The 72,089-nt window shown below is 43.9% G+C and overlaps 2 protein-coding genes across 2 annotated transcripts; one reads left to right on the top strand and one right to left on the bottom strand.

The window, feature by feature from the left end:
• Positions 1-24,083: 24,083 nt before the first annotated feature.
• On the bottom strand, positions 24,084-46,563 carry st8sia1 (ST8 alpha-N-acetyl-neuraminide alpha-2,8-sialyltransferase 1). The gene is made up of 5 exons (XM_064939346.1): positions 45,749-46,563; positions 44,442-44,586; positions 28,037-28,146; positions 27,319-27,411; positions 24,084-25,076 (listed from the first exon to the last, which is right to left on the bottom strand). The coding sequence occupies exons 1-5, from the start codon at positions 45,925-45,927 to the stop codon at positions 24,596-24,598; spliced, it is 1,008 nt and encodes a 335-aa protein (XP_064795418.1). The 5' UTR covers positions 45,928-46,563; the 3' UTR covers positions 24,084-24,595.
• Positions 46,564-58,362: 11,799 nt separating this feature from the next.
• LOC135515675 (troponin I, slow skeletal muscle-like) lies at positions 58,363-63,748 on the top strand. Its single transcript, XM_064939345.1, has 7 exons — positions 58,363-58,411; positions 58,695-58,739; positions 59,213-59,254; positions 59,432-59,563; positions 61,519-61,608; positions 61,863-62,051; positions 62,472-63,748. The coding sequence occupies exons 2-7, from the start codon at positions 58,716-58,718 to the stop codon at positions 62,568-62,570; spliced, it is 576 nt and encodes a 191-aa protein (XP_064795417.1). The 5' UTR covers positions 58,363-58,411; positions 58,695-58,715; the 3' UTR covers positions 62,571-63,748.
• The last annotated feature ends 8,341 nt before the right edge of the window (positions 63,749-72,089 follow it).

Below are 72,089 nucleotides of genomic sequence, written 5' to 3'. Positions count from 1 at the left end.
TGGGGTTCGACCCACAGAGAGAGAAGTGCTCCTTAAAGTAACTGACTTTGGCCTTCCGGATTGCCTGAGTACACGTTTCTCATTTGCCTGAACGAGAGCCAGTCAGCCTGAGTGTGCGTGTGCCGAGCCTTTCGCCAAATGGAATTCTTGAGGTGGAGTAACTGCCAGATCACTGTCGAACCAGGGGCTGAACCTGTTTTTAATTCTCATTTTCTTTATGGGCGCGTATGTGTTAACAATACCACTGAAAATATTGAAAAAGGGGATTGTCAGAGAAATTCTGTAGATTCTTTCAAACAACTATTTTCATATAAGATTTGGAAAAATGAAGCAATCAGCCATCACTAACAATAGTCAGAGTTGAAAGCTTCACGAACAGAATTGGTTCTCACCTTTTATAGAAAAGTCCAACCTCTTTGTCTGTGGCAGTTAGCAGATGTGTGCAAACAGGGGTGGGGAACATAGTGTATGAAAGGTGTTTAGCTTGTTTGTGCAGATTAAGATCGCTGATGTCACCACCGTTGTCTATTCCTTCCTGCAAGTTTCCACACAGAGGAGTTCCTGCAGATAGTACGGGATGTCACATACTGAGGTCGTACATGGCTCTTATCTGTAGGCTCAGACTGATGACTAAGTCACACAAGACAAGCCTGCATCAGCAAAAAATACACTATCATATAACAATGGACAATTCTCTAAGTAAAAACAGCATAGTATGTCTAATTTTGTAATTTTCCACAACAGGATCAAGCTGATTCTATACCAATTTATAGAGGCCAGGTCATGAAGGAAGGCTTGCTCATTAAAGTTTTTTAGCAATTGTCTATGACAAATCAGGACAGGTCATTTAACTGAACACAGGCTGTAAAACAATGATCACTAAGGTCATTACAGAAAACACCAGACTGATACCTATCAGGATTATTTGTGAGGATAACATCAAGGAGAGTAGCCTTTTCTGCGTGTTTGGAGTCATACCTTGTGGGATTGGTAATAATCTGAGAAAGATTTAGGGAGTCTCATTGCTTTAGGACTAGGTCAGGTGGTTTAAGCATGTCCTGTTGGAGAATTTCCAGTACTATGGGGATATTCCACGACCTAGACTGTTCTCCCAGAAGACGTGAGCAGAATCAACATAGGAGACGTGTAAGCAGAATAAAGGCTGAGCCCAGGTGAATGTACAGAGCTGGATCAACATAGAGTTTAACCAATAGACATGTAAAAACAGAACGTTAACAGAATCTATGGGAGAGTACAAGGCTGGATCAACATGGAGTTCATCACTAGACATGTAAAAACAGAACGTAAGCAGAAATGTTTACCTTAGTTAATTAATATAGGCACCACAAGCCATGTATCTGTAATAAGAAGATATGTTTGTACTAATCAAATAATATTAGACATACACTTATGTTGGGAACATATATATGGTGACGCCACCAATATAATCTAAAACGAGCATAAATAAGTCAGAAGTAGGTGCGAACAAGCCAGAAGCGAGACAGGAAGATACTAAAATGCCAAGAGGTGTTCATCATTTACAAAGAGAGGAGTGACCATGTATGTTGTGTCAGGGCAAAACTTTATAAAAGCAGAGTGCTGAGACTGGAGAGGTCAGTTGTTCCATGGAAGTGCTCGGCTTCTGTTACTTTTGTAATAAAGTCTATTTGTATTCACGAGTTCTGGTGTCTGTGAAATATTTGGACCAATATTTCCACAACAGTCCCAGTTTAGGTCACCTAGCAGGACAAATTCAGACTTAGTGTAAGTGGCAAGGAGAGAGCTTAGGGCAGGTAGGGTACAGGCTGGTGCCAATGGTGGATGATAACACCCAGCAACAGTCAACAAAGAGCTATTTCAAAGCTTAATGCTTAAAACCAGGAAATCAATTTTTTTGGGGACAGACTTGGTAGAGACAACAGAGCACTGGAGGTGCTCCTTGGTAAAGATTGTCAATACATCAGCGTTGAAAGATCTGTCTTGCCAAAAAAGATTAGAACCAGAAAGGTTAGCATCAGTATTCAAAACACTCTTTTTTAACCACGTCTCACTAATGACCAACACATCGGGATTGGAGCTGTGAACCCACACAAAGCTTCTAGTGTTAACGTGCAGAAAATCCAGGCTTTAACAAGAGCAGAAATCAGAGAAGCAGAAAACAGGGCACAAGTCAGGATTGGGGCTAGCAACAGTAGACAGGCCAGGGTGCACATGCACCAGTCAGGATTGGGGCTAGCAACAGTAGACAGGCCAGGGTGCACATGCACCAGTCAGGATTGGGGCTAGCAACAGTAGACAGGCCAGGGTGCACATGCACCAGTCAGGATTGGGGCTAGCAACAGTAGACGGGCCAGGGTGCACATGCACCAGTCAGTGGGGCTAGCAACCAGGCCAGGGTGCACATGCACCAGTCAGGATTGGGGTAACCAATAGAGAGTCAGTTGTGTGTGTTGGAACAAACATTGTCCGTCCCACGGTCGGGGTCAACAAGTCAGTTCATAGTCAACAAAGCAAGCAGGAGTCATGGGGCAAATAACATAAAGCGCAAGAAACAAATATAATGATTTGGGGCCATTTTAAGTTCAAAGTGTAACAAGATAACTTCAGAGAGTAGCTCTCTATGAGTCCAGTAGGCTATAAAAGAGATTAAATAAATAAATAAATTGTAGGCCTATACTAGTTAATTAAAGCATTTCTGAGTAAGTTGACATAATAACCTTCACAAGTTCCTTAGCCTACATATAATTCAGATCAGTCTAAAGTCTACGGTGTGTGTGTATGCGGGACAGAGGAGTGTGGCAGCGGTACCTGTACCAGACATGGTGAGGCAGGCCAGGTGGCATCTCATGGTTTGCTTTTAGACCACCAACATCCTGTTATTCTGCGCTCTTGTTTCTATCAAAATCTATCTGCTGTGACTGATAATCATGTCAGGATACATTCTAGCTCCTCAGTTAGCTCCTCTTCCATGCTTTCTCAGATTTTTTTCTCAATTCCAGGTAAGCAATGGAGCATACATAGAAGCCTACCTGGGGAAAAAATGTTGTGAGTGAGTGAGGGAGTGAGACCAAGCTGGTAGCCAGGGAAACAGGCCTCTCACCGGAAGGGGAGACCGGCTCCATGATGATATTCCACTATTGATTGGTCTGCCTATAGCTTTTAATAAAAAGTCTGGCTCACACAGATAACACCTTCTATTCACAGGGCTACTACATCTTGTTTCTAAGACAGGGTGTTTTATGACCAAAATGTGGCAAGCACAGCTGCTTGAAATGCACACTGACTGAAAACAAAAGGGAAAGAAAGAGGCCTGCACATTGCAAATCCATTTCCTAACATTGAACTATTCTGTTACTGCCAGAAGGATGTGGTTAAAGTAACTGTCAAATTAAAATCTCATATTCTTTTAACTCATACCCAAGCAATGTTGTTGACTCCTATACTCATGTTTGATGCCAAAGCATACATTTGAGAAAAAAATAATTCTAAAACCCCACCTCAAATGTGTATCTTACATGTAATCATTACATGACCTGGTATGTTGGGGCATTGATCAGTTACACAGTTGAAATATGTTATTTAAAGTAACTGTCCAGTGTTTCCAGATTTCTATGAACTATGACCTATAATTCATTACACTATGAGTTAAATAGTTTTCCTTCCCCAAAATTGCAATGAAGTATGTTAAAAAGCAGATTTTCTGCTTTAAAATAGTGTGGGCATATCAAAATGGTCTGTTTGAGATACACATTTGAGAAAGGTTGTTTAAAGTACAATTTATGCTTTGGCCACACATACAATTATGGATGAGTTTACAACATTATTTGTGTACGAGTTAACAGAATAAGAACTTTGAAAAGTGAGATTTTCACCCTGGACAGTAACTTTCTCTCAACCTAATGGCAAAATGTGTAGAGTAGCAAAAATGTAGCTTTAAAAGTGCAAAATGTTCTCACATCTTCAAGGCAAAATGTGAAGGGCATGAGTTGAGCTATAAAGCGTCACATTTTTCTCTCTGCCCCATGGCATAATGTGTTGAAATGCAGGAAGTTAGCTGTTTTCATAAAAAAATCTGTTGTCCCTAAAGGACATCCACTCAAAATACCACACAAAACACCACTCATCCCTCAAAATACCTCTCCACCCATCAAAATACCCGTCAAAATACCCCTCCATCCCTCAAAACACCCCTCCATCCATCAAAATACTCCTCCATCCCTCAAAACACCCCTCCATCCCTCAAAATACTCCTCCATCCCTCAAAATACCCTCCACCCCTCAAATTGCCTCTCAAAATACCCCTCCATCCATCCAAATACCCCTCCAACCATCAAAATACCACTCCACCCCTCAAAATACCCCATCCATCCATCAAATACCCCTCCATCCCTCAAATACCCCTCTTTCCCTCAAAATAACCCTCCATCCCTCAAAATACCTCTCCATCCCTAAAGAGAGGCCTAATAACAGAATGAACGATATATACCCATTTATTATTAAAGAATATCACTTACAAATGCTTCGTGAGCTTAGTTCAATAGTCAGCCCACCAGAACTCAAATCAAATCAAAGTTTATTTGTCACGTGCGCCGAATACAACAGTACAGTGAAATGCTTACTTACAGGCTCTAACCAATGGTGCCAAAAAAAGGTATATGTGTGTGTGTAAGTAAAGAAATAGAACAACAGTGGAAAGACGTATGAAAAAAGACTAGCAAGGCTATATACAGACACTGTTTGTCAGACTTATTGAGGTAGTATGTACATGTCGGTATCGTTAAAGTGACTGCGCATATATGATGAACAGAGAGTAGCAGAAGCGTAAAAAGAGGGGTTGGCGGGTGGTGGGACACAATGCAGATAGCCCAGTTAGCCAATGTGCGGGAGCACTGGTTGGTCGGGCCAATTTAGGTAGTATGTACATGAATGTATAGTTAAAGTGACTATGCATATAAGGTAAACAGACAGTAGCAGCAGCGTAAAAGAGGGGTTGGGGTGGGGCACACAATGCAAATAGTCCGGGTAACCATTTGGTTACCTGTTCAGGAGTCTTATGGGTTGGGGGTAAAAACTGTTGAGAAGCCTTTTTGTCCTAGACTTGGCACTCCGGTACCGTTTGCCATGCAGTAGTAGAGAGAACAGTCTATGACTGGGGTGGCTGGGGTCTTTGACAATTTTTGGGCCTTGCTCTGACACCGCCTGGTGTAGAGGTCCTGGATGGCAGGCAGCTTAGACCCAGTGATGTACTGGGCCGTACGCATTATCCTCTGAAGTGCCTTGCGGTCGGAGACCGAGCAATTGCCGTACCAGGCAGTGATGCAAACAGCCATGCTCTCGGTGAGGCAGCTGTAGAACCTTTTGAGGATCTCAGGACCCATGCCAAATATTTTGAGTATCCTGAGGGGGAATAGGCTTTGTTGTGCCCTCTTCACGACTGTCTTGGTGTGTTTGGACCAATCTAGTTTGTTGTTGATGTGGACACCAAGGAATTTGAAGCTCTCAACCTGCTCCACTACAGCACCGTCGATGAGAATGGGGACGTGCTCTGTGCTCTTTTTCCTGTAGTCCACAATCATCTCCTTAGTCTTGGTTACATTGAGGGATAGGTTGTTATTCTGGCACCATCCGGCCAGGTCTCTGACCTCCTCCCTGTAGGCTGTCTCATCGTTGTCGGTGATCAGGCCTTCCACTGTTGTGTCGTCAGCTTAATGATGGTGTTGGAGTCGTGCCTGGCCATGCAGTCGTGGGTGAACAGGGAGTACAGGAGGGGACTAAGCACGCACCGCTGGGGAGCTCCAGTGTTGAGGATCAGCGTGGCAGATCTTTTGCTACCTACCTCACCACCTGGGGGTGGCCTGTCAGGAAGTCCAGGATCCAGTTGCAGAGGGAGGTGTTTAGTCTCAGGATCCTTAGCTTGGTGATGAGCTTTGAGGGTACTATGGTGTTGAACGCTGAGCTGTAGTCAATGAACAGCATTCTCACATAGGTGTTCATTTTGTCCAGGTGGGAAAGGGCAGTGTGGAGTGCAATAGAGATTGCATCATCTGTGGATCTGTTTGGGTGGTATGCAAATTGGAGTGGGTCTAGGGTTTCTGGGATAATGGTATTGATGTGAGCCATTACCAGCCTTTCAAAGCACTTCATGGCTACGGACGTGAGTGCTATGGGTCTGTAGTCATTTAGGCAGGTTGCCTTTGTGTTCTTGGGCAAAATGACTATGGTGGTCTGCTTGAAGCATGTTGGTATTACAGACTCAATCAGGGACATGTTGAAAATATCAGGAAAGACACGAGCATAGAAGTGATTTAGCTCGTCTAGTAGGCTTGTGTCACTGGGCAGCTCGCGGCTCTGATTCCCTTTGTAGTCTGTAATAGTTTGCAAGACCTGCCACATCCGACGACTGTCGGAGCCGGTGTAGTATGATTCAATCTTAGCCCTGTATTGACGCTTTGCCTGTTTGATGGTTTGTCGCAGGGCATAGCGGGATTTCTTGTAAGCTTCCGGGTTAGAGTCCCACACCTTGAAAGCGGCAGCTCTATCCTTTAGCTCAGTGCGAATGTTGCCTGTAATCCATGGCTTCTGGTTGGGGTATGTACGTACAGTCACTGTGGGGACGATGTCCTCAATGCACTTATTGATAAAGCCAGTGACTGATGTGGTGTACTCCTCAATGTCATCGGAAGAATCCCGGAATATGTTCCAGTCTGTGATAGCAAAGCAGTCCTGTAGTTTAGCATCTGCTTCATCTGACCATTTTTTTATAGACCGAGTCACTGGTGCTTCCTGCTTTAATTTTTGCTTGTAAGCAGGAATCAGGAGGATAGAGTTGTGGTCGGATTTACCAAATGGAGGGCGAGGGAGAGCTTTGTACGCGTCTCTGTGTGTGGAGTACAGGTGATATAGATTTTTTCCCCTCTGGTTGCACATTTAACATGTTGACTGAGATTTGGTAGAACTGATTTAAGTTTCCCTGCATTAAAGTCTCCGGCCACTAGGAGCGCCACCTCTGGGTGAGTGGTTTCCTGTTTTCTTATTTCCTTATACAGCTGACTGAGTGCGGTCTTAGTGTCAGCATCTGTCTGTGGTGGTAAATAAACAGCCACGAAAAGTATAGCTGAGAACTCTCGAGGCAAGTTGTGTGGCCTGCAGTTTATCACAATATACTCAACTTCAACTTTAAGCTTGTTTTATGTCGGATGTGGCAGACTACAAAGGGAAGCACAGCTGAGAGCTGCCCAGTGACACGAGCCTACCAGACAAGCTAAATAACTTCAATGCTCGCTTTGAGGCAAGTAACACTGAAACATGCATGAGAGCAGCAGCTTTTCCGGACGACTGTGTGATCACACTCTCCCCAGCTGAAGTGATTAAGACTTTTAAACAATGCCTCAAAATACCCCTCCAACCCCCAAAATACCCCTCAAAATACTACTCCATCCCTCTAAACACCCCTCCATCCATCAAAATACCCCTCCACCCCTCAGAATATACATCCAGCCATCAAAATACCAGTCCACCCCTCAAAATACCCCTCAAAATACCCCTCAAAATAACCCTCCATCCATCAAAATACCCCTCTATCCATCAAAATACCCCTCCATCTATCAAAATACCCTCTCCATTCATCAAAATACCCATCTATCCATCAAAATACCCATCTATCCATCAAAATACCCATCTATCCATCAAAATACCAGTCCATCCCTCAAAACTCCTCCATCCCTCAAGATACCCCTCCATCCATCAAAATACCCCTCAAAATACCCCTCAAAATACCCCTCCATCCATCAAAATACCCCTCCATCCATCAAAATACCCCTCCATCCATCAAAAACCCCTCCATCCCTCAGAATACCCATCTATCCATCAAAATACCCCTCCATCCATCAAAATACCCCTCCATCCATCAAAATACCCCTCCATCCCTCAGAATACCCATCTATCCATCAAAATACCCCTCCATCCATCAAAATACCCCTCCATCCATCAAAATACCCCTCCATCCCTCAGAATACCCATCTATCCATCCATCCATCAGAATACCCCTCTATCCATCAAAATACCCCTCCATCCCTCAGAATACCCATCTATCCATCAGAATACCCCTCCATCCATCAAAATACCCCTCCATCCATCAAAATACCCTCTCCATTCATCAAAATACCCCTCCATCCATCAAAATACCCCTCTATCCATCAAAATACCCCTCCATCCATCAAAATACCCATCTATCCATCAGAATACCCCTCCATCCATCAAAATACCCCTCCATCCATCAAAATACCCTCTCCATTCATCAAAATACCCCTCCATCCATCAAAATACCCCTCTATCCATCAAAATACCCTCCATCCATCAAAATACCCATCTATCCATCATAATACCCCTCCATCCATCAAAATACCCCTCCATCCATCAAAATACCCTCTCCATTCATCAAAATACCCCTCTATCCATCAAAATACCCCTCCATCCATCAAAATACCCTCTCCATTCATCAAAATACCCCTCTATCCATCAAAATACCCCTCCATCCATCAAAATACCCATCTATCCATCAAAATACCCCTCCATCCCTCAGAATACCCATCTATCCATCAGAATACCCCTCCATCCATCAAAATACCCCTCCATCCATCAAAATACCCTCTCCATTCATCAAAATACCCCTCCATCCATCAAAATACCCCTCTATCCATCAAAATACCCCTCCATCCATCAAAATACCCATCTATCCATCAGAATACCCCTCCATCCATCAAAATACCCCTCCATCCATCAAAATACCCTCTCCATTCATCAAAATACCCCTCTATCCATCAAAATACCCCTCCATCCATCAAAATACCCTCTCCATTCATCAAAATACCCCTCTATCCATCAAAATACCCCTCCATCCATCAAAATACCCATCTATCCATCAAAATACCCCTCCATCCCTCAGAATACCCATCTATCCATCAGAATACCCCTCCATCCATCAAAATACCCCTCCATCCATCAAAATACCCTCTCCATTCATCAAAATACCCCTCCATCCATCAAAATACCCCTCTATCCATCAAAATACCCCTCCATCCATCAAAATACCCATCTATCCATCAGAATACCCCTCCATCCATCAAAATACCCCTCCATCCATCAAAATACCCTCTCCATTCATCAAAATACCCCTCCATCCATCAAAATACCCCTCTATCCATCAAAATACCCCTCCATCCATCAAAATACCCATCTATCCATCAGAATACCCCTCCATCCATCAAAATACCCCTCCATCCATCAAAATACCCTCTCCATTCATCAAAATACCCCTCTATCCATCAAAATACCCCTCCATCCATCAAAATACCCTCTCCATTCATCAAAATACCCCTCTATCCATCAAAATACCCCTCCATCTATCAAAATACCCTCTCCATTCATCAAAATACCAGTCCATCCCTCACAAAACTCCTCCATCCCTCAAGATACCCCTCCATCCATGCAAATACCCCTCCATCCATCAAAATACCACTCCACCACTAAAAATACCCCTCCATCCTTAAAGAGAGGCATAATAACAGAATTAACGATATATACCCATTTGTTATTAAAGGATATCACTTATAAATTCTTCATGAGCTTAGTTCAACAGTCAGCCCACCAGAACTCCAAATATAAGCTTGTTTTATGTCGGATGTGGCAGGGCTTGCAAACTATAACAGACTACAAAGAAAAGCACAGCCGGGAGCTGCCCAGTGACACGAGCCTACCAGACAAGCTAAATAACTTCAATGCTCGCTTCGAGGCAAGTAAAACTGAAACATGCATGAGAGCAGCAGCTGTTCTGGACGACTGTGTGATCACGCTCTCCGCAGCCGATGTAAGACTTTTAAGCAATCCACCAAGATACCCTTCACAATACAACTCTATCCCTCAAAATATCCCACCACCCATCAAAATACTCCTCCACCCCTAAAAATACCCCTACACCCTCAAAATATCCATCCAGCTATCAGAATGCCACTCCACCCCTCAAAATACCCTTCAAAATACCCCTCCACCCCTCAAAATACCCCCATCCATCAAAATACCACTCCAACTCTCACAATAAATCTACATCCATCAAAATACCCCTCCATCCATCAAAATACCCCTCCACCCCTCAAAAAAACCTCCATCCATCAAAATACCCCTCTTTCCCTCAAAATACCCGTCCTTCCTTCAAGATACCCCTCCATCCCTCAACATACCCCTCCATCCCTAAAGAGAGGGATAATAACAGAATTAACGATATATATACATTTATTATTGAAGAATATCACTTATAAATGCTTCATAAGCATATTTCAACAGTCAGCCCACCAGAACTCCAAATATAAGCTTGTTTTATGTCGGATGTGGCAGGGCTTGCAAACTATTACAGACTACAATGGGAAGCACAGCCGAGAGCTGCTCAGCGACTCGAGCCTACCAGACAAGCTAAATAACTCCAATGCTCGCTTCGAGGCAAGTAACACTGAAACAAGCATGAGAGCAGCAGCTGTTCTGGACGACTGTGTGATCATGCTCTCCGCAGCCGATGTGAGTAAGACTTTTAAACAACCCCTCAAAATACCCCTCATAATACTACTCCATCCCTTTAAACACCCCACCATCCATCAAAATACCCCTCGACGCCTCAAAATATCCATCCAGCCATCAAAATATCGCTCCACCCCTCATAATACCCCTCCACCCCTCAAAATACCCCTTCATCTATCAAATGACCCCTCCATCCATCAAAATATCCATCCACCCCTCAAAATACCCCTCCATCCCTAAAGAGAGGCATAATAACAGAATTAACGATATATACCCATTTATTATTAAATAATTTTACTCATAGGTCAAGGCAGGTCAAGGCAGGCTAGTAAAACCAAATGCATGCTATTCAACCGTTCACTGCCTGCACCCGCACGCCTGACTAGTATCACCACCCTGGATGGTTCCGACCTTGAATATGTGGACACCTATAAGTACCTAGGTGTCTGGTTAGACTGTAAACTCTCCTTCCAGACTCATATCAAACATCTCCAATCGAAAATCAAATCTAGAGTTGCCTTTCTATTCCGCAACAAAGCCTCCTTCACTCACGCCGCCAAACTTACCCTAGTAAAACTGACTATCCTACCAATCCTCGACTTCGGCGACGTCATCTACAAAATAGCTTCCAACACTCTACTCTACCTGGTTAAATAAAGGTGAAAAACAAAGAAAAATAAGGGGTTGATAATCCAATGTATGGCGACAAAGGTACAGGACGGCAGGCAGGCTCACGGTCTGGTCAGGCAGAGGTTCAAAAGCAGGGGGGCGAGAAAAAGAGAGACTGGGAAAAAGCAGGAGCTGAGAAAAATGCTGGTTGACTTGACAAACAAGACAAACTGGCAACAGACTGTGGTGGAAATTCTACCTTTAACTAATAACGAGGAGAGGCAAAAGGAGAGATGGAGTGAGAGCCCACTGAGTGGAGTTAGCTTCTGGGTTATATACTATCTTATATATACTATCTCAGGATAGGTCAGTATAGGTGCAACCTCAGAGATGACGTACAATGGTTCCAAACACCAAGCCCACATATCCTGTGCCAGACCTTCGGCCCCAATTACAAAGAACTTGTTGCTTTGTTCAGTACTAAGAACTTAGGACATTTGTTGTTACTTAGTTTCCACCTTGAACTAGGGGAGAAAAAAATCTCCCCCTAGGAGGAGGTGACTGATGCACACTGTGGAGACAAATGAATGGTTCCCCACTTCCCCAGGAAGTGCAGTTGCCAACACCAGAGTACGAAAGGAGACATTCTAATGGCAAGAGTTCAAAAGTCCAATCATAAGCATATTCTGCAAATAAGACATCTTAATTATCTTTGTTACTTAGCTAATTCAGATTTCTCCACCACAATCTTTCCCCAGATACAGGATACAAAACAGAATAATGTCTCTGTTACTGGTGTTCAGGATATAACCTTTACTCTGTCTAGGATCAAGAGGAACCAGTCAGTTTCTGTCATATTCTTGGCTGAGTGCCCAGACATCATGGGTCCCTCTACACACACAGAACAGTAAGAACAGGCCTCTCTCAATGCGCACACACACTTTTCTTATCTTATATGAGTTGGTTAAAGAAACTATCTCAAGCCCAATGCCAGGCTTAAAGAAGGATTGCTTAGTACACAAGCATGAGTAGGGTTTAACAGAAATTTCCCTCACAAGACAAACAGAGAACACACTTATAAATACACAGGGGATAATGGGGAAAATGGGCGACACCTGGAGGAGGGTGGAGACAGCCACAAAGACAGGTGAAACAGATCAGGGTGTGACAGTACCACCCCCCCCCCAAGGGGCGCCACAAGGCGTCCTACCTGGGCGCATACCTGGTTGACCGGGGTGTCGGCGTTGTAAATCCGCAATGAGGCCTAGGTCCAGGATGTCCCTGGCGAGGACCCAGCACCTCTCCTCCAGGCCATAACCCTACCAGTCAACCATGTACTGGAACCCCCTGCCTGAGGTCGAACCAGATACTCGTAGTGACTGCTGGCCGTGTTGAAGGCGGTATTCCACTCGTCCGCCTTCCCGTATCTCCACCAGGTGATAGGCGTTCTGTAGATTCAGCTTGGACAACATGGTGGCCCCCTTGCGCGGCTCGAAGGCCAAGGAGATGAGTGGTAGCAGGTAGTGGTTCTTCACCATTATGTCGTTAAGACCCCGGTAGTCGATGCATGGATGCAGGGTCTTGCCCTTCTTCTCCACAAAGAAGAACCCTGCGCCGGCGAGAGAATAAGAAGGACGGGAGTCCCCAATGTAGGTCTCCATCGCCTTGGTCTCTGGTCCCGACAGAGAGTACAGTCGTCCCTGGGGCAGAGTCATGCTAGGGAGAAGGTCTATCCCGCAGTCATAACGTCGGTGCGGCAGAGCGAAGTGGGCCGGGCCTTGCTGAACACTTACCGGAGGTCCTGGTACTCCGTGGGAATGGCGGAGGGGTCCAGACCACCTTCCGAGCCCCCAGGAAGACATCCCGAGGCAGGTTGTGCTGAATTCAGGCAATGGGCGTGGCAGAACAGGCAAGGAGAATCCCAATACCACGGGAATCTGAGAGGACTTGATGAGCAGGAACTGGATAGCCTCACTGTGGTTTCCTGACACACGTAGGTTGATGGGAGCGGTGTTGTGGGTGACTCTGCCTATAGAGCGCCTAACATTTTTGGGAATGGAGAGAGGCTGAGTGGGGATGTTCAGCTCGGATGCCAGCGTAGCGTCCAAAAAGCTCTCATCAGTCCCAGATTCAATGAGACACGGAGAGATTTGGACTGGTCTCCCCACAGCAGAATGGCATGAAAAGGGGTGTGATTAAGGGAAGCAGGAACGTTCTCCATGTGGCCCACCAGGGTACTCGCTCCTACCGGTGAGCCTGGTTTTTTACCAGGACAAGAGGACACAAAATTACCAAGAGTCCCGCAATACAGACAACTCTTCGCGTCGATCCTGTATTGCCGTTCCACTGGCGACAGCCCAGCTCTGCCTAGTGGCATAGGCTCAGGAAGCGGTGACTTGGCCATCTTCGGCAGCCCTCGGGGCAGGTTGGGAAGCCTCGGGATCTCTCGGTAACAAGACCGTCGGGAATTTCCGGGATGACTCGGAGGCAAGGTGGGATCCCTGGGCGTGTGAGCGAAATCCAATTTCCTCTCCCTCCATTCTTCCCATAATTGGCCATCGATACGGATGGTCAAAGCGATGAGGGAATCGAGCTCTGTAGGTAACTCCCGGGCTGCAACCTCCGAGATGCCGTGCAGGAATATATCGAACAGTGCCTCTTGGTTCCAAGCACTCTCTGCTGCCAACATGTGGAAATCACTGCAGGAGTCCTGCCGAAGCTGGATTAGCTTCCAGGCGCCCTCTTTCCTGGAGAACGGGGCTTCAAAAACCTTCCTCACTTCTCCCACAAACCCCTCCAGACAAGCGCATATGGCCGGCTGTTGTTCTCACACAGCAGTAGCCCAGGTGAGAGCCCTCCCGGACAAAGCCTGCAGCTTTGATATGTGCCAGAGAAGGACAGTGTACCGTCTAGCCATACTCCCACATACTTGTATGAGGTGACTACCTCAAGTTCTAAACCATCAGAGGTAGTAAACACACCTGTGGGGAGAGGGGCATTCTTCTTACTTTACCACATGACCTTTGTTTTGGAGGTGTTCAGGGTTGAGAAAGCTTGTTGGACACTAAGAAAGCTTTGTTGTAGACCGTTTAACATAAAATCAGTGGAGGGGCCAGCTGAGTATAAGACTGTGTCATCTGCATATAAATGGATGAGAGAGCTTCGTACTACATGAGCTTTGTTGTTGATGTAAATTGAGAAGCCTTGTCGTACTCCCTTGGTGACAGGCAGTGGCTGAGACAGCAGATGTTCTGACTTTATACACTGTACTCTTTGAGAGAACAAACCATGCCAAAGACCCCTCAGAGACACCCACACTCCTTAGCCAGCCCACAAGAATGGAATGGTCTACCATATCAAAAGCTTTGGCCAAGTCAATAAAAATAGCAGCACAACATTGCTCAATCCCACACTCACTCACATCCCTGGCTGGAACGGTTGTCTACACCAGTGTTTTCCAACCCTGGTCCTCCTGTACCCCCAACAGCCCAACCCTGGTCCTCCATTACCACCAACAGCCCAAACCTGGTCCTCTATTACCACCAACAGGCCAACCCTGGTCCTCCAGTAGCCCCAACAGCCCAACCCTGGTCCTCCAGTACCCCCAACAGCCCAACCCTGGTCCTCCAGTACCCCCAACAGCCCAACCCTGGTCCTCCAGTACCCCCAACAGCCCAACCCTGGTCCTCCGGTACCCCTGACAGTACACAGTTTTGTTGTAGCCCTTGACCAACACACCTCATTTCAAATTATTGAGGGCTTGATGATTAGTTGATACGTTATATCAGGTGTGCTTGTCAAGGGTTCCAATAACAATGTGTACTGTTGGTGGTACTGGAGGACCAGGGTTGGGCTGTTAGGGGTAATGGAGGACCAGGGTTGGGCTGTTGGGGGTACTGGAGGACCAGGGTTGGGCTGTTGGGGGTACTGGAGGACCAGGGTTGGGCTGTTGGGGGTACTGGAGGGGGGTACTGGAGGACCAGGGTTGGGCTGTTGGGGGTACTGGAGGACCAGGGTTGGGCTGTGGAGGACCAGGGTTGGGCTGTTGGTGGTACTGGAGGACCAGGGTTGGGCTGTTTACTAGGGGTACTGGAGGACCAGGGTTGGGCTGTTGGAGGACCAGGGTTGGGCTGTTGGGGGTACTGGAGGACCAGGGTTGGGCTGTATGGAGGACCAGGGGTACTGGAGGACCAGGGTTGGGCTGTTGGGGGTACTGGAGGACCAGGGTTGGGCTGTTGGGGGTACTGGAGGACCAGGGTTGGGCTGTTATAGGGGTACTGGAGGACCAGGGTTGGGCTGTACTGGAGGACCAGGGTTGGGCTGTTATAGGGGTACTGGAGGACCCAGGGGTACTGGAGGACCAGGGTTGGGCTGTTATAGGGGTACTGGAGGACCAGGGTTGGGCTGTGGGGGTACTGGAGGACCAGGGTTGGGCTGGGGTACTGGAGGACCAGGGTTGGGCTGTTATAGGGTTGGGCTGTTGGGGGTACTGGAGGACCAGGGTTGGGGTTGGGCTGTTGGGCTGTTGGGGGTACTGGAGGACCAGGGTTGGGCTGTTGTAGGGGTACTGGAGGACCAGGGTTGGGCTGTTAGGGGTACTGGAGGACCAGGGTTGGGCTGTTATAGGGGTACTGGAGGACCAGGGTTGGGAAACACTGGTCTATACAGTGGATACTGCGTAAAACACCAGACAAAATAGATAGCTGTAGGACAGTCCCACGTCAGTACAGACATCAACAAACAACATCTGCAAACATTGACATGAGTATCTGTTCTGCTCAATACGTCTGTCTACTCCAGAGGTTTGGATACAGATCAAGGCAGCGGCTCTTCTTTCAACCTATTTCTATTAACATTCTGGAGCTGAATTTATTTACAGCTCATCCTCTGAGGCGAGCATCCCTCTAAAAAAGAAGAAAGGGGTTTACAGGAGAGCAGGAAAGATGAATAGAGGTCCACGACTAAGGAGTGAGTGGGAGACGAATGCAGCAGATGAGAGAGAGAATGAGAGGGAGAGAGAGTGGAGAATCATATGAAGAATTGTAGAATAAATCCCACCTCAGGGCAGATCAGTGTGCTGCAGAGAGTTTGGTTAACTAACACAAGAATAAACAGCAGTGTGAAAATTGCAATGATTTCACTCCTGCAAATGATATGCTCTCTCTGAAAGCAGTGTGGGTGGGTGTGCGTATGTGTTCGTGCATGTCTTCGTGCGTGTTAGTCAGTGTGTAGGCGCTGAAATCCATTTCCTGGTGGCTTTTAAAGCTTTCCTCTGGTGCCCATTATCTGGGATAATATCATGTTTCAGAAACGCTGGATCTCCATCAGATTACCATCCAGCAGTAAGGTCACGCTAAGAAATGACGGCAAACAGTAAAACACATTCAAGTTGCAGATGAAGTATGAAACGATAATGCTGTTCCAGTAACTGTAAATCCAAGACTTATCTGCAACCGTAAACCATAAGTGATAATGTCAGGTGGGTTACGGATCCTTGGTTTAGGAATCAGTGCATATAAAAGATAAACATTTCCTCATGCCCACTGGTACTATGCACACACACACACACACACACACACACACACACACACACACACACACACACACACACACACACACACACACACACACACACACACACACACACACACACACACACACACACACACACACACACACACACAAAATGACTGTTTGTGCACGGATAAACACCTGTCATCTAATAACACATACCTTTCTCCATATCCCCTATTCTCCACTCCTGTAAGACTGTCTCTCTCTCCTTCTCGCTCTTTCTCTCTCTCTCTTTCTCTCTCTCTCCTTCTCTCTCTTTCTCCAGACTTACAAATGACAGCCTTGATCATAAAAATAACCCTGTGATGCTGAAATGTCTGTGATGGAAGAGCAGCTGGGGAGTTTTTGCTGACACATGGTCCAAAATGCATGGGCCAAGGAACTAGGCCACTTTGACTGTGTTAATCGAAGTTTCAGAGGCTGAGCCACCACTCTACAGCACCTCCATTATTCATACTATAAAACACAATTACCCTGTTGTAACCCCTAACACACCTGGACAAATACACTACCGTTCAAAAGTTTGGGGTCACTTAGGAAGAAGTTCATTGTTTTTGAAAGAAAAGCATTTTTCCCCCTTTAAAAGAACATCAAATTGATCAGAAATAGAGTGTAGACATTGTTAATGTTGTAAATGACTATTGTAGCTGGAAACGTCTGATTTTTAATGGAATATCTACATAGGCGTACAGAGGCCCATTATCAGCAATCATCACTCCTGTGTTCCAATGGCACATTGTGTTAGCTAATGCAAGTTTATAATTTTAAAAGGCTAATTGATCATTAGAAAACCCTTTTGAAATTATGTTAGCACAGCTGAAAACTGTTGTTCTGATTAAAGAAGCAATAAAATGGGCCTTCTTTAGACTAGTTGAGTATCTGGAGCATCAGCATTTGTGGGTTCGATTACAGGCTCAAAATGGCTAGAAACAAAAACCTTTCTTCTGAAACTTGTCAGTCTATTCTTGTTCTGAGAAATGAAGGCTATTCCATGCGAGAAATTGCCAATAAACTGAAGATCTCTTAAAATGCTGTGTACTATTCCTTTCACAGAGCAGAGCAAACTGGCTGTCATTCTCATAGAAAGAAAGTCTAAGAAGGGGTAAAGCTGTCCTATGTGCTACATTTTTATGCTTCCTGTTCTTAGGTTTCTTTTTATGCTTCCTGTTCTTAAGTTTCCTTTTATGCTTCCTGTTCTTAAGTTTCCTTTTATGCTTCCTGTTCTTAAGTTTCATTTTTTAGCACCTTTTACTGTCGGTTTTGTACACCAGCTGAAAATACAATTTTTTTGATAATGTTAAATATATTTCACAGAGATTTAGATGATAAAATGATTCTCTACACTGAAACTGAAATGGGGCTAACTATTAGATTTTTAGCAACCAGGAAATGGAGGAGCGATTTCTGCATATTAAATACATTTTCTCAACTTGACCACCATCAGAGTTATCTCCTTATGCATTATAAACACACATGCAATCAGTACAACAGGAAGTTAATGTAATGTCAACAACACCTGCTTTCTGAGTTCACATAAGTTATTGTGCCTGACACCTCATGTCCACCAGATGCATCAAACTCTTTGCATTTCAGCAGAAGTTGTTCATTTTTAAAGGAGCAGTCCGGAACCCTACTTTGGTGGTTCCGCACTAAGCTGCGGTGCATTCTGTGTACTGCATGCCTTCAATATTTTCAACTTGTGCGTTGCTTTACCGTGAGGTGGTACAAACAGAAGTAAACACAGACTCCAACTAGCTAGCTTTTAGCGAGTTGAAAAGCAAAGCACAAGTGTTTCAAGTACAGAAAATCCGGGCTAGACATCCGGCAAAACAAAACGCAGAAGCACCTGAGGAACATCGATTTGTGGTTCAGCTCTGGCATATCACATAACTTCGTCCCCAGGCTCAATTGCTACTCCATAGGTTAAACAGAGAGAGAGCCAGCTGGTGGACAAGATTACATATGGGCAATAATTTCATGGTAACGGAATTACGCTGAGACTCAGATTTTTCACTTTAAAATGTATAACAAACAAAACATATTGTCACGTTCTGACCTTTATTTCCTTTGTTTTGTATTTATTTAGTATGGTCAGGGCGTGAGTTGGGTGGGCAGTCTATATTTGATTTTCTATGATATGGGATTTCTATGTTTCGGCCTAGTATGGTTCTCAATCAGAGGCAGGTGTCATTAGTTGTCTCTGATTGAGAATCATACTTAGGTAGCCTGGGTTGCACTGTTTGTTTGTGGGTGATTGTCTATGTTGATGGCTTGTTTCAGCGCAGCTCGCATTAGCTTCACGGTTGTTATTTTGTTTACTGTTTTTTTTGTATAGTGTTTCTGTGTTCAGTTCTTTCTTTAATTAAAACATTCAACATGAACACATATCACGCCGCATTTTGGTCCTCCGATCCTTCTCGCCTCTCCTCTTCAGATGAAGAGGAGGACGACCGTGACACATATTGATTTCAAAGTTTATCAAACCATACAATTATGTACAAGGACTAGTTTTTACAATTTCCACTGAGAATTTGACAAAACACATTTACTGGTAGAAATGTTTGGTAACAGAATAATATTTTTTTAATGTTCTGTGTGAATTGTTCAAAATCATTATTGTGCAGAGTTGGTTTGTTAAACTTTGAAATCCATGTTTTTTGTTTGGCATACTACATTCTAAAGTGAAACGTCAGAGTCTCAGGGTAATTCAGTTACATGGAATTACCCATATCCCACAATGACAAGGCAAATGAAAAGATCCTTCGCAAAATAGGTTAGTAGTTGTACACTCCCTTCTCCCATAGGCTTGCCTTGAGTTGAACAGCAGGCCCAATCACAATTATCCTCGTAGGAACCATCTTGATCTTGCGAGTTTCCATTCTGTTTTGCTATCCTTGTAGTAAGCTCACGAGATCAGGATGGTTTGTACAAGGCTATACTACAATAGGCTTTCTGAGGCACAATGGGTTAATGGGTCCCATCTGCATTTCATCAATCAATTAAATGTGCCGGTTAACTAATGACCATTAGCTACAATAACAGATGTTGCCCATCTGTAAGTGAAGGGGACCATAGCCCCATTGAATTAAAAGACAATGGAATCATTTGAGAACAAAGAAGATTGAAAACAAAACACAAGAGTGGTAGTGATTCAATATTATGACCTTCTTTATTGGATACCAGTGTTTACCTCTTATTTGGATGCAATGATTTTCTTGGCATAGACCAGGTGGCACATAAAACACATTTCAGTCCTTCATTTTGACTTCCTATATTCGAACATGCTCAGGCAGGGTCCTCTCGCCAAAAACAGCATTGAGCTGACGCAAGGTGACTGACACAAGGTTTGAATACACATTAACAGTTTAATAATGTCAAAACATCACTGCTTTTTTCCTTTCCAAAGTATTTTTCCAAAACAAATTCAAGGCAAAGCAAAGAAAACACATGTATATCTATTGTCCAAATGAACCTGGTAATGGCATATACTAAAAACACATCTACATATTTATACGTAGGAAAGATTCAAAATACCACTGTGCAGAAGTCCTCGTTAACTAGATGTCATCTTATTCATGACACATTAAGTAGGATTCGCTCACACGCACTCACACACTGTGTAGCTGAGAACGTCACATTGTGTTTGCATTACGTCACAATTCAACCCCAGAGTAGGCTAATATAGACTGAGTACCAGTATTTTTAGCTAACATTCCACTCCTTGCCACTTCTGTCCTTTGGCAAATGACTGGTACCCATACTAAGGCTAAAAGGGATTGCCAGAAAAACCGATATTGAGGTACAATTTGCGCTATTTATTTTTGGGCATAATCAACCCAATATGGCGCTTCACAAAATAATGGACAGAATGAGTTTGAAAGTCAGAACCCCAAAACACATACAGAGTCACAGTCATGCTTACTGCAAATGACACAGTAAAAGATTTCTCATTCACAATACTGGGCAGAGGAACCAGACGGTGAGAACACTTTATTTGGATAACATGTCAACTAACTATCTACTAAGCCTTACCCTAGCCCTAACCTTTACCCTAACCTTAGCAATCAGTTGCTTCTCCACAGATAGTGTGTTGATAGTAAGTAAGACCACCTACAGATGGACTATCCAGACTATCCGAATAAAGTGGTCCCGAAAGGTGCAAATACATGTCATCAATTTAATCACATTCGTTTTTTTAAATGATCAACAGTTCAATTCCTGGTTGGAAGATAGCACAAGTTTTCATCAAGACTGGCAATGAAGAGACTTTAAACAGGTTTGGTTTATCATTAACTGACTTGGTCCAACAACAACCAGCTCAATCTAAGACTGGACTTGTTTCCTTAGTCAAATGGTTTTCATATAGAGGGCAAGGGGGTCATTTTGACTTGGTACCGTCAGAAATGGTACCCTATTCCCGATGTAGTGCACCCTATGGGTTATGGTCACAAGTAATACACTACATAGGGATTAGGGTGCCATTTCAGATGCACACTTGAAATACTTCAAACATTCAAATGGCTCAAATAATTCATACTACTGTATTACCACCTCCCTACATGCTCCTCTCTACTGTAGTACTATATTATTCTATGATATCGCAGTGTCACATTGTGATTGTGGAAATCAGCTTCAAAAAGGGTTCAAGGGAAAATGTCATTCTAAAGATAGCATACAGTAATGTCTAGCATTTCCCTTTGCCTTGGTCAATTCTGAAGGCACAAAAACCTTTCATTATACAGTAGGTATGGGTTTGAAGAAACCTCATAATTCACATGATCTGTTCTGTACCTGTAGGTTAGTCCAAACGTTGTTTAAATGTTGTTTCAGTGTTGGTGCTAGACTCCGTGCATGACCCATGCGGACCTAGATTGGCCCATGACATGATATGGTACTGGTCACATTTGCACAACCAAAATGTTTAAACGTATCATACCAACATTCAAGACAGGAGTCCATGTAAAACCTAAAGGGCCAGCCCTCTTCCACTGTCTCAACTGTTTGGTGATGATGACAGAAGGACAGAAGAACTAGCACCTACTACACATCATATGTTCAATCCCATGTATGTGTATACGGATCAGGGTTGGAGTCAATTCCATTTCAATTGGAATATCAGTTTACTTCCTGAATTGACCGAGTTTAAATGGAATTGATCCCAACCCTGTTATGAATGACAGAAAAAAAACACCTAGAAATAAATGCAGGACAGCAAAGTTCAGGTCACTGACCTGACAGTCAGACGCACACTGATGATGGCGAGGACGATGGTGATGAAGAAGAGTATGAATGTTCAAGTTCAATGTGAGCAGGTGTCCGGCACCTGAACAGAAACATGCAGTGTTGTCATCACTCAGTCAAGAGTGAAAGATATGGTAGCTTGTCAATGGAGTGTGTTTGGAAGTGGACCATACCAATAAGCACTCGTAGCGTGAACGGGGGGTGAACCTTCAAGGCCACAACCTCTCGATGAACACACACAGATGAGGTCATGATTTGTAAAGCTCACATCTTTTTCTCTGCAGTGGATTTTTGTGAAAAGATTTAAATACATACTCAGCTCTCAATCGTAACATTACTAAATCAACATAGAACATCAACCTATATAAAATGAAAAACATGTATAATTAAAGTCATGATTAACAAATATAAATTAACATACGGATATATCAAACACTGCAATGTTCTTGGCTTCCCTTTTAGTGAACAGGGATCGGTTCAGCTTGGCTGTAAAATGGAACATTCTAGGAGCTCGATATCGTGCTTCACTCTCCTTTTCTATTGGATCCTACTTTGAACCTCAATGCTGATTGGTTGCTTAAGATGTCCATGAAGGGTTTTTGTTCAAGACAAAAAATAACAAACTTCAAGACAAGGTACCAAAAATAACAAACTCCTTACCAGGACACATAGCCTAGTACCAGGACACCTTGGTACCAGGACACTCATAGCCTAGTCACCTTTACCAGGACACTCATAGCCTAGTTTGGTCATAGCCTAGTACCAGGACACCTTGGTACCAGGACACTCATAGCCTAGTACCAGGACACCTTGGTACCAGGACACTCATAGCCTAGTACCAGGACACTCATAGCCTAGTACCAGGACACCTTGGTACCAGGACACTCATAGCCTAGTACCAGGACATCTAGGTACCAAGACACCTTGGTACCAGGACACTCATAGCCTAGTACCGGGACATCTAGGTACCAGGACACTCATAGCCTAGTACCAGGACATCTAGGTACCAGGACACTCATAGCCTAGTACCAGGACATCTAGGTACCAGGACACTCATAGCCTAGTACCATGACATCTAGGTACCAGGACACTCATAGCCTAGTACCAGGACATCTAGGTACCAGGACACTCATAGCCTAGTACCATGACATCTAGGTACCAGGACACTCATAGCCTAGTACCATGACATCTAGGTACCAGGACACTCATAGCCTAGTACCAGGACATCTAGGTACCAGGACACTCATAGCCTAGTACCAGGACATCTAGGTACCAGGACACTCATAGCCTAGTACCAGGACATCTAGGTACCAGGACACTCATAGCCTAGTACCAGGACATCTAGGTACCAGGACACTCATAGCCTAGTACCAGGACACCATGGTACCAGGACACTCATAGCCTAGTACCAGGACACCCATGGTACCAGGACACTCATAGCCTAGTACCAGGACACCCATGGTACCAGGACATCTAGGTACCAGGACACTCATAGCCTAGTACCAGGACACCTAGGTACCAGGACACTCATAGCCTAGTACCAGGAAACCCATGGTACCAGGACACTCATAGCCTAGTACCAGGACATCTAGGTACCAGGACACTCATAGCCTAGTACCAGGACATCTAGGTACCAGGACACTCATAGCCTAGTACCAGGACACCCATGGTACCAGGACACTCATAGCCTAGTACCAGGACATCTAGGTACCAGGACACTCATAGCCTAGTACCAGGACATCCATGGTACCAGGACACTCATAGCCTAGTACCAGGACACCCATGGTACCAGGACACTCATAGCCTAGTACCAGGACACCCATGGTACCAGGACACTCATAGCCTAGTACCAGGACACCCATGGTACCAGGACACTCATAGCCTAGTACCAGGACACCCATGGTACCAGGACACTCATAGCCTAGTACCAGGACACCCATGGTACCAGGACACTCATAGCCTAGTACCAGGACACCCATGGTACCAGGACACTAGGTACCAGGACACTCAGCCTAGTACCAGGACATCTGGTACCAGGACACTCATAGCCTAGTACCAGGACACCCATGGTACCAGGACACTAGCCTAGTACCAGGACACCCATGGTACCAGGACATCTTGGTTCCTCCTTTCCTTTTTCCTTCTGTGTTTCAAGTCTTTCAGTCTGTTCTCTTAAAACTTCTATGAAAACCTCTTGGTTAGGATTGTTCCTTCTGTCTCTGTTTAACAAAGACTCAGTGGGGGCATTGGGCCCAGCTGCTCCCTATGTCACATTGAGTAGTCAACACACAACGAATCCTCCAGCCCCAGCTGAGACCGTTAGTAGACCTCCTCTCTGCACTCACACACACACACACACACACAAACACACACACACGCACGCACACAAACACACACATAGTGAGAGTGGATGGAGGGCAGGATAGAGAGAGAGATGGTGTGTGGGGGCTTTCTCGGCTGGGTGGGTAACCATGGGTTACATTCTCATGCTAATGGTGGAGAAAAGGGGGTGGTTTGCAGGTGGTTTGCTGGGGACGATCGCAGGGGGCTGGAGGGTTGTAAGCGAAAGGAAGGGAAGATTTATTAGGGGAGGGTCCCTTGAGTCTTATATAGCCCCTTCCCGAGGTGGGCAGTGTCCCACCCTCATACGCAGTGTACCGCTCTTGTGCAACTGCCAGAGCTGGACAAACTCCTCAGGCATGGCGTGGAACCCGCTGAACGGCAGCACGTTATCGTAGTAGTGGTGGCTGACGGGCTGCTCGTCGAGCCCAACGCTGAATGGCCAGAAGCCGTAGGCCGTCACCTCCTCACACAGCCCCAGCGCCAGGCTGACCAGGAAGAGACCTGTGGACAGGCGCTTGGCATGTACTCCGCGACCCTTCCAGAACTTTCCCACGGTCCTGAGAAACTCGGGGTTGGCAAACAGCATGGTGAGGTTGGACGAGGTGTCGGCAAGGGCGTAGTGTGCCCGCAGGGAGGGGTCGGTGCCCGGCTTCATGGAGAAGGCTGGCATGTAAATGTAGCTGGAGCCGTAGGCCTTCATGCTCTCCACAAAGCTTTTCCGCGACCAAAGAAGGTTCTGGAACCTGAGTAGGGAGAGAGAGAGATAGAGATGAGAATGTGTGAGTACCATAGAAATAGAACCTATAGAATGGACAGCCCCAGTCAACGTTCCATGACAGTGGACTGGAGGTCATATTGGTGTACCCATGAGTGGACAGCTAAAGCTACAATATGTACGTTTTTGGTAGACCTGATCCAATTCACATAGAAATGTGTTATAGATCTGTAATTCTCATTGAAAGCAAGTCTAAGAAGCGGAAGACCAGCTCTATGTGCCCTATTTCTATACTTTCCATTCTTAAGTTTAGTTTTTGCGTCTTTTTCTTTTGGTTTAGTGCACCAGCTTCAAACAGCTGAAAATACAATATTTTTGGTAATTTAAATTATATTTATTTCACAGTGGTTTAGATGGTACAATGATTCTCTACACAATGACTTGTTTTGTCACAAACTGAAATTAGGCAAACTATTAGAACATTTGCACATTAGAACATTTTGCCACCAGGAAATGGTGGAGCGACATCTGCATTGCTATGGTCAGAGGGGGCTTTCCCTGTTGTAGTCATTATATTTCTACGGTAACTACCACTTGCTGTTTATCCATGCTAATGTTGCCTTTGGAATTCTAAACTCTATGCCAGTAGAGCCACGTGGATGTACACACACACACACACACACACACACACACACACACACACACACACACACACACACACACACACACACACACACACACACACACACACACACACACACACACACACACACACACACACACACACACACACACTACGGTCACAGAGGGTGATTGTTTTGGTAAATCTATTTGATCTGGTCATGCATTCCAGGCTAAATCTACTGTGGATGTCATGTGAAATGGGTTCTGGAAGTATCTATAGAGTTCAGATAGAATTGGCGTCCTCATTCCATGGGTATTTCTGGGCTATGGTATTATGGATATGTGCTCTCGGGATATGTCATACCGTATGTGTTGTACATAATCTAGCCGGTTTATAGGTGTCGGTGTAGTTGCTTGTGGAGGCGGGGATTCAATTGTACTGCATTGCATTTCGAATCAACCCAAATGTAAACAATATACAGTACAGCCTACCTGCCCTCACCGTGATTGAGCTTCAAAATATCAACAAAATGTCTTGAGGACAGGAGTGAGGTTGTGCCAACATCCAATGATAATGTCACGAGACGTCAATATTTAAATGCACAGAGATGAGATGGGAAGCAGTAGGGGGTGTGTTGGCAACAACGTGGTTCAGAAACACACTGAGAGGAAACACATTGCTGAAAACGGGAACACATTTCAGCAGCACAGAGTAGCATTCTAAACAGACACAAAGAGGCTCTGTTCAAACACACACACACACACACGCGCACACACGCACACACGCACACACGCACACACACACACACACACACACACACACACACACACACACACACACACACACACACACAAACGTGTTCTTCTCTCCTTGTGGGGACCTAAAATGTATGTCCATTCAAAAAACCTGAACCTAACCCTTAACCCTAACCCCAATTCTTACCCAAAGTGTTACCCTAACCCTAAACTTAACCCCTAAGCTTAAAACAGTCCCCATGAGGGAGAATATTCCTTTTTGTACTATCCTTGTGGGGGCCATTTGGGGATTTCAGGTCCCCACAACGATAGAAGAACAAGACCACACACACACACACACGTTTTGGCTCTGGATCATGGCTCCTCTATAAAACACCAGTCTGGAGGAGGGAAGCTGCTGCTAGGACAAGACAACAGACAAAGCTCTTAGGACCTAACATCTGGAACTGACAGTAGACATCATGAGAGGGAGAAAGAAAGGGAGAGGGAGAGAATATAGAGAGGGAGAGAAGACAGAGGTCTTGGGGGGAGAGAAAGCAGTAGAGAAAGAGAGAGGGAGAGATCGCAGGAGAGAATAAGAGAGGGAGAGATCGCAGGAGAGAATAAGAGAGGGAGAGATCGCAGGAGAGAATAAGAGAGGGAGAGAGAGAGCTGGAGAGGAGAGATAGCAGGAGAGAATAAGAGAGTGAGAGAGAGATAGGGCGGGGAGAGATAGCAGGAGAGAATAAGAGAGTGAGAGAGAGATAGGGCGGGGAGAGAGTGGGAAACAGAGTAGTAGAGAGGAAGGATGGAGAGAAAGAGGGAGAGGACTGAAAAGGAGAAGACTTGGATGCTGTCCCACACACCCATACATTTCAGTCAACAGCAGTTTTGAAAGGAAAGGAGTGTACCTCTTCTCAATGATGCTGGGGTTGGCTGTCACCAGGTTGGTTCTGGTCCCCACATCCTCAACATACTCCCTAGACAGTGGTGGAAGGTTGCACCTAGATACGAAAAACACAAGTACACATGTGCATTAATATACTGATAGTGACTTTACAGTGGCCAGAATGGAAGTAGCTTTTAGCTTTTTGTCTTGACTTTTCTCAGCCATTTAATGTTAACACATTGTGATACTAAAGTCATAACAAAATTATAACTTAGAAAATAGTTGCCTTTTCTTATCTGCATTGAATGCACACAACATTTCTCTAGTGCAAACTTCCAGTCAGGCAGCCAGTGAGCCTTGGATGGAGTTGGAGCTCCAAAGTTATTAATTCAGTCTTGCCTTTCCCAGGTTCAAGCCTGGTTTAAGCCAGCCAGGCATGCCTGAGATGGGGGGACAACAGTGATCCAAGGTAGAACTAGTCTAGTCAACTAAATCAGACCCTCTGTTGTTAGTCCTCAAGGCCCCAGAGCTAAAATGATTCACTACTTGACTTCATCTGCCCCCTTCAAAACCCAGGCACTTCTGATGACATCTCTCTCTCTCTCTCTCTCTCAGATATGACACCTGTTCTCATTAATTCTGATGGCTGATGTTCTTTGGCTGCTCTTTCTGGCCCCGGCGAGCGCAGGACAGCCAAATCATATTTGGACGGGCACTGGAGCGAACAGCCCCTCTCTTACCGCATGACAAAGTCAGCCTGGTCAATGTCCTTCCCACAGCCGCTGTGCTTCAGGACCCCTCCATTGCCCACCACCGAACACTTTTTGAGGGGATGCTGAAGAGGTGTCTCCTGGTCAACAAGAGGGAAGTGAGTGTCATGAAGTGGGTAAACATACACACGTACACACACATCCTGAAGTGGACTGGCCTGAAACGTTTGTGAACAATCAAAGACAACGGTAACGACAAGTCAAATGAGGTGAGAGGGATAGATAGGGCTGTTGCGACGACCATATTACCATCACGCCGGCAGTCACGAGTCATGAAGGCAGTCAAATTCCACGTGACCGTTTCGTCATGGTAATTAGGCTTCTCCAAGCTTTGATGCTGCTGATGGTCATTATTAGCCTACCAGACTTACTAACTGCCTGGTACTCAGCACTCTATTGTCCCTCTAATCACTCTGACATCAAATGTAATCGAAAATCGAATCAAACACTTAATGAGAGTCCGTCATTGTAAATAATATTTTTCTTAACTGACGTGCCTAGTTAAATAAAGGTTAAATAAAAAGTCAATGAGCTCATGTTGCGCAACATTTCTTTCGGCTATGCAATTGCGTGAGAAAACAGAGTGATGGCCTCTATTAAAAAGAGGAGGATCCCATCAGCTTTCTGTACGCTAGGCCTACTATATTTATTTCTCAACTTTCCTAATATTAAGCACATTGCTTCTCTCTACAACAGGAAGCCTCCCGAGTGGCACAGAGGTCTAAGGCACTGCATTGCAGTGCTTGAGGCATCACTACAGACCCGTGTTCAACCCCGGCTGTGTCGCAGCTGGCCCAGCATCGTTAGGGGAGGGTTTGACCGGCTGGGATGTAATTGTCCCATCGCACTCTTGCAACTCCTTGTGGCGGGCAGGGCGCATGCACGTTGACTTTGGTCGCCAGTTGTACGGTGTTTCCTCCGACACTTTGGTGCGGCTGGCTTTCAGTTTAAGTGAGCAGTGTGTCAAGAAGCAGTGCTGCTTGGCAGGGTCATGTTTCGGAGCACGCATGACTCTCGACCTTCGCCTCTTCCAAGTCAATACGGGAGTTGCAGCGATGGGACATTGCGAAAAAGGGGGTTAAAATGTACCAAAAAAATGTGTATAGCCTACCTGGCTGTCAGGAGTATAGCCTACCTGGCTGGCATGAAAATGAACCATGGGAAAAGTGTCCTCCATTTGCTATTTAACTTCTTATGGCTGCAGGGCAGTATTGAGTAGCTTGGATGAAAGGTGCCCAGAGTAAACGGCCTGCTCCTCAGTCTCAGTTGCCAATATATGCATATTATTATTAGTATTGGATAGAAAACACTCTGAAGTTTCTAAAACTGTTTGAATGATGTCTGTGAGTATAACATAACTCATATGGCAGGCAAAAACCTGAGAAGAAATCCAAACAGGAAGTGAGAAATCTGAGGTTGGTCAATTTTCAGCCCAGGCCCTATTGAATTCACAGTGTGACATGAATGAAGTTGTACTTCCTAGGACTTCCACTAGATGTCAACCGTCTTTAGAAACTTTAATGAGGCTTCTACTGTGTTGTCGGACTGAATAAGAGCTGAATGAGTCAGGTTACTGGCAGAGAGCCATTTCCTGGTCATGCGCATTCCACATGATAGCGACCTGCGTTCCATTGCTCCTCTAAACACAAAGGAATTCTCCGGTTGGAACTTTATTGAAGATTTATGATAAAAACATCCTAATGATTGATTCTATACTTAGTTTGAAGTGTGTTTTCGACCTGTAATATAACTTTTAGAAGTTTTTGTCAGTAATGCTCGACCTGCACTAGCGTTTGGATAATTTAATTATGAGATTTCTGTTGTTTTGAATTTGGCGCCCTGCACTTTCACTGGCTGTTGTCATATCATCCCGTCAACTGGATTGCAGCCCTAAGAAGTTAAGTGTATAGATGATATGTATTTTTCCCACTGCTCCTGTTTGGAGACAGGTGCATGATAATGGTCCATTCTAAATCAAAATACATTTCACACATATTATTTAATATATGTAAAGACATATGTACATAAGCAGCTAGTGAGTTTGAAGAAGATAATTTTCACCATGAAAATACACCTTTATAATAAAATAATTACATGCATAATCACATTTGCGGGCACTTTTGATAATGGTGTTTTCCGCTAATGGAACTTTTATGCTTATATCCTACTACGATGTGCGAATAAGCTGTGCTTATAATGTGAAGAAATAGCCTAATAGTTTATCAACATTTAAAGCTAAACGTTCTGATCTGTTGTGTCAACCACATTGCGGGGTGCATTATGACACATTTGTGACCACACAAAGGGGATGCCGCTGTGAAATTTGAGGCATTATCAAGTGCTTGTCAAATTGTGAGAGAGAAACTGATAAAGTGTGTGCAGCCTGAGCAAAAAAACATGCCTTTCAAGTCGCATCCAGCCTTACAATATATTAAAAAATAAAAACATATCGCCCAACGTTTGTAGAACAAGTTAAATGAATACCTCTAAATGAAGCATATAGGAGAACCTATTTCTATTGTCAGGACCCGGTTACGAACCTGGGTCTCCGGAGTGAGAAACAGTCACTTAACCAACTGAGCCACGAATAGTCAGCAGAACCCAGAAGATGAGGCAGACACAGCAGTACTTAAGACGGTGTATTTAATAAAGTAAAAAGGAGAAGTCCTTCAATACAAAAATGGCAAATCCAAAAGGTGGTAGGAATAGCACAAAAAAGCCTCAAGAGATACTCAAAAACAGAATTCCACAAGAGCATCCACCGGAATCGACAAGAATACACAGAACACTAGGGCTGGGTGCTAACATAAAAACACAGAGCACAGAACTGAGGGAAACTAAGGGTTTAAATACAATCAGGAGAAACGAGGCACAGGTGCAAATAATAATGGGGAACAAGGGAAAAAACATAAGGTCAAAAAGCACAATGGGGGCATCTAGTGACCAAAACCCGGAACAACCCTGGCCAAATCCTGACAGAATCCCCCCTAGGAACGGCTCCTGACGTTCCTACCACCTCTCAGGGTGGAGGGCCCTGAACTGACGAATGAGGTCAGGGTCCAGGATGTCTTTGGCAGGAACACAGGAGCGCTCCTCGGGACCGTAGCCTTCCCAGTCCACCAGATACTGCCAGGACCGCTGCACCCGGCGGGAATCCAGTATCCGATGGACGGTATAAGCCGGCTGGCCTCCAATGACACGAGGCGGAGGGGGAGGTCTGTCTGCCGGGACAAGGGGAGAAAAAACAGGTTTTAACAATGAAATGTGAAATGTGGGATTAATCTTAAGGGATCTGGGTAAGTGTAGGCGATAAGAAACTGGGTTAACTCTCCTGGCAACCTTGAAGGGACCGATGTATTTTGGGACAGCTTGCGAGACTCCACCCATAGAGGTAAGTCTCTTGTGGAGAGCCAGACTCTCTGGCCGGGGCGCAGGGTAGGCCCGGGACGGCGGCGTCTGTTGGCTTGTTGTTGGTACCTCTGTGAGGAACGCATAAGATTAAGACGGGTCTTCCTCCACATAAGCCGACAGCGTCTGACGAACTTCAAGGCTGAAGGCACTCTGACTTCTGCCTCCTGGTCCGGGAACAATGGAGGAGCATAGCCAAACTGACACTCGTGCGGGGACATACCAGTGGAGGAGGAGCGCAAGGTGTTGTGCGCGTATTCGGCCCAAACAATAAAGGATGACCATGTGGACGGGTTGTCACGAGTCATACATCGGAGGGTGGTTTCCAGCTCTTGATTCATCCTCTCTGTTTGGCCGTTGGACTCCGGATGGTACCCTGAAGATAGACTGGCAGAAGCCCCCATGAGTTGGCAGAAGGCCTTCCAAAACCTTGAGGCGAACTGGGGACCTCTGTCAGAAACCATATCTTGAGGAATGCCGAAGACTCGGAACACATGATTAATTACCAACTCAGCCGTTTCCTTGGCAGAAGGTAACTTAGTCAGAGGGACGAACCTGGCCGCCTTTGAAAACCTGTCGATTATGACTAGGATAGTAGTATTGCCATGGGTTGGAGGAAGTCCAGTAATAAAGTCCAATGAGATATGGGACCAGGGTCTGTGGGGAACAGGTAAAGGGTGAAGGAGTCCTTGAGGGCGGAGGTGAGAAGATTTGCCCTGGCAGCACACGGGACAGGCATTGACGAAAGTGGCAACGTCTTCTCTTATGGTAGGCCACCAGAACTTACGCTGGATGAACTCCAAGGTGCGACCTACGCCCGGATGACAGGTGAGGCGAGAGGAGTGCCCCCACAGAAGGACCTGAGTCCTCACTGCCTTGGGGACAAACAACCGATTGGCAGGACCTCCTTTCGGGTCCGGTTCGCTAGCTTGAGCACGTCTCACGGTATCCTCAACTTGCCACGAGATCGGAGCCACAATCTTAGCAGCAGGAAGGACAGGCATGTCCGTGTCATCTCGAATGGCAGGAGCGTAGACTCGGGACAGGGCATCCGGTTTGAGATTCTTCGACCCGGGCCGATAGGTGAGGATAAACTGGAATCGATTGAAGAAAAGAGACCGTCTAGCTTGTCTAGAGTTCAACCGCTTCGCCTGCTGGATATACTCCAGATTTTTGTGGTCCGTAAGCACTTGAAACGGGTGAGAAGCCCCCTCGAGCCAGTGTCTCCATTCTTTCAATGCCATCTTAACCGCTAGGAGTTCACGATCCCCCACATCGTAGTTCCTCTCAGTCGGGGTAAGCCGGTGTGAGAAGAAAGCGCACAGATGAAGCTTCTTGTCTTCACCCCTCTGAGACAGGACAGCTCCAACACCAACCTCTGATGCGTCTACCTCCACCACAAATGGTTCATCCGTAGTCCGTAGTATCAGGATGGGAGCAGAGAGGACACGCTGCTTGAGTCCTTGGAAGGCCGTCTCAGCTTCTCTTCCCCACAAAAACCTTGCATTGCCACCCTTGGTTAAAGCTGAGAGAGGGGCTGCCACCAAGCTGAAGTTCTTGATGAACTTGCGGTAAAAGTTTGTGAAGCCCAGGAAACGCTGAACTTCCTTAACGGATTTGGGGGTGGGCCAATCCGCTACCGCCCCTACCTTCCTGGGGTCCATTTGGACTCGACCGGGTTCCACTACAAATCCCAGGAATTGTACTCGGGATGAATGGAATTCACATTTTTCCGGCTTAACGTACAGATGGCTGTCCAGGAGGCGTTTGAGTACTTGTCTGACATGCTTAGTGTGTTCTTGAAGGGAGCTCGAAAAGATGAGGATGTCATCCAAGTAAACGAACACAAATATGTTAAGCATATCCCTAAGCACATCGTTTATGAGCGCTTGGAACACCGCTGGGGCGTTGGTCAGGCCGAAGGGCATCACCAAGTATTCATAGTGACCAGTAGGCGTGTTGAAAGCGGTCTTCCACTCGTCACCAGGTCTGATCCGCACAAGATGGTATGCGTTCCGCAGGTCAAGCTTAGTGAAAACAACTGCTTCCTGGAGCAGCTCGAAGGCTGTGGCCATAAGGGGTAGCGGGTAACGGTTACGGACGGTTATGGCATTGAGTCCCCGGTAGTCGATGCAAGGACGTAATCCACCGTCTTTCTTGGCCACAAAGAAAAACCCTGCTCCCGCCGGGAGGTGGATGGACGCATGAGGCCTGCTTCCAGAGCGTCCTTGATGTAGGTATCCATAGCAGCTCGTTCGGGTGGAGATAGGGAAAAGATCCGACCCCTGGGGGGCAAGTGCCCGGAAACAGGTCGATGGGGCAATCGTAAGGTCTATGGGGTGGTAGCATGGTGGCCCTCTGTTTGCTAAACACCAGTTTGAGGTCATGGTAACACTCGGGAACTCGGGTCAGGTCGATGGATTCTAAAGACTCGGGAGTAGAACTCGGGGAATTCTGGAAAATACAAGTAGCTTGGCACGTAGGACCCCACTGCTTGATAGTGCCCACAGACCAGTCGATGTGAGGGTTATGGCTGTGAAGCCAGGGGTATCCAAGGACGAGAGGGAACTCGGAACAGGAGATCAAATGAAAGTTCATCAATTCCTGGTGTTGTGAAACTGAAAGTCGCAAGGAGGTAGTGACATGAGTGACAAGTCCAGATCCCAAAGGGCTTCCATCCAATGTAGTGACCCTCATGGGTTCACTTAGAGGTTCAGAGGGAACGCCATTCTCCTTCGCCCAGACACCATCCATGAAGTTACCTGCGGCTCCAGAGTCTACCAAGGCTTGAAGGTGAAGCTTGTGGTTGTCCCAGGAGAGGGTGACTGGAATGAGCAGACGGGAGTTGGACGGATGGGAGGAGGTTATGTTTCCCGTTACAGTTCCCCCGGTCTGTACGGGACAGAGCGTTTCCCTGGAGCCCGGGACATGTGGAACGGAAATGGCCCGGTTTGCCGCAATATAGACAGCGTCGCTCCTCATCCGGCGGTCTCTCTCAGCCTGGGAGATGCGTCCAATCTGCATGGGTTCCGATGGAGCCAGCGAGGATAAAGGTGGGGACTCAGAGCTGGGACTGATAGGGGCTAGAGGTCTACGGTTGAGTTCTCTCTCTCTCAGACGCTGGTCAATGCGTGAGGCCAACTTGATCAGGGACTCGAGATTGTCCGGTGGTTCCCGAGTGGCCAGTTCATCTTGGATAGTGTCGGAAAGGCCTTTCAGAAAGCACACCGTGAGCGCCTCGTTGTTCCAGCCACTTGCTGCTGCCACCGTGCGGAACTGGATGGCATAGTCCGTCACGCTGCGCCAACCTTGGTGGAGAGTCAGGAGCTGTTTGGCTGAGTCAGAACCACTGCTTGGGCCTTGAAACACTCGTTTGAATTCCTCAGTAAAGGCAGAGTAGCTGGCACAGCAGGAACTATGGGCATCCCACACAGCAGTAGCCCAGGCCAGGGCTTTTTCCGACAGCAGGGTGATGATATAAGCGATCTTAGACCGGTCGGTGGGAAATGACGAGGGTTGTAGCTCAAAGGAGAGAGAACATTGGGTGAGAAACCCTTTACAAGCACTTGGATCACCTGAGAACCGTTGGGGAAGTGGAAGACGAGGTTCAGCCAGGGGGTTAACTGCCATGGGTACGTGAATCTGAGGCACTGGGACGGGAACTGTTGCCGGGGTAAGACGATCAGATATTTGCTTAATGGAAGTCAGCATCTCCGACAGAAGATGAGAATGTCTAGCCATTAAGGCCTCTTGCTGAACCAGGGCGGCTTCGTGGCGTTGGACAGTCTCCTGGTGGTGGGACAGCATGGCAAAAAGGTCCTGGGAACTGGCTGCCTCTGGGTACATTTTTGGCTCTGTGTTTCTGTCAGGACCCGGTTACGAACCTGGGTCTCCAGAGTGAGAAACAGTCACTTAACCAACTGAGCCACGAATAGTCAGCAGAACCCAGAAGATGAGGCAGACACAGCAGTACTTAAGACGGTGTATTTAATAAAGTAAAAAGAAGTCCTTCAATACAAAAATGGCAAATCCAACATCTATGTTAACCGCTCAACACAGAATAGCCGCATGTGCGCACTCAAATCCTTGGGAGAAAATATCCTTTCTACTTTATTCAGCTTTGTTCAATTGTATTCTTCATACTATAAAATAATATTAAATAATGGAATTTTAAGCAAATCTTGTCTGCTAAATGAACTAGTGTAGCCCACAGCCATATGACATATCCAGATCAGGACCTAACATAAGGACAACTCAGAATATGCTATTCTGTTCTTCTGAAATAGTCTACATTTTCTTCATTTAATGCTTCTTTAGACCTGTCTAAAATAAATCATGGATTGATTGTGAATGAAAAAGTCAAGGGGTCTGAATGGTTTCTGAATGTACTGTAAATGTTGACTACTTTCCTAAAAAAGTATTAAGCAATAAATGTCTGCTCACTGGTTGCTACAGACAGACAGCAAACATTGAGTGGACAGAGGACATTCACTTATTTTCCATTGCTATAATATTTTGACCAGTTCTTGTGATGAGTTAAATTTGGATGCATGTAAAGTAAATAAACAAATGCACTTAATACATTTAGAACGTACTAGGAATGTGAACTAAAAGTCCTGGGAAGGTTCCCAGACAGATAGCTGTCCATTACAGGCCGACCATAAGGGCCTAAGCATGGCAGTGTTGGCCAGTGAATGGAGTGTCTATGGGTGCCTCTTGAGGCAAATCCTTTCTATTCGTTTGGCCTGTTGCTGTGAGTCTGCGCCCTGCTTGAGCCGGTGCCAGCGATGAACAGAGTCCCGAGAGAAACAAATGCTCTCATTATTCCCTTTGGAGTGGAAGACTAGACCCCCCCATCCTCCTATTCCTCTACCCCCCCCCCCTCTGTGTTCCCCCCAGGGTGTCTGGTGAACCATGAAAGGGGCTGAGCCAGCTAGAGGAGAACAATGGTCAGCTCACAGTTCTGGGAACATATCACTCCATATCATTGTAACACATGTGATCCAAACATTAGTTATATTTTTATTATATCTCACTGAGAGAAGTATTATGAGATGAGAGTAGGGCTAGCCCAAGCCAAAACACAGGCCAAAACAAAGGCCAAAACACGGGCCAAAACACTGGCCAAAACACGGACCAACACACAGACCAAGACGTTTAAAAAAAAACAGGCCATACTTTAAAAAACAACACATTTTTAACCAAACAAATGAGAGGATGAGAGATGATGAGCACTACTGACCAGGGCAGAAGAGATCACAGCCTAAAAGCCTAAAAGCCCTTTCTATGTGATCAAAGCTAACAAAGCTTCTCCGTTAATCAGCCAACTCCTAAATGACACATTCCTCCAATGGACGGCGATGCCAACGCTTCACTGCATGGTCAGAAGGGCTCTGTTTTGCTGTGCCCATGAGCTTGGTGGCACTGCCAGTTCTGGTCAGGCATGGCTCGCTCTCTATGCCCAGACCTGCAATTAGTGCTCCGCCTGAGACAGAAAAGTTAGTCCTACTCATGACGACCCAAGTGTGTGTGTCTATGTCAAAAGAGAGAGAGAGAGAGAGAGAGAGAGAGAGAGAGAGAGAGAGAGAGAGAGAGAGAGAGAGAGAGAGAGAGAGAGAGAGAGAGAGAGAGAGAGAGAGAGAGAGAGAGAGAGAGAGAGACATCGCTCAACAGAGAGGGTTTATGAGTTTATAACATTCATGCACAGGGAAAAAGTAGGCAAATAGTGTATGAATACTTGAGTGTGTGTGTGTGAATGAGTGAGTATGTGAGTGTGTGCTTCCACTTCCCTGCTTCAGGCTCTATTTTTGTCAGGCAGTGATTATACAGTGCTGTCTAGAGCTGTCCTTGTGTATAATGTGTGTGTGGGTGAGTAGCCACTGGTGGTTAGGACGTGGGAGGATAGGGTACACAAACACGCACTTGACACACACTCACTCACATGCTCTGCAAACACAGCACACAGATCTCACAGGACTTACACGCCAGCGCACAGTGACACGCACACACACTCTCTGGATCCCTCTCTCTCCACGTCAAGTCAAGAGGATTGCTGTAACGTCAATGCCTCAGTCATAAACAGGTACATTAGATGGTGTCAAGGCAACCTTTACTAGTAGGGAGACTGACACACCCACACACAATAAAAGCCCCTCTCCCCGACCGAAAGAAAGCATGGCTCCCACCCCTTTCCATCCCACCTAGCAACCGAGGTTGCTTACCAGTCCCCCTCCCACCCACCCATCCCCTGAGTCTCCCCTTACATACCTCCCAATCCCCCACAATGACCAGAGACCCCACCCCCCGTACCACCAACTTTTAGCCTAAATCAAATGACATGTTTGTTGACTTCACATTGAATTCACGTTAGTTACCATCTCAACCAAATGTATATCAAAACTAGACGTTTGTCACGCCCTGACCTGAGATATCTCTGTTTTCTTTATATTTTGGTTAGGTCAGGGTGTGACTCGGGTGGGTATGCTAGTTTTTGTATTGTCTAGGGTTTTTTGTATGTCTAGGGTTTTTTGTAGGTCTAGGTGATTTGTATGTCTATGGTGGCCTGATATGGTTCCCAATCAGAGGCAGCTGTTTATCATTGTCTCTGATTGGGGTCATATTTAGGTAGCCATTTCCCTTTGGTGTTTTTCGGTTCTTGTCTATGTGTAGTTGCCTGTCAGCACACTTTGTTATTTTGGTTTGTTTGTTCAGTGTTCATTCTTATAATAATAAAGAATGTACGCATACGACGCTGTGCCTTGGTCCGATTCATACGACGATGTCCAGTGGGTAGCCATGGAGAAAAAGATAAATGAGTGATCACCATGACCCCAAATAGGTTCAGCAGAGCTCAATCAGGAGTGTGTGGCGGGAGATACAGAGAGAGAGAGAGAAGAGAGAGGAGGGGTAGAGGGGGTTGAGGAAGAGAAGGGGAGATGGAGAACATTAGGGTGTGAGAGACAAAGAGAGATTTTTTTTAAAGATGGCATATTTGAGCGAATGAGAGAGGAGTGGGAGCAAGAGAGGGATAGAGCGAGGAACAAAAGTGAACGCAAGTACCTCTGACTGTATCCCTTTTTAGGGAACTGAAAACAATGTAGAAGGAATTCAAAATATCTTCACAGTGTAGCCTATATGATAACATTTGTAACCCAATATGTATTAAGGAACTTTGTGTTTGAGTTGATTCCCTACTTCCTCTCCTCTTCTGTCTGTGGACTTGGTGTAGATAACGAACCATGACCTTATGGCACAAATTACACACACACTTCACCTCCTCCATCTCTGACACACTGCCTAAACACGCCCCTTTTACAATTTTATTAAAAAGGTGATATCTAGAACCTAAAAGGGTTATTCGTCTGTCCCCATAGAAGAAACCTTTGAAGAACCCTTTTTGGTTCCATTTGGGTAGAAACCTTTGTGTTCCAGGTAGAACTCTTTTGGGTTCCATGTAGAACCCTTTCCACAGATGGTTCAACATGGAACCCGAAAGGGTTCTACCTGGAACCAAAAAGGGTTCTCCTATGGGGACTTCTGAAGAACCCTTTTGGAACCCTTTTCTCTAAGAGTGTAGCATTGAGTCACATGAATGTACAGTACATATATGTGTAATGAATGAATATCCTAGGCTGTAGATGGTTGTTTTTCTGGAAATGTCTTTTTGGTTATGTAACTAAAATGCTGCCGTTTCTCTCTCCCTCTGCAGTGGAATTGTTTTCTCTCTATTCCTCCTCATCTTCTCCCACTCAAAATACAGCACACACACATACAATCACACAAGACACACACCACACACATCCAGACACTTGCCTTAACACACACACACACACACACACACACACACACACACACACACACACACACACACACACACACACACACACACACACACACACACACACACACACACACACACACACACACACACACACCCCCCTCTACAGATACACACACATTGTCCCTACCTAGAATAACAACAACAGTTGTCACACTAGTGTTTTCTCAGGGCTAGGTAGTAGTGGGCAAGCAGGCCATGCATCAACAGTCCTGGGGGCTGGGACTCACAGTAGCTTTTTCCATCTCTCCTTGAAACCATTAACACCTGCAACAGGGGGGGGTCATACTGCATGTTCTGCTCTGAGTAACAAGGGATGGTCTGTTGTTAGTAACCAGAGGGACAGATACAAATGAAAGAGGAAGAGTCCAACATTTCCTTCATTATTACTCTCAATGTTCTGCTTAGAACACACACACACACACACACACACCACCTGGCAGAAAACATGTAGGCCTATACAGGCTAATGGATATATCTGATGAGTGCCACAATTTGACAACCCATCTGTGTTTTTCTCCACATTTTGAGGACTGAATATCTCCAGTTATCTGATCCAATCTCCAATGAGGGTTTTCACATCCTCCTTTATGTCCTCTCTGTCATGATGAAGTGGCATCCATCTCAAATCCCACAGCTTGCATTCAGGGTGTCATATTCCCATGTTCCCCGGGCTCGTGACCTATGACAAATCATTTCTTAACAGCACAATCTGTTCCCTTCTTTAGTCTCTAGATGGATGAAACATTTTTAAGTTCCCTATACCCTTCTGAGTAATTTAGGGGGTATCTCAATCTAAAATAGATTCCTCTACCGTGTCTCCTCTCCTTCAACTAAACAAATGTTCACCTCTCGACTCTTTTCAGACCAGTGCAGACTGAAGGAGAGGAGACAAGGAGAGGAAACCACAGACTATTGACATTCCCCCTTACTGGTTTACTGTTACACTAGGTTGATGACCTTGAATAAGGCCTGTGTGTCTATGTACACTGATGACTCAACAGTATACACGTCGGCTATGACAGTAAAATAAATAACTGACCCCCATAGAGCTCCAGTTAGTTTTACAATGGGTTAACTAGCGATATTCTGGTGATCAGTATCTCAAAAACAAAAAGCATCGTTTTTCGGACACATCACTCACTCAACCCTAAACCTCATCTAGATCTATTTTTGAAAAAAATGTGTCAATTAAGCAAGTTGAGCAAGCTGTCATGGTCAAAACGTATAGACTTAATGGTTGCTGAAATGAGAAGAGGTCTGTGGTTCTGCTTTCTGGACATCTCAGTCGACATGACAGGTCCTAGTTTTGTCACATCTGGACTCATTTAGTTATTTATTTTTACTGAACCTTTATTGAACCAGGCAAGTCAAGTAAGAACTCATTCTTATTTACAATGACGGCCTACCAAGAGGCAAAAGGCCTGCTGCGGTGACTACTGCCCAGTTAGGTGGTCATGTGTGGCGGAGAGGGACATACTGTAAGTCAATTGCAGTTGGTCCAGAACAAAGCAGCAGGTATCTCACTTAGATGTACACAGAGAGTGAATGTCAGTAACATGCATGTCAGTCTCTCCTGACTCAGAGTTGAGGAGAGATTGACTGCATCACTATTGGTCTTTGTGTGAGGTGTTGATGTGTTTGTCGGTAGCAAACTGTTGGTTCAAGCAGTTGTCACACAGTTCGGACACTCATCGGTACACAATACATGCAATCTGAGGTTTTCACAGTCCCCAAGTCCAGTACAGAGGCTGGGATACACCGTATTAAATATAGACATGACGACATGGAACTCTCTGCCACCCCAGGCAACTCAAGCTAGCATAAAAATGTATAAAAGAACACCTTACGGAACAACGAGGAGTGTGAAGAGACACAGACATTTTTATATATTTTGTATTGTATTATGTAGGAAGGGCTTATAGGGCAGGAGCCATCTCCTGTTTCTGAAGCATGGGGCAGAGGCAGGAGATGATGCAGTATTATGTAATGTTATGTAGTATTATGTAGTGTTATGTAGTATTATGTAATGGTATGGAGTATTATGTAGTATTATGTAATGTTATGCAGTATTATGTAATGTTATGGAGTATTATGTAGTATTATGTAATGGTATGGAGTATTAGTATTATTTAGTATTATGTAGTATTATGTAATGTTATGGAGTATTATGTAGTGTTATGTAGTATTATGTAGTGTTATGCAGTGTTATGTAGTTTTATGTAGTATTATGTATATGATGTATATTATGCATTTTATTTGCTGTATTTTGTTTGGACCCAAGGTTGAGTTATTTATTTAATGTATTTATTGTCACTTGCAGGTCTGATGTGGCCCATGAGCCAGGATTTTCATACCACAATGTATGAAATGTATGGTATGTGGTCATAAAGGGTTTACTTTTAATTATGATTTATTTGATTCAGTAGGATCCTCAATTCAAAAGTGTAAATAAATAAATGAAATATAATAACTAATAATAATAGGGGATCCTAATGTATAAATAAATAATCATTCAAAGTAAACCCTTTATGACCACATACTATTGTCACGACTTCTGCCGAAGTCGTTGCCTCTCCTTGTTCGGGCGGTGCTCGGCGTTCTACGTCACCGGTCTTCTAGCCATCATTGATCCTTTTTTCATTTTCCATTGGTTTTGTCTTGTCTTCCCACACACCTGTTTTCAATCCCATTCATTACTTGTTGTGTATATAACCCTCTGTTTCCCCTCATGTCTTTGTCAGAGATTGTTTTATTGTCAGTGTAGTGTGTTTGTTGTATAGGTGCGCGTCGGGGTCCTTGTACCCATGTTTGTTATGTACTTTTAGTGTTATGGAGCATACTCCGTGGACTTTATTAAAATACTCCATTTTACACTCCATTTGACTCTCCTGCGCCTGACTTCCCTGCCACCTATTACACCTATGCATGACAGAATCTCTGACCATATATGAAGTCAGCAGGAGAGGACACTATGCCCATGGACCTGGAGGAACGCGTTCAAGAACAAGCGAGGGAGCTTGACGTTATTAGCTCCGTCATGGATCACATTGTCATGAAAATGGATCGCTGGGAGAGACGGAGTTTCTCCAGCGCCACCACCACCACAACCGGAATCTCCCGTCAACGTTTTTTCCTCTCTGGATTCTAAGATCCATTTATCTCTATAGATAGATACTGCCGGCTGACAGGGTTTCCTCCTCAAACTGAACTTGTATTTAGCCACGGCCTCCCCTGTACCATCTGACCGTTAGAAGAGTTACGCCCTCGTCTCATGCCTCACCGGGAAAGCCCTGGAATGGGCCAGCGCTGTGTGTAGAAGGGAGGATGCGGCGTTGGACCATTTTGAGGAGTTCACCCGCCACTTCCGGATAGTATTCGATCACCCACTTGAAGGCAAAGCAGCGGGTGAGCTCCTCTATCATCTGAGGCAGGAGACGAGGAGTACCCAGGATTTTGCTTTGGAGTTGGAGTTTAGGACCTTGGCTGCCGGCGCTGGATGGAGCGACTGGGCCCTGATCGACCATTACCGGTGTAGTCTACGCGAGGACGTCCGTCGGGAGCTGGCCTGTAGAGACAGCACTCCTCAGCCTTCAGTTATGGCCTAGTTCTCCTCAGCCTTCAGTTATGGCCTAGTTGGGTTATTGGGTAAGCATTAGAATAAGCCACCTCAACATTTGCAGCCATAGGTGGTAATATCTCTGTAGGAACTGATCTGTCATAAGTATTGTGAGAAAATTATAATGTTAAGGAAAGATTTGAATGGAGTAAGCTGATCCGAGAGCAGCGCTCCCTTTATTTAGATCTTATCAGTATCGATCGACACATGCTCCAACGACGCCCTTAGCGACCGTTCTCTCTGAGTGGTGTTTTAGGAAATGCATGTTACATCTTCGGCCGTTGTAGGAAAGATGCATTGTTAAAACACTCGTTAGCCATCGCTATCAGGAAACCGGGCCCTTTTCAGTTGTGCTGAAATGTAGGTAAGGTGACAGACATTACTAACACTGATCTGAATAAAAGGCATTGAAAGTCACATCAATTTCTAAGGACTAGAAGCACTCCAAACAGGACGATGGGAAAGTAAATGCTAGTGGTTAAAATCTGAACACTTAGCAGATTTAGGTGTTTGTCACGCCCTTGCCATAGAGAGGCTTTTTATTCTCTATTTTGGTTAGGCCAGGGTGTGACTAGGGTGGGTGTTCTATGTTCTTTTTTTCTATGTTTTTGTATTTCTTTGTTTTTGGCCGGGTATGGTTCTCAATCAGGGACAGCTGTCTGCCGTTGGTTCTCAAAGAGACATACTTAGGCAGCCTGTCTTCCCACTATGGGTTGTGAGTAGTTATTTTCTGTTTAGTGTGTGTTGCACCTGACGGAGCTGTTTCGTTTGTGCCTTTTGTTACTTTGTTATCTAATGTTCTGTTATTTGCATTTAATAAAATGCAAAACACGTACCCCGCTGCACATTGATCCTCACCTTCTTCCACCAACGACAATCATTAGTATTCTCCTGGTTGGACACTTAACTGGAAACAGCTGACTGTCATGTTTAATGTTGCATTCTAAACGCCTGTGTTTAAGATGAGAACATTTATTGGCAAATCTAAATGCCTATTGGTTTTAAACACGGACAGTTAGTTAGGTTATCGACGTGTCACATGTTTTATGGTTTTACAGTGTATGTTGCAGAGGTTAGACTCACTTCCCAGTTCAACGTGTATATTATTCACTTAGTGTTTTAGTGAGATGGTAATGATATCTTGGAGACCTGTGAAAAGGGTGATAGCGTGGGGATTTCACCATTGAGCTTGGGTCAAAGGGAAGGTGGTGAAAAACCCATTACGTTGTTACATTTTAACCTGCCCTTGTTAAAAATCTTAGAGTGTTGACCATTAACACAGACTATGGTTGGTGTGTTTTTATTGGGGAAGGGGGTTTGGAGTTCAATTCCACACATGGACAACCCACAAATTCTCTACACTACCATCAGTGACCATGCAAGTGTGATCACAGACACAAACACATACAAACACACACACAAGTATATTATTGTGTTTTTAGGTGTGTTAGAGTTGGGCTGGAACAAAAGCCTGTACACTGCTGGCCTCCAGGACCAGAGTAGAGGCCTACCTGCACAAAGAGAGAGTAGGTCTCATTGTTGACTGTGTGTGAGTGGTAAAACTCTCCGTCATACCACAGGACCTTCCCCATAGGTGAATTCTGCTTGGTCACCGCAAACATTCTCCTTGGGTCACAGCACTCTGAAAGCAGCTTCCTGTAACGAGAGAGGAAGTAGGATGACGTTGTATCTCAACACTGATCTAATGTCAATTTATGGTGTCATCACTTATGTGTGAGTTTGGGATTTGGGGAGGGTAAGCTGAACCAGGATCTGTGGTAAATATGGGAAAGCTTTAACCCTGAGCTATAAATAGACAGTCAAAATGAGAAGAGGATTTGTCATTGAGTGACACTAAGACAGTGTATAAATCGAGAAGGTCTCTTGATCTGAATTATAGTTACCAGTCCGGGACTCTGGGCCACATGTAATTTGAGCATTCTCTATTGATTAAATATGGGCACTGTCAACTATAATTCAGATCATGAGACAACTGTCTCAATTGATAGTGTCCAAGTGGCATGCATGCTATTTTAACACAATGACACATTCATACATGCTTCATAAATCCTGTCTGCATCAACAGTAGGCAAACTGTGGGGAAGCCCGAGTAGTGGAAATGCATTTGGAATCAATTAGGAGTCTGCGCAGATATGATAAAAAATATCATCTTTAGTCCAACTGTGGGCGTCAATTGGCGAATTTGAAGCGTGGAAATGGCAAATGGAAAAAGGCTGGTTGTTGATGGTTACTTTGTCCTAGATTCAGCACCACCAGTACAGTTGAATTTCTGTCGTTTCCATGGACACACACAGCTTCGGCTGCGAGGCAACCTTTTCAACTCCAAACGTGCTGAACCATAGAGATCCTATTCAATTATTCTAATTCCCTCTTGCACCATCATAAAACGCGTCTCTGTGCCTTTCCGTGCAGGTGCCACGTTCTGCGCATTTCCCTAATCTGCTTTCCACAGTGCATTAGCCTACGAATCCCGTCATATTCTCGTGAGAATGCGACTAGATACAACAAATGGGCCTACCATACCGTAACTGTTGTGCCCTGGAGATTCAGCTTGATCGTGATAGATTTTCTTTTCACCATTTCCATTCCTCTTTTTTCCATTTAATAAACATTATTATTATAATTAGCCTATGTATTGTCTTGTTATGTGCATAAATAGACCGTAGGAGATGTTAGGCTACTTGGACACAATCATGTAATAATGTTCTGCTATATTGTAGAATGTTAATATTGCTATGAATTATTTATGAGGGCCAAATCGCATAGGCCTAATGTTTTGAGATGAGTGAAAACCCACCTGAACAGATCGATGTCCGTCTGGTTCCTCTGCCATACTTGTCCCTGCCGCAGCACTTCATCAACTATCTCCTTGTCGCTCCGGAGTCTGTACACTGGGAAAATGTAGAGCCAGCATAACACGAGCACACACAGAACGGCCCACACCGACAGTTTGCTCCGGTGGCATCTCACCAACATCGTTACAGCTTGTGGTTCACGAATCACAACCGGCCTACTCAAACCAATCTAGTATGGTGGAAAAAACGCAAGCTGGCCCTCTCCGTTAGCTATGTATGATAGGTTTTATGGAGATGGCATCCTTTCTCATCCAGAAGCCTCTGAGTCTCAATGGAAATGCGGGTTTGTATTCTTCCTGCTAGTGCAAGCATCGAATTCCTTAGTTTAGCTCCCAAACTGCCGGTTTTGTTATAAACGCTTGGTCATGTTTTGTAGTATGAAGGGATCCGCTATCCATGCGCCATCTCGGCCGGATGTAAGCGAGCGGGCTTCGCTCTCTGCAGCGGCGGGTTGCTGGAATCCACCACACTCGTCTTGGTGCATCACTGACCCCGCATGCATCACCTAGATGTCCGCCGCTCTCTCCCTACACAACAGCGGTCTTGTGTGAAATCCCAGCCCGGTTCCCTTGAGCCACATCGCCCATTGTGGTCACTTATTTTGGTACATCCAACCCGAATGGACCATGCTACCCCTTTCTCATCTCCTCTCACCTTGTCCTGCTGGATCTTCTTGGAAACCTTGCAAGTGTACTGGGCAAAATCCATTGAATCTCTTTCTTTCTCTCCCCCTCTTTAACTACCATAGTTCTACATCCCTCCAACCTGGACTCAGGGGTAGACGTAACATAGTAAACGTAAATTCAGGACACTCCAGGATACAGTGGGTTACATTTCTTATGGTGCCTATAGAAAGTCTACACCCCCTTGACTTTTTTTCAAAAATGTCTACCTTAAAGTTCAAAGGGATTAATTTAGATTGTTTTACTACAATGAAAGAAAGTTAAAGCACATTTTCAAAAATTAAGAAAAAAACAGTGACAGTTACAGTTAAGAAAAAAAACAGTTCTCGATTAGTAACACACTTTTAATGAAACCGGGTCCACTTGATCTCCAACATAACCTAATGAGCAAAAAAATATTACTTTGTACAAAACTAAGTCATTTCTCATTGCTTTCAAACACAACACAAATGGTAGGCAAAACAGGCAAAACAGTAAACACTATTCTCCATAAAAGATAAAAACTCAATTGAGTAAATCATAACAAACCAAATCAAAACATTTGGTCACAGCTGATACAAATGACTCCCATGATTTTGAACCTCTTCTGCACAAAACTTCTTTGTACAATTTTTCATTCAGCAATCAATTCTTATTCGTGCATAAGAGTGGTCACTTCTGAGTTGCTGTTTGCAAGAATGGACCAAGGACAAGGACAAAGGAGAGGTAGCGTGGCCCGTAGAGGAAAATAGTTCAGCTCTCAGGTCAAAAGGGAGAAAGGTCAAATAAAGCCCTTTGTTTCTGGATATTTATGCTCTTGACGGACATTCTTTCTGTATGGGACATCTTTGGTACAATCATTTTTTTGAAAAAATAGTACAACCCACGCTGTGCTAATATGTTTACTTGCCTTTAATGGTGCATACTATAATTATAGTATCAACAAATGGCACAGACATATAAAAGAGGGTTGACCATGTTAGGTATATTGATAGTTGTAGTTAGTATTTATTGGGCCATCGTGTAATGATTGATTGAAATAACTTTTAATTAACAAGTTGTATGTTTTGATGGAGGTAGCTGATTTTGTCATATTTAATGTTTTGAGAGTCTTAATGCATTTTGCAAATGAAATGTGTCATTTTGGCCAACGTGTTTCAATTTGGGGCTGCATGTTATTGTTTTAAAAAAGGGAGATGTGTTCAAGCATCCAAGGAAAAATTGTAATACTTGAAGGAAGCACGTTTGGCCGCCATTACAGCTGTGAATCATTTGGAATAAGATTCTACCAACCTTGCATAACTCTTAGGGCAACATATATTTTGAAAAACATTGCTCAAGCTAAATTTGGAAGGCAATATTTGATTGAGAGCAATATTCAGACCCTGTCTCTGAGTTTCAAGTCAATACTGAGTCTAGACCACTCAGGAACACTGAATTTCTTTAAATTTAGCTAGGCAAGTCAGTTAAGAACAAATGATTCTTTACAATGATGGCCTAGCAGGGAACGGTGGGTTAACTGCCTTCTTCAGGGCCAGAACAACACATTTTTTAAAAACTTATTAGCTCAGTGATTAGATCCAGCAACCTTTCAGTTATTGGTCCAACGCTCTAACCACTAGGCTACCTGCCACCCCTCTAACCACTAGGCTACCTGCCACCCCTCTAACCACTAGGCTACCTGCCACCCCTCTAACCACTAGGCTACCTGCCACCCCTCTAACCACTAGGCTACCTGCCACCCCTCTAACCACTAGGCTACCTGCCACCCCTCTAACCACTAGGCTACCTGCCTCTAACCACTAGGCCCTCTAACCACAGGCTACCTGCCACCCCTCTAACCACTAGGCTACCTGCCACCCCTCTAACCACTAGGCTACCTGCCACCCCTCTAACCACTAGGCTACCTGCCACCCCTCTAACCACTAGGCTACCTGCCACCCCTCTAACCACTAGGCTACCTGCCACCCCTCTAACCACTAGGCTATCTGCCACCCCTCTAACCACTAGGCTACCTGCCACCCCTCTAACCACTCGGCTACCTGCCACCCCTCTAACCACTAGGCTATCTGCCACCCCTCTAACCAGCCATTCTGGTGTGTCTTTGGCATCAACATTTAAGAAAAAAATAGAAATATAACAAATAATTAGGAGCAACAATAAAATAAAAACAGAGTCAATATGCGGGGGCACTGGTTAGTCGAGGTAATTGAGATAATAGAGGTAAAGGTAAAGTGACTAGGCATGGATAATAAACAGAGAGGAGCAGCAGCGGGAGTGGGATGGGGACAATGCAAATAGTCCGGGTAGCTATTTGATTAACAATTACACACATTTTTATTCAAAATATACACCAGAATGGAGGTGCTAAGTGTTCCTGAGTGGTCTAATCTCAGTCATGATTTAAATCTGCTTAAGAAATCTGAGACAAGGTTTAAATAATCGCTGTCCATCAATGATCCCCAATCAAATTCACTGAGCCTGAGAAGTGTTTTTTTTAAATTATGGATATATGTTGCCCTAAGAGTTGTGCAAAGTTGGTAGAATCTTAATGAAAATGATTCACAGTTGTAATGGCTGTCAAAGGTGCTTCCACAAATATTAACTCAGGGGGGTGGAAACTTATCCAATTATGATATTTCAGTTGTTTTATTTCGTCTTCATTTGGAAATGTTCTAGAAGGTTGTCTAATTTAATCCCTTTTTAAATTAAATTTTAAGGCAACAAAATGTGAAAACAAATATGATATGTTATGAATTGCAATTCATACAATATGTTACAGCTTTGCTAAATGTATAATATGTTACAAATTCCAATTTCCAATTTGTTGTGGCTAATTGGATAAGTCTCCACCTCCTGAGTTAATACTTGTGGAACCATCTTTGACAGCCATTACAGATGTGAATTACTTTAATTAAGATTCTACCAACTTTTCACAACTCTTAGGGCAACATATATTAATTAATCAAATGGCCACTGGACTATTTACATTGACCCCCCTGCCCCCTCCATTTGTTTTGTACACTACTGCTACTCGCTGTTTATTATCCATGCATAGTCACTTCACCCCTACCTATATGTACAAATTACCTAAAAAGTAGTAATAGTTGCAAAGTTGCTAATGATCTAAAATGCAACCTTTGAGTTGCTAGACGTTCACGTTATATGCCAACCCATCAACCCCGACCAACCACCCTACTTTTGTTTTTGCCTTAAGTAACCTTCTGTCTTATGTAACCATACCACACATAGCATATCATACTAATTTGATTGTCCCGGATGTAAATGTACTATGTTACGTCTAGTCTGAGACCAGGCTGGTCCCTCCTCTTTCTCTCTCCCCTTGCAACCCACCCTATCTCTGGAACAAAGTGCTTCTTGTGCTGCTGAGAATGCGCCTCGCTCCCTGCTGTGAATGGGTGCCATTAGCACAGTCTTGTGCTGCCCCCTGTGGAATATTCTATTTAATGACAGCAGGTTGGCTTGCCTCATCTTTTTCTTTGATTGATTGGGATACGAATGGTGATGATGCCTTCTGCCACACCCCTCTTGGTACCTTCTGCCACACCCCTCTTGGGGCAGCAGGGTAGCCTAGTGGTTAGAGCGTTGGACTAGTAACTGAAAGGTTGCAAGTTCAAATCCCTGAGCTGACAAGATACAAATCTGTCGTTCTGCCCCTGAACAGGCAGTTAACCCACTGTTCCTAGGCCGTCATTGAAAAAAGAATTTGTCCTTAACTGACTTGCCTAGTAAAATAAATAATAAACAAACAATGGCTGATTTTTTTGATTGACAGGACAATCTAACTAACTGAAGTGTCCAATTTACAGTAGTTATCACAGTAGTTATCACAGTGAAAAAATATCATCCTAGTGTTTGAGGAGAGTGCACAACAACAAAACTTTTATCACAGTAAATAATGTACTCACACTCAGTAATCTTACATTTACATTTACATTTAAGTCATTTAGCAGACGCTCTTATCCAGAGCGACTTACAAATTGGTGAATCTTGCTCTGATTTGTCATCTTGAGGGTCCCAGAGATAAAATGTAGTGTAGTTTTGCTTGAGAAAATCATTTTTTATATTCAAATGTGGGATTTGGGTCCTACAGTTTGAACCCCTGTTGTGTCTGGCCCCACAGGTTAGCGTCTTTTCTGTAGGGAAGCTAATTATCCATCATTTATGACTTTCCTGGGAGTGTGCAAACTCAAAATTTGTATTACCATATAATTTTTGTAAGTTGTCTATACTTATGTCCTTGAAAATGTATCAATTGACCAATTCGGCACATTTGGCTAGACTTGATACAAAATTCTGTGCAATAATGCAATGCTTTATTGGATCAGTCTGAAACTGCTGCAATCTGGTGGCCAAAAGCTAAATTGTGCCTAAACTCCTATGTGATTTAATGGCCTTTCTCTTGCATTTCAAAGATGATGAAAAAAATTATAATATAGAAATCGCATGTTTTTTGTTTGTATTATCTTTTACCAGATCTAATGTGTTATATTCTCCTACATTAATTTCACATTTTCACAAACTTCAAAGTGTTTCCTTTCAAATGGTATCAAGAATATGAATATCCTTGCTACAGGTCCTGAGCTACAGACAGGTAGATTTGGGTATGTCATTTTAGGCGAAAATTTCAAAAAGGGTCAGTTCCTTTAAGGCCTACATATGGTGAAATCTAATTCTTAACCAAAGAAAAGCTAGACATTTTTTCTCTTTCAGACAAAGGACAATGTCATAGTCTGGACTGGAGTAATATGATTAGGTAGAGTAAATCTACATTGAACATGATCTCATGCATAGCATCCCATGTTTAAAGACATGAGCTTTTAATCACTCTATATAATAATGGAAGTCTAATAACACTTTGTGACCAAACTATATAATACACATTTGAGCCCACAAATGTCTGTTGTTTTTGCAGTGTCCACAGTGCTGAGCCACTCGCGAGTGTTCGGAGGAGAGAAATTCCTGTGTGTGTGTGTGTGTGTGTGTGTGTGTGTGTGTGTGTGTGTGTGTGTGTGGTGTGAAATACTTTAATTGATGAGGATGGCAAGAATACTGCAGATGTTTAATGCTTGAACAAAATTGTAAAAACACACCCAGCTATAAACCTGTCAAAGTTTCATGCTCAGCACCTTAAAGTTCTTATGGCTTAGATCCCGTAAACAGGATCGAGTGCAGGGCGCTAAATTCAAAACCACAGAAATCTCATAATTAAAATTCCTTAAACATACAAGTATTTTACACCATTTTAAAGATAAAGTTGTTGTTAATCCCACCACAGTGTCCGATTTCAAAAAGGCTTTACGAAGAAAGCACACCAAATTATTATGTTAGGTCAGTACCTCGTCACAGAAAAACACAGCCATTTTTCCAGCCAAAGAGAAGAGTCACAAAAAGCAGAAATAGAGATCAAATTAATCACTAACCTTTGATGATCTTCATCAGATGACACTCATAGGACTTCATGTTACACAAGACATGTATGTTTTGTTCGATAAAGTTCATATTTATATCCAAAAATCTCAGTTTACATTGGCGTGTTACGTTCAGTAATGTTTTGCTTCCAAAACATCCAGTGATTTTGCAGAGAGCCACATCAATTTACAGAAATACTCATCATAAATGTTGACGAAAATACAAGTGTTATTTGTGGAACTTGAGACAAACTTCTCCTTAATGCGACCCCTGTGTTAGATTTCAAAAAAGCTTTACAGAAAAAGCACACCATGCAATAATCTGAGTACGGCGCTCAGACACAAACACAAGCCACACAGATATCTGCCATGTTGTGGAGTCAACAGAAGTCAGAAATAGTATTATAAATATTCACTTACCTTTGATGATCTTCATCAGAATGCACTCCAAGGAAACCCAGTTTGTTCGATAAAGTCCATCATTTATGTCAAAATACCTCCTTTTAGTTCACAAATCTAAATTCACGACATGCAGGCCAGACAAAAAGTCCACAAATTCCATTACAGTTCATAGAAACATGTCAAACGATGTGTAGAATCAATCCTTAGGATGTTTTTAACATAAATCTTCAATAATGTTTCAACTGGAGAATTCCTTTGTCTTTAGAAATGCGATGGAACGCAGCTAACTCTCATGGGAGCGCGCCTGAATGATCTCATGGCACTCTGCCAGACACCTGACTCAATCACCTCTCATTCCCCCCTCCTTCACAATAGAAGCCTCAAACAAGGTTCTAAAGACTGTTGACATCTAGTGGAAGCCGTAGCAAGTGCAATATGACCCCATAGACACTGTATATTCGATAGGCAATGACTTGAAAAACTACAAATCTAAGATTTCCCACTTCCTGGTGGATTTTTTCTCAGGTTTTTGCCTGCCATATGAGTTCTGTTATACTCACAGACATCATTCAAACAGTTTTAGAAACTTCTGAGTGCTTCCTATCCAAATCTTATAATAATATGCATATATTAGCCACTGGGCCTGAGTAGCAGGCAGTTTACTCTGGGCACCTTATTCATCCAAGCTACTCAATACTGCCCCCAGCCATAAGAAGTTATTAATTAAGAATGCCAGTGCATTATAAGCTCTTTATCTCAGAGGTAGGACCACATGAGCTGATAAGGAAATCATCCAGGCACAACTCTAGTAATAACCTAAAACTATGGCGCAGAGTTTTTCCTGGTCAAGTCACATGGTAGGAAAAACTTCTAGCCCTCATAGATTGCATCCCAATAATGTCTCCTTTCACCTGAAGTGTGCACTCATTCACTACTCCCCCACCCTCCGTAGAAAGTGGATGCTTTTGTTTTGTTTTTTACAGTATTTTCAACCTAACTTCCATTTTCAGTGAAAGGCATCTTTCTATGCCAGCTATGTTATTAGGTTACTACTCCTCACAAATATAAGAGCATTGGTGTAGGAATGGCCTTGAGGGAGTTTCTTATAAAAGTCATTTCCTGTCAAATCCATGAAGGGTATTCAAGAAGTGCACACTTTGGGAGAAAGGAGTGCTTATTGGGAAGCAACCATAGGTCGAGTCTGGAGAAGGCATGAATTTCATCACATAGAGAAACTACTGTCTATTTAATTATGCATTCCATCATCAGCCCATTGTTGTAGCCTGCATTTCCAATGTTAAGCATCTTGACAGAGCCAGATCTGTGTAGAAGACCACCAGTTCCGTGAGGGAATTTGACTGAACTGAACTATGGGATTTGACAGCCTGGTTAGCCTGCTCGCTGCGGGGATATGGACAGAGAGATATATTTAGTGAGGGGGGGTACTGAGGCATACAGGGGTATGTGCCATCTCTGTCACTCCCCACTAGGGAACCCTAGTGGGTAGTATCAAGGTTAGCCACCCTCCTGGACAGAGAATAACCTGGCATGATATTGGGCTCAACCTACGTCAGCTGTTCACTAAAGACAGAGCAGTTGTTGCCAGTTGTTTGCTCACTGTCAAAAGGCAGACTTTGGCTTTAACAGGTCACATCGCGTCCTACATAAAGGTTGTTGTGTTCTTAGATGATTCCCATGCCAGAGACTAGTTTGGTGCCCTTTTGGAATCTCGATATGTAAAAAATAAAGAAATATCGTCACATACACCAGATAGGTGCAGTGAAATGTGTTGTTTTACAGGTTCAGTAGTACATCACCCTGGTAGCAAATTAGGGTTAAATGCCTTGCTCAGCTCACATATTCAAACTTTTCAGTTACTGACCCAACGCTCTAACTTCTAGGCTACCTGCCACCAAAGCATTGGAGCACATGACAAACTTGACAAACTTTGCATTATTGCACTTGACAAACTGTTTCAGAGTATCTGTTGAAAGTTTATTCTGGGCGGGGCTGGACATGAACCAGAGGGGTATACTACAAAGCAGGATCAATGAGTTAGCCAGCTAACTTTGATAAACAACCTGAAATAAATAATGATTTTCGAATTCAAGCTAATTGGTTGTTGAATCAATTAGACCATGGCCATTTCAAACTTGTCCAAATGTATTTCAGAATGCTAAGGCAACTGGTAAGTTAGCTCATTGATTCTGCTTCGTAGTATACCCCTTGGGAGAGCATCATCTTATCAGAGGCAAATGACAAAAACACAGGTGACAATAAGCCTAGGACTCATGAACAGAACAGGTTATGGCTGCGGTGATCAGATTTACAAGCGTAAGCACATTACGGAGGCACGTACGGGGCAACATATTGAGTCGTCAGTACCTATCAGAAATCATAACGACAGCAGAAGTGCATGTTGAGAATGTCTCAGATAGCTGTGTGTGTGTGTGTGTGTGTGTGTGTGTGTGTTGGGTTGCTGCAGAAATAGCCAGCCCACCTGCTGGGGATCACTGAGGGAGTGATGACAGAACATTTGCCTCCACCCCCCTCGGACATTGTTGCCCCTCCTGTACCCCTGTTCCTGTCCCTCATACCCCTTTTCTCGGTGACCAATGAGAACCCTGTGGTTCCCATCCAGTATATGCTCTGAGCCCTGGGCAAACACTACAGTACAGGCCTATAAACGCTACAGTATACAGCTACGTTATACACATTGTGGGGATTGATTCAGAGTGGCATTGTGGCGACTGATATGTTTTCATGTGTCTGACTGCTATATTTCCTCCAATCGCTTGTAACTTTATGACATGCCAACAATTGATCTAATAATAAATATGGTCTCATAAAATGTATAATAAATTCCTTATAAATACTATAAGAGTGTGTTTACTGGCGTTTGAACTCCAAAAAGACAGACCATGAGCACATCGAATATGGTACCCCATTTCCTATTCCTAAAACGGGTAGTCTGATTGGCTAAAACAGCATTCCAGCCGGTACGACATAAAAATACTTCTTTACTGTTGTATCTGGAGTATCGCTACGCTGTCCTTGACATACCATGGCTTCCCATTACGCCTAACAACAGCCCTTAGGCGAGGTATTGGCCATACACCACACCCTCTCGGTCCTTATTGCGTAGATATAGCCTAGTGCACTACTTTTGACCAATGCCCTGGTCAAAAGTAGTGCACTATAAATAGGCTGCCATTTTGCACACAACCCATGTACAGTATAGTCCAGGGGAAGCTTGTGGAATGTCTGGAGGAGAAGTTGAACAGTTATGTGGCATATTACTGGTGACAGGAGGGACATGCCTGTCCCTGTTGTCATAACTACATGTTTTATTATCGGGAGAGGGAGGCCGGGGGGAGACAAGATCACAAGAAGCTCGAGCCACATAGAATACCGGCTCCAGAACATTGGGCCTAGCAATACTTCAGATATACCAATCATTAAAGTTGAGGACAACTTTACTGTCCTACTGGAACTATGAATGTCAGTGTTTTGCTGCATATTATAAACTGGGTGGTTCAAGCCCTGAATGCTGATTGGCTGACAGCTGTGATATATCAGACCATATACCACAGGTATGACAAAACATTTGTTTTTACTGCTCTAATTATGTTGGTAACCAGTTTATAATATCACCTCGGGGGTTTGTAGTATATGGCCAGTATACCATGGCTAAGGGCTGTGTCCAGGCACTCCACGTTGCGTCATGCAAAAGAACAGCACTTAGCCGTGGTATATTGGCCATATATCACACCCCATTGTGCCTTATTGCTTAAATACCACATCTCACTTTGGCATATATCACAATAACAGGCTCTGACAAGGGCCTGAAATAGCCGTGGAAAACATTCACGAGCCTTCTGATTTGTTGTCCCTGATTAACCTCTATTAAACCTGTCACATCAAATAAAAACTGCTTCAACTATTGTACATTGTCACAGCAGCCTATTAAGATACACAGGTAAGTGCCAAAATAAAAGAAAAACTTGAGTAAATGAGGGTTCTGGCGGCTCTGTTATGATGTGGAGTGCATTTTCCTGGCATGGAAAATAATTTTATACAATTAATACACAGCTATTCTGAGTGATCACCTTCAACCTATGGTGCGGCATTTCTATCCTGTTGGGCGTGGTCTTTCCAGGATGACAATTCCCTAATCCACCGGGCACGAGTGGTCACTGAATGGTTTAATGAGCATGAAAACGATGTAAACCATATGCCCTGGCCGTCTCAGTCACCAGATCTCAACCCAATTGAACACTTATTGGAGATTCTGGAGCGGCGCCTAAACCAGCGGTTTCCACCATCAACAACAAAACACCAAAGGATGGACTTTCTTGTTCCAGACACTTGTAGAATCTATGACAAGGCACATTGAAGCTGTTCTGGCCTGTGGAGGCCAACACCCTATTAAGACACTTTACGTTGGTGTTTCCATTATTTCGGCATTTACTTATATTTTAGTAACGATAATCAAAATCACAACAACCAATATACACATGTATTCTTTTCATTTCAAGACAAGATGATCAATTTCATAGGCTTTAATGAGAATATAAACCACACAAGTGAAACAGAGTATGTATCCTCCAAATCAACAAAATAACCCAAACAACAGGGCTTTTTGCAAAAGGCAGCGAGAGGAATTCACAGACGTTTTCAGACAATGCCATTAAGGCATTGGTCATGATTTATTATTACATTTTGACCTGCATTGTCACAATGTCACAGGAGGTTATATTTCATCCCTGGTGTCCAGCCAGCCCATTCCTGCAGGACTCTGGTGCTAGGCTATATCTGTTGTCCACCCGCTGCCCAGCCCTGCCCAGACCCACATAAAAGAGAAAATCACCCCCATTGTCTCAGATCCCTCTGTTGTTTGAGCGAGACAGAGAGAGAGAGAGTACTGTACCCGACCCGACTGTGGTCCACCCTATTCCAGGTAATACTCATTTGGGTTGGGGATTCTATGATTCAGAATCAAACTTAAGTATTTATTAAGTAAATGACTTAAGAATTTATTGATTTACTTAATAATTACTTAAGTGAATTGCTGTTGTCAGTGATTTGAAATGATCTGAGGGTTTCAGGCTGACCAGGTAATTCAACAAAGGGAAGATGCCCTAATTGAATTGCCTGGATCGGATTTCAAAATCAAATTTTCTCTCTCCAACCAAGGTTTTCATAATGGCTGATGAGTGAGTATTGTTATCTGGGACAATAGGTTGGCTTGACTGTTAATTAATTATGCATATAGCTCCCTTCAAGTACATTTTTTAATAATACCGCTTTAATGATTATGTATAGCTCAATCTCAGTGTGTTTTCTGTATAAAAATACATCATAGTATCTGTTCTAAATATACGTCGCCTAAGCCTTATTATAATGAGGTGGACCTATTGTCTTGAGATGACAAGCCATTTGAGTCTTACAGCAGCATGTTGTAGCCTAAGTCAAAATGTATGTAATGTAAGTATATAATAACTGCTTTTGGGAGTATGATACGCGTGTTCTACCTATTGTCTTGAGATGATAAACCATTTAAGTCTTACAGTAGCAGCATGTTGTAGACCCTAGTTATAATGTTAAAATGTATGTATGTTAGAATAACTGCTTCTGAGGGTATGATACGTCCGTTCTACCTGATTGTGGATCTCTTGCAACTTACATTCTCTTGCAAATGACACAGAATGACTCTGTTAAGCTGCCAGTTAGCCATACACAGAGCTAAAACTCAGGGGATGCTACAATGCTATACGCGGCAGAATGGCTTTTTCCTGTAGTGTCCTTTTCCTAATCCATAGGTAAAATGATGATGGGGCTTGGGGACAAGGCTGCAACTGTCTGTCTGTCTGTCTGTCTGTCTGTCTGTCTGTCTGTCTGTCTGTCTGTCTGTCTGTCTGTCTGTCTGTCTGTCTGTCTGTCTGTCTGTCTGTCTGTCTGTCTGTCTGTCTGTCTGTCTGTCTCCTATTACAATGTAATGTACCTCCAGCAGGTTACAAATTATGTTTTTCTTTTCACTAACGCTATTTTTTACTTATGTGTCTCCCTTGTCTTTTTGTGCCCATAAACCTGGTCAAATTTAAGTGAGGTAAGTCTTTTAATGTTTATAAATTCACCGTCATCACGTTCATCATCCTCATGACCATCGTCATCATCATCATCATATTAGATTTAGGACACCAAAATTCTTCATTCTATTTTGACTTGTATGTTATGCCAAGCATTTATTTCACGTCTAGTTGAATCTTACATGCAATGTTGAACAAAGTCCAATCAATCACGAGACACATTTTTCAGGCTACCTCTCATAGAAGTGTGTATACTTCGATCATTTTGAACAATGTTCTGACATGTTCCCTCTGTCCCTGTAGGAGCAAGACAAACCCAGGCCAATGAATCCCAAGTTAATTGACAAGGTGAGCTAGAGCCAGAACTAGAGACAGCCCTGGTTCAACAGTGTTAATCCCTATATAGAGAGGGAACACGTTGTCCCAAGGTTGCCACTTCAGTCTTATCGCTATTGTCAGCAATCAAGGGCAATGTTTTTTGAGTGACCACATTCCGACTAAACTGTAACTAGCTCCCTGTATGGATAAACTTATGCTATAAAGAGAGTAAAACGTTTTCTCAATGGAGAATCTCTATTGAAAGAGTTTTTCATTCTGGGACTAGTTGTGTCCAGGAACAGGCCCATTTGTAGGCCAATGCTTTAGGTCCATAGTAGATTTGTTGTGAGTGGCAGTTGTGTGACCACCTAAACCTGTTTGGGCCAACACAAAAATGTCCCATTAAATGAATAGGTCACCGATCTTGACAAAATCGATTTTCACTTTTAAGTATACAGCACTGGGCACACATTTGCAATAACATTGTGTTCTTTTCCCAACAGCCGAAGTCGAAGATTACGGCTTCGCGTAAGCTCTCCCTGAAGGTAAATTACCATGCATTATGTTAACAATGAACATTGATTATAACTAAGTCATTCTTTATTACGGATACAGCTGTAGTGACACCGTGAAGCATGGAGGACGACTAACTACTGTATTAGACTGGGTCCTCCGCCTTTGGCCCACCCCTGGAATAACGGATCTTTCTCTCGTCCAATCAGATCATGCTGCTCACCAGGGCGATGGAGCAGCTGGAACAGGAGACGCAGGACAGGGATGAGGAGAAACTGAGCTACCTGGGAGAGCGACTGCCCCCCTTGCAGTTCTCTGGACTGTCATTGGCTGAGCTACAGGTGAGAGACAAGAAAGTCAGCCAATTGAGGGAGCAATACGACTGGGCCAAACTAGTGGGCCAATCACAAAGGTAAACAATAAGACTGTAACTGAACAACACTCAAGTAAATATTCCAGCATGGTTATTCTGTTACATATACAGTACCAGTAAAAAGTTTGGACACACCTACTTATTCAAGGGTTTTTATTTATTTTTACTAATTTCTACATTGTAGAATAATAGTGAATACCTCAAAACTATGAAATAACACACATGGAATCATTTCGCAACCAAAAAAGTGTTAAACAAATCAAAATATAATTTAGATTTTAGATTCTTCAAAGTAAGCACCCCTTGCATTGATGACAGCTTTGCACACTCTTGTCATTCTCTCAACCAGCTTCATCTGGAATGCTTTTCCAACAGTCTTGAAGGAGTTCCCACATATGCTGAGCATTTGTTGTATGCTTTTCCTTCACTCTGCGGTACAACTCATCCCAAACCATCTCAACTGGGTTGAGGTCATCTGATGCAGCACTCCATCACTCTCCTTCTTGGTCAAATAGCCCTTACACAGCCTGGAGGTGTTTTGGGTCATTGTCCTGTTGAAAAAACAGGTAGCCATGCTGGTTAAGTGTGGTTAAGTGTGCCTTGAATTCTAAATAAATCACAGACTGTGTCACCAGCAAAGCACCATCACACCTCCTCCTCCATGCTTTACGGTGGGAACTAAAAGTGCAGAGATCATCCATACACCTACTTTGCGTCTCACAAAAATACGGCGGTTGGAACCAAAAATCTCAAATTTGGACTCATCAGACCAAAGGACAGATTTCACCTGGTCTAATGCTCATTGCTTGTGTTTATTGGGCCAAGCAAGTCTCTTCTTATTATTGGTGTCCTTTAGTAGTGGTTTCTTTGAAGCATTTCTACCATGAAGGCCTGATTCACGCAGTCTCCTCTGAACAGTTGATGTTGAGATGTGTATGTTACTTGAACTCTGTGAAGCATTAATTTGGGCTGCAATTTCTGAGGCTGGTAACTTTAACTTATTCTCTGCAGCAGAGTTAACTCTGGGTCTTTCTTTCCTGTGGCGGTCCTCATGAGAGCCAGTTTCATCATAGCGCTTGATGGTTTTTGCTACTGCATTTTAAGAAACTTTGAAAGTTCTTGACATTTTCCAAATTGACTGACCTTCATGTCTTAAAGTAGTGATAGACTGTCATTTCTCTTTGCTTATTTGAGCCATAATATGTACTTGGTCTTTTACCAAATAGGACTATCTTCTGTATACCAGCCCTACCTTTTCACAACACCACAACTGATTGGCTCAAATGCATGAAGAAATTCCACAAATTAAATTTAAACAAGGCACACCTACCTCATGAAGCTGGTTGAGAGAATGCCAAGAGCGTGCAAAGCTGTCATCAAGGCAAAAGGTGGCTACTGATGTAAGAAGGGCTATATAAATACATTTGATTTGAAATTTGATTTGATACTGAAGAATCTCAAATATAAAATATAATTAGATTGTTTTAACGCTATTTTGGTTACTACATGATTCCATATGTGTTATTTCATAGTTTTGATGTCTTCACTAATATTCTACAATGAAGAAAATAGTAAGAATAAAGAAAACCCTTGAATGAGTAGGTGTGTCCAAACTTTTGACTGGTACTGCATCCCAATGAGATTTGATTCTTCACTCTTAGACAAAAGGGTTCCAAAGGAATTATTTGGCTGTCCCCATAGAAGAAACCTTTGTGGTTTCCAGGTAGAACCCTTTTTGGTTCCAAGTAGAACCCTTTTTGGGTTCCATGTAGGGCCCTCTGTGGAAAGGGTTTTTACATGGAACCAAAAAGGGTTCTTCAAAGGATTCTCTCCTATGAGGACAGCCGAAGAACTCTTTTAGGTTCTAGATATCACCTTTTTTTGTATATATTTAATCTTAGTATGTTTATCTATTTTCTTCAGGATCTATGCAAGCAGCTCCATGGAAAGATAGATGTGGTAGATGAGGAGAGATATGACTGTGAGGCCAAAGTGACCAAGCACAACAAAGATGTAAGTCTTTGGCCCTTTGGGTGAGATGTTATCCTCAGGTCCTGCCTCTTGTGGTGGCAACAAATGGGTGTTAGTCTCAGTTTTGCAGCTGGGTCAGGGCCAAATCAATGGTCAGTGCCAGTTCCTGGGGTTGGCCCTGGCCAGGATTGGAACCCGGGTCCAGCAAGTATCAAACCAACACTTCTTGAAGAGGTTGCTAGGTGTTGGCTTAAGTTGCTATAATATTTAATAGTAGATTTCGATTAAATCTACAGATCCATGAGTTGAAGCTGAAGGTGCAGGACTTAGGAGGGAAGTTTAAGAAGCCCGCCCTGAGGAAGGTGCGTGTCTCTGCAGATGAGATGATGAGAGCTTTGCTGGGAACCAAACACAAAGGATCTATGGACCTCAGGTCCAACCTCAAGTCTGTCAAGAAGGAAGACACCAACAAGGACAAAGACAAGGTAACTGGGACTTGGGCCATGTACAAATACTTTACCAATGCATCCTTCCTTTCTCCTGAAGCTTTAAGTTAGCTCACCTTGAAATTTGAAACCTCTCTGGCACTAGTAAGCACTGGCTTGTGCGGAGATGGCGTGGTACTGGAAACCATGCTACTATGGACCTCCAAGCATTTGCATCTAATGGTTATACTGAGAGTAACTGCGACCATAACGTTAGCTTATTGTAGTAGCTAGCTAGCTAATGAAACATGAGTTAGCATAGCACTACTCATTGTTTGTTTTCCCTCTACACATTGTATGGGGATAGGTTGTAATGTGGCCACCTGAGACAACTCTCCACAAACACAAGGAAGCCTGGGCGCTAAAGCTAGTTAAACGCTGATGTCTGACAGCACAGTGTTTATTCCTCTTCCCTCTCAGGTGCTCACGTCTGAGGTGACCGACTGGCGTAAGAATGTGGAGGCCATGTCTGGCATGGAGGGCCGCAAGAAGATGTTCGACGCATCTGGCGGCCAGTAAGCCATGCTACAGCCTTGGGACGGAACGACGCACAGGACATGGTCCAGAGAGGAGGAAGAGGAGGAGGAGCTGTGTTGTCCCTGAAAGTGCCCCGCCACACACCCTACCGCAGTACAAAGGCAGCATGGGGTTCAATTGTGAGGAGTCCAGTGCTGAGCAGTCCATTAGAGGGATATGTAGTTTTGTAAAACAGGTTGTAGTTCTCTGCTGGAGTGGAAGGGTTTCTATAAGAGTTTTACAGAGCCTGCGATTTCTTTCAGGTACTACTTACCAAATATTTTACAACCCAGTATAAACTCGTTTTGGAACCCAACCCAATATAAACAGTATACCACAAAGCCCTCAGATGAGACTTTATGAGGTAGTCTTGGAAACCCAAAACAAAAATATTGCGTAATTGCGTCAAACGCTCAATTAAGTTATGGGGAGAGATGTATGAGATAAGATACTAACAAGACTAGCGAAGTCTCCACCCCTTAAACGGAAACTCTCAGCTAAAGCACCATCTTCACCCAATCCTGATACGTCCAAATAACCAGTGACGGAAAAGCACCAAAACTACTGCCCCTCGTTAGTCGTCACATCCCACCAACTTTTGACATATGTTACGATAACATTTATGTTCCATAATCTGTCCACGAGAGATTAGGAATTGATGCGTTTATAAAGCACGTGAAGATGTGAACTACCTAAACACGATGAAGTTCCATAAAAGTTAAGTGAATGATTGGAGTAATGTAGAATAGTGAAGTCATCATAGTCCTCCACTGAGTCAAACCTTTAGGCTGATAGTCTTACAGAAATAGGAAAGGCTTGAGGCTGATGGTCTTACAGAAATAGGAAAGGTTTGAGGCTGATGAACGTTTACAGTTGTCAATATCAGGATGATTTCCGAACTAATTAAGCAACATGTTGCTCTCTTGGACTCGGACTCCCTCAGGGCTGATGTCAATAGTAAAACAGCATGATTTAGCCCCTCGCTGACATCCTCGCACATGATCTCTCCACCCTGTCATTGACGACTTAGCCTATCACGCTGGGACAGTTAACCACTTCTTGAAAAGCTGTGTGTGGTGCATATCTCACTATTGCTATTTATTATGGAAGATTAGATGTATGTGTCTTTTATTTATGGCATTATAAAACATGAATCACCAAAGGATGTCCTTGGTTTGTTATGCGAACTCACATCAGTGTCTATTTTCTATTGTCTGGTACTCAGTGATCTAATAGAGGCATGAATGACCATGGGTAGCAGCTTAAAGGACACGATGCGCTACAAATGCTAATATAGGTACCATGACTTAAGATTTGTGCCACAATGCTAAAATATTAACATTTGAAATAAGTGCCAGGGAAACTTAACCAAAGCATGGATTGTGGTCAAAACCTTGTTCATAGGTCACTTACAGGGTTTGGAAACCAATATGTCATTTTTTGTAATTTGGGTTAACAGTGTTGATGGATTTGGCAAACGATAGATTGACATTGCCATTGAAAGGGGTTGGGCGATACTAAGGGAAAAACACTTTGACATTGACTTTCAGTCAAAAGGTTGTGATCCAGCAGCACAGTGTTTCATGTCCTAGGAACCACATTAATATGATAAAGCAGTGATCGTCTGGATGACCTGGCCAAAGGCTTCATCAGCACTGTCGTACACCCACTGTTGGACCGCTTTAGTCTTCTAAAGCTAAGGAATAGGAATGAAATGCAAGAAACTCTATCCCTCAACTCACAATCACAGCAGAGCTTCTGGTAGATTATTGGACACACGAGACAGCTAGACCAGCCTAATAAGAAGCAGAAACCATTGGTGGGTGTTGTGAGTTCAGTTGTCAACAGATGGTGAATCTTAAAGCCTGTCCCCCTGCATCAAATCCTCAGTCACCTTGTATTTTTAGCTCTGTTGTTCTCCGATTCTAATCCAACCTTGGAAACAAACACTGGAGCTGGAGCACATCATTCACTTTATTGGCCTGCGTGGGTCGCCTGGCTGTTGTCACCCAGACACAGTCATGCCGAGTATGAGAGACACCCAGGCCAATAATAGCCAGAGGCCGGCTGGTGAGAGGGAAGTGTTGACAGGTTCATGTCAGTCAATGTGGTGTCAGGTGTGTGTGAGTGTTTGTCCCCCTGTTCAGTGTCTATTCAGAAAGGCACACATCAGACCTCTATGAAGGTTCACCAGTGTGTGTGCCACCCAGGGGACCTGCCGGTGCCCGCCTGTGTGTGTGTGTGTGGTGGTTGGTGTTCATGTAGATAAGCTGTTAAGTAAAGTAGTTGTCTGTCCTTCCACTAACCTTTGGGAAGAAGATACAGTAATAGTTTCCAACACAGCCCTAAATGAACAATACCCACAAATCAAATCAAGCTTTATTTATACAGCACATTTAAAGAAATGGATTGCAACGCAATGTGCTTCACAGGACAAAAACAAAGGAATAACAATAAAAACTGAACAACTAAAAAAGCACCCTAAGGAAAAGCAAAGTTAAAAAGGGTGTTTTAAGACCTCTTTTAAATATGTCCCGTTTCGGCCCGCCTCAGGTTCTCTGGCAGGCTATTCCAGAGGCTGGGGTCATAGTAACTAATTTCTGCCTCTCCATGCCTCTTGGTCCTAGGCTTTGGGATAGTTAAAAAATGCCAGTGCCAGAGGACCTGAGGGACCTGCTGGGTACATAACTTAAAAGCATGTCTGACATGTACTTGGGTGCACAATCGTGGATTGATTTAAAAACCAATAGAAGAATCTTCAAGTGAATTGTAAAACTCACAGGCAGCCAGTGCAGAGACCTTAAGACCGGTGTAATGTGTGCTCTCCGTCTGGTGTTGGTCAGTACCCGTGCTGCAGCATTCTGTATGTTTTGTAGTTGACCAATGGCTTTCTTGGTTAGAGAAGACAGGAGAGCATTACAGTAGTGCTTGTAATAAAAAGCACAAGACGCAAACATAGGTTTTGGAACCAGAGACATACAACACCACATCAAATTCAAAATTCAAAGGAAAAAAACTAGTCCCAATCACTTACATACGGTGTAACAGATTCACATGAAACTGCAGTCCATTGCCAGGGCAACTGGATGGTAGCAAGTCAACAGTAGTAACTGCAGTCCATTGCCAGGGCAACTGGATGGTAGCAAGTCAACAGTAGTAACTGCAGTCCATTGCCAGGGCAACTGGATGGTAGCAAGTCAACAGTAGTAAATGCAGTCCATTGCCAGGGCAACTGGATGGTAGCAAGTCAACAGTAGTAAATGCAGTCCATTGCCAGGGCAACTGGATGGTAGCAAGTCAACAGTAGTAAATGCAGTCCATTGTCGGGGCAACTGGATGGTAGCAAGTCAACAGTAGTAAATGCAGTCCATTGTCAGGGAAACTGGATGGTAGCAAGTCAACAGTAGTAAATGCAGTCCATTGTCAGGGAAACTGGATGGTAGCAAGTCAACAGTAGTAAATGCAGTCCATTGTCAGGGCAACTGGATGGTAGCAAGTCAACAGTAGTAAATGCAGTCCATTGTCAGGGCAACTGGATGGTAGCAAGTCAACAGTAGTAAATGCAGTCCATTGTCAGGGCAACTGGACGGTAGCAAGTCAACAGTAGTAACTGCAGTCCATTGCCGGTGCAACTGGATGGGAGGAAGTCAACAGTAGTAACTGCAGTCGATTGCTGGGTCCACTAGATGGCAGCAAGTCAACCGTAGTAACTGGGACAACTGTATTCATTTAGGCTGTTAGGCTCTCAGTGTGTCCTTTTACTCAAGCCGGATTCCAAGCTAAAAACAACTGACATGTCAAATGAAGAAAGAACAGACAAGTTAGCCAGATATTTACTTGCACAGTGATAGTCATACATTGATGTTGTCACACACAAGTCAGGTAGAAGAGAGAGCAGTAGTCAATGTGAGATCACTCAGATGAACGCTCACCGCTAGTCTGTGTGGGAGATTAAGCCAGTGAAACAGGCCTCAAGGCCAAAGTCTGGCCGAGACAAGGCACAACAAAAGACAGAAGTGTGTGTGTGTGTGTGTGTGTGTGTGTGTGTGTGTGTGTGTGTGGTGTGTGGGCTGAAAGCGAGAGCAGCGATGAATTGATAAGCTTCATGCTGACATTGATGATATAATGGCGTAGGTGTCACTTTGGACAATGACTGATCGATTCAACACCCCTCAAAAAACACCACTTCCTGTCAGTCACTATGGAAACATTTGAAACATGATGAACAGCACTGTCTTACGTCAATTTGGCGTCACTCCTACGCGACGGCAACCCACAGCGCAGCCGGAAACGTTGTGCTGTCTGACAATGCATAAACAGTTGACGTATGCTTCCTGCTCCCAGCTGCCCTTCCTATTGATTCCTATGAGGGTCAAGGGACTTGTTCTCCTAGTCACTCTGAGGAAGACTTGAGAGAAGCAGAGCACAGAACATCCCAGAACATCCCATCTATTCACCCTTCACCCACCCAAGTATGAGATCATTGACTTACTTAAGGTGTGCATCCACTATAGATATTGTGGCAGGCAGCCTGACTTTCTACTGTTCCATCTCTCTCTCTCTCTCTCTCTCTCTCTCTCTCTCTCTCTCTCTCTCTCTCTCTCTCTCTCTCTCTCTCTCTCTCTCTCTCTCTCTCTCTCTCTCTCTCTCTCTCTCTCTCTCTCTCTCCCCTCTTCCACCTCTCCTGCTCTGAGGCATTCTCTATCCTTGATTAAGTAGAGGGTTGAATTAATTGGAGGTGGCAAGGGCTATTGGATTGTAGACACGTTGTCCTTTCGTTCAGACGGTGACAAAAGGGGAATATCTAAGGTCACTCGAGCACACTCATGTGGTAGGTTCCCCTTACAACTCTGTAAATATCATTCAAATGTAGCAATCTACTGTAGTGCCAAACTTAATTGTGGCGCTGTTATTAAATCAAAGAATGTGGCATTGTTATTAAATCAAACAAACATTCTGTTGTCAATTTAGCTTCTAATTAGTTTAAAAGACAATTTTGGGCCCAAAAAATGCCCCCTTCGTCCTTCTCTATGGTCATGAGCGACGGACGGAAATTTGATCTGTTCAACTGTCACCATGGAAAGCATAAATATGACTCATTCATATGACATAAATAAGGTCTACATCTCACACTCACTGTAGCTGCAAACACGGTCTAGTCATCCCTAATTCCATACTCATTCCCTATGGAATGCAAACGCAACGTGGCCAAACATTCACGGCACAGTCTGGGGAGACATCCTTTATTCAGTGAGACAACAAAGCATACAACATGGCATACAAACACACCCTCTTGACGGACATATGACACACACAAATCTCTTTTACACAGATTGCTGTGTGCTCTCACGTGTGTGTGTGTGTGTGTGTGTGTGTGTGTGTGTGTGTGTGTGTGTGTGTGTGTGTGTGTGTGTGTGTGTGTGTGTGAGTGTGTGTGTGTGTGTTTGTGTTGTGTGTCTGTTTGTGTGTGTATTTGTGTGTCTGTGAATGTCAGTGTCTGTCTGTCTGTCTGTCTGTCTGTCTGTCTGTCTGTCTGTCTGTCTGTCTGTCTGTCTGTCTGTCTGTCTGTGTCTGTGCGCTCTACAAGGAGCGGAGAGAGAAAACGAATTTCCACCAAAGTGTGAGGGGAAGAAGTGGAGCCTGACAATAAACAATGACTTGCTGATCTCCCAAGGCCCCTCAGTTCATTTCACCCATGGAATTACCCAAGAGGGGAAGAATGAGTGATTTACTCTGCCATGAACGTTCACACTGGGGCAGGCTGGAGTGTTTGTGTGTGTGTATGCCTGTCTGTGTGTGTGTCTGTGTGTGTGTGTGTGTGTGTGTGTGTGTGTGTGTGTGTGTGTGTGTGTGTGTGTGTGTGTGTGTGTGTGTGTGTGTGTGTGTGTGTGTGTGTGTGTGTGTGTGTGTGTGTGTGTGTATGTGATGTCATCAATCTTTGGTTCCTTATTAGAGCGTCCTCTGCTTCTCCAGTTCCGAGGCCAGGGGGGAGGGAGGAGTACTATGTAACACTATGCACACCAGTAGAGGCTAGTGGGAGGAGCTATAGGATGACAGGCTGATTGTAGTGGCTGGAATGGAATTAATGGAATGGAGTCAAATGTGTGGTTTCCATATGTTTTATACAGTGCCACTTATTCCATTCCAGCCATTGCAATGAGCCCATCCTCCTATAGTTCCTTCCACCTGCCTTCACTGATACAAATCTCTTCCCCTGTCTAAAGAGCTCCATTTATGGTCATGAGATTTATACAGATTGACCAATCCTTTCCACCTCTCTTTACTGTACATGTCTCAAACACTAACATGGCATCATATTTTTTTAGCATAGATCTAAAAAGCTCAATGTCAAAATAGGGGCATCAAAGAAAAATCAAACAGTATACTCTAACTACATATATAATAATTCATCTTTCATCTATCTGTGTTTCATAATTTTCCTTCAATTCACAACAGGCTGAATGTATCTCACCAGAGAAAGCATCCAAGCGAGCAAAACAGCGCCCCTCTGTCTCTGTATGTGTAGCCCATCTATCTGATGCTGTCTGGTCAAAAAGAGTATGACATTGTTCCCGCTTGTAGCATTAAATGCAAGGGAAGCCAGTGAGCATTTGGCCTTCCTTGATAAAAAAGTATCAAATAACAGCCAATCATCACACACACACACACACACACACACACACACACACACACACACACACACACACACACACACACACACACACACACACACACACACACACACACACACACACACACACACACACACACACACACACACACACACACACACACACACACACAGAGAGAGAGAGAAATCAGAACCATTGACAGCCAAACCATATTTAGCTTACGTTGATTGGAATAATTTGTTTTTGGTATCTTTTAGTTGTCACTGTATTACACGAAGCAGATGTGATTTGATGATTTTGAAATGGTGCTGGAATAGTGGAGGCAGCTCCTGTTTTCATTGCGACTTGCGGTAACTCCCTGTGGTTCTAAATCAGTAGTTGTTTAGTGGTCCTAAAATGTCAGAAACATTAACTTGCTTGACCACGCTATAGGTCATGTAACTGTCTGTTACTGTACATGCAATATGCTTTGTGGACTTCACTGGACAGAGGTTGCTATCCGGTTTTGTGATAAAACACAAGTGTGGTTGAACTTATTCAACTGTGTCTTCTTATTGTCTCATCCTTTAGGCCTATTTACCTTAAATCTGTACTATTTTAAAGAATTATACACAGAAATGCCCAACTTTAGTAAAACTCCCCAAAAGTGTTGCGTAGGTAGAGGTTAAAAATGCATGTAGGACTCCTCCACGGACCGGGATTAGGCAGCCATGTTGGAGTGTTAATTGGATTCCCAACGAGGTTGCGAATCTCTTTCACCTCTAGTGACTAGTTTCCGCCGAGATGTCTGGAAACATGCTCCTGGGGAAGAGATGGACCTTTAGCTCACTTCCCTAAATGAGTTTGGATTCACCGCTGCTAATCCTTTTGACCTAACACTCGAGGGGTTAACTGCTTCCTGTTCTGACTCGAGCTGAATCACTGTGCTGGTGTTCAAATGTATTTTTCACTGGCCCCTGGGCATTGACAGAGAGTTTGGCCAAGTGCTTGGTAACTAAGGTATGCACTAATGCTACAAATTCCAGTTTATAATACAATATACAGTATGTCATTAAGCATCTGCTTTTATCTAATGAGACTTAGTCATGCATACATTTTACTTACACGTGGTCCTGGGAAACGAACCCACTATCCTGGCATTCATTTGACAAAAACACTAATTTGATGCAAATGCTAATTTGACACGAACGCAAATTTGACACAATATAGTGTAAACTGTGTTCACAAAGCAGAAAGGTGAGTAAACAGCATGATTTCCCCTCCACTGTCCTACATCCCTTGTCTACTGTAATGTCATTTTATTCCAAGGGAGGACACTAGAGATTTTCTGTTGAAGAGGCTTTATATGTATATGTATATATGTATATACAGCACCAGTCAAAAGTCTGGACACACATACTCATTCAAGGGTTTTTAATTTAAAAATAACTATTTTCTACAATGTAGAATACTATTGAAGACATCACAACACATAATATAATAATAACACATATGGAATCATGTAGTAACCAAAAAAGTGTTAAACAAATAACAATATATTTTAGATTCTTCAAAGTAGCCACCCTTTGCCTTGATGACAGCTTTGCACACTCTTGGTATTCTCTCAACCAGCTTTACCTGGAATTACTTTCCAACAGTCCTGAAGGAGTTCCCACATATGCTGAGCAATTGTTGGCTGCTTTTCATTCACTTTGCAGTCCAATTCATCCCAAACAATCTTAATTGGGTTGAGGGTGGGTGATTGTAGGGGCCAGGTCATCTGATGCAGCACTCCATCACTCCCCTTCTTGTTCAAATACCCCTTACACAGCCTGGAGATGTGTTGGGTCATTGTCCTGTTGAAAAACCAATGATAGTTCCACTAAGTGCACAAATGGTGTATCGCTGCAGAATGATGTGGTAGCCATGCTGGTTAAGTGTGCCTTGAATTCTGAATAAATCACAGACAGTGTCACCAGCAAAGTACCCCCACACCATCACACCTCCTCCTCCATGCTTCACGGTGGGAGCCACACATGAGGAGATCATCCGTTCACCTACTCTGCATCTCACAAAGACACGTCGGTTCGACCAAAGGACAGATTTCCTCCGGTCTAATGTCCATTGATCGTGTTTCTTGGCCCAAGCAAGTCTCTTCTTCTTATTGGTTTCCTTTAGTAGGGATTTCTTTGCAGCAATTCAACCAGGAAGGCCTGATTCACACATTCTCCTCTGAACAGTTAATATTGAGATGTGTCTGTTGCTTGAAATCTGTGAAGGATTTATTTGGACTGCAATTTCTGAGGCTTTGTAACTCTAATGAACTTATCCTCGGCAGCAGAGATAATTCTGGGTCTTCCTGTCCTGTGGCAGTCCTCATGACAGCCAGTTTCATCATAGCGCTTGATGGTTTTTGCGACTCCACTTGAAGAAAAAAATATTCTGGATTGATTGAACTTCATGTCTTATCTTATGTATACCACCCCTACCTTGTCACAACACAACTGATTGGCTCAAATGTATTAAGAAGGAAAGAAATTCCACAAATCAACACCTGTTCATTGAAATGCATTCCAAGTGACTGCATCATGAAGCTAGTTGAGAGAATGCCAAAATCGTGCAAAGCTGTCATCAAGGCAAAGGGCGGCTACTTTGAAGAATCTGAAATCTAAAAACCCTGGAATGAGTAGATGTGTCTAAACTTTTGACTGGTCCACCAACCAGAGGAGGGGGTGGAATGGGCAACAACAACAAAAAAGACTCAAAAAGGTGGGGACATTAAATGATATATAATGATAAAATAATGATGGGGCAACACTTTATTTTAAGTGTCCATAATAAACCATTTACAATGCAGTTTGCTCACCATGTATAATCATTACTCCATTTGTACATTTTAGTAAACTAATTA

This window comes from Oncorhynchus masou, chromosome 27 (assembly GCF_036934945.1).
Source record: "Oncorhynchus masou masou isolate Uvic2021 chromosome 27, UVic_Omas_1.1, whole genome shotgun sequence".
Taxonomy (NCBI): domain Eukaryota; kingdom Metazoa; phylum Chordata; class Actinopteri; order Salmoniformes; family Salmonidae; genus Oncorhynchus; species Oncorhynchus masou.
Note: the sequence above shows the minus strand (reverse complement) of the source record. Positions and strands in the feature narration are given on the sequence as shown.

Excerpts from the sequence above, each read along its gene's own strand:
- st8sia1 (XM_064939346.1), bottom strand. The coding sequence starts at position 45,927 with ATGTTGGTGAGATGCCACCGGAGCAAACTGTCGGTGTGGGCCGTTCTG. Across the intron at positions 44,587-45,748 it reads ACGGACATCGATCTGTTCAG|GAAGCTGCTTTCAGAGTGCT; the intron begins GTGGGTTTTCAC and ends CTCTCGTTACAG. Across the intron at positions 25,077-27,318 it reads CCCAGCATCATTGAGAAGAG|GTTCCAGAACCTTCTTTGGT; the intron begins GTACACTCCTTT and ends CTCCCTACTCAG.
- LOC135515675 (XM_064939345.1), top strand. The coding sequence starts at position 58,716 with ATGAATCCCAAGTTAATTGACAAG. Across the intron at positions 58,740-59,212 it reads ATCCCAAGTTAATTGACAAG|CCGAAGTCGAAGATTACGGC; the intron begins GTGAGCTAGAGC and ends TTTTCCCAACAG. Across the intron at positions 62,052-62,471 it reads CCAACAAGGACAAAGACAAG|GTGCTCACGTCTGAGGTGAC; the intron begins GTAACTGGGACT and ends CTTCCCTCTCAG.